The sequence below is a fragment of the Narcine bancroftii genome, chromosome 11 (genome assembly GCF_036971445.1).
Source record: "Narcine bancroftii isolate sNarBan1 chromosome 11, sNarBan1.hap1, whole genome shotgun sequence".
Lineage (NCBI taxonomy): Eukaryota > Metazoa > Chordata > Chondrichthyes > Torpediniformes > Narcinidae > Narcine > Narcine bancroftii.
Window position 1 is genome coordinate 34003349 of NC_091479.1, and position 72089 is coordinate 34075437.

Here is a 72089-nt window from a genome sequence, read left to right on the forward strand (position 1 = left end):
CGAGTGCACAGACGCCTTAGATCATACATGTCAAACTCAGGCCCGCGGGCCAAATTTGGCCCTTGATATAATTATATTTGGCCCGCAAGATCATATCAAATATGTATTAGAGTTGGCCCCCTGGCCACCGCGCCAGTATAGCGCATGCACAGCCAATACTAAAAATCCCAGAATGCTTTGCAAATGCGTTGGCGCCGGCCCGTCAGCCCGCTAATTGCCCCCACCTCCTCTGTTTACTTTAATTAGCATCTGTGACCTGTCGCCAAACTCACATGTAATAAACCCCTTACGAAAAGTGGCCAAATGAAAGACAGAAAACAGGACCTTTCAAGACAGGTGGGAGGAAAACTCTGACCCCAGAGTTTGATGAATTTGTATCTAAGAAGAATGCCAAGTATCTGGTTTAGACCCAGGTGCATCAGAGTAAATCACAGTGTAGCAAGCTAAGCTTGGATTAATATTTTCTTTGGTTAACTTTGGACTGTTCGTAGTTGAAAGATTGGATTTTCATTGAAGCAAGTTGTTATTTTTTTGACTTGTTGGCTTGTGAAAAAAAATACATTTAAAAGGAGCTTAAAGGCTATAGAGAAATATTATTTATTGAATATTTTATTTCTCATTTGTTAATGCTTCTTCTGGAAAGAGTTTAACCAAAACTATTATTAAACATTTATTTTAATAAGAAAAAGTTTAACATTACATATGTTGAAAGAAGAGAAAACATGCAGATGTTGTTCAAAATTTTCAATAAATATTTAGTTTGGCCCACGACTTAGTCCAAGTTTTTAATTTTGGCCCTCTGTGAATTTGAGTTTGACACGCCTGCCTTAGATGGTCTGTGTTTAGCTTCATTGCCACCACCTTGACATCTTGTGGTTACTGCCACTCTCTGCTATTGGAGAATATCCTCCTTGGTCTCAGCCCCTCAATGTGACTAAGAGCCCCTTAAATGCCCCTAATGTTTTGGCTTTCATCACCACTCCTGGCAAGGCATTCCTGGCACCCACAACACTGTGTAAAAACAAGTACCCCTGATATTGCCCTAAACCTTCCTCCCTTTGCTTTTGTCAGATGCCTTTTAGTGTTCGCTACTCCCATCTGGGTTTCAGGCAAACTGAAGGGCATCTTTCACTGAGTTTCTGGTTTTCCAGCAGTTCTGGATGTCTGTCTCTGGATGCTCTGCTCTGTGGACCACCCCGCAGTATCCCATCAAGTCCTGGAGTCTCTGTGTCAGCAATGCTCTGCTGACCACTGCCTGATAACCTTATGGTCAAAAGTGTTTGTTTATGAAACCATTCCCAGGAAGGTAATGGGGCAAAGTCCCACTGACTGGGACACTGAGCAGTACCAGGGCCAAACCAATCTTTTGCAACACCTGTGAGCCAGGTAGAATCTCAGCACATAGCGGCATTTAGTGCCCTTGCACTTTGGTTCCACGCACAGCCACACACAATGATGGCCATGCTGGTTACACCCTTGCCCCCATTGATTGACCATGTACATGGTCCTTCTCCAGACTCTATCCATTTTGGACCCCCACATGAATAGGAAAACTGTTTTGGGAATTGCCAGGGTGGAGGTGTGGGGATGGGCCACACCTGCCCTACGTGCAGCAGTCTGAGAGTTCCTTGCACCTTGCAACTGATGATTAGATTTTATCTGATTGACAGAGTTGGGCATCTCTGTAGTTCTCCCTGTCTCCTGGAGCTGGGGGTCTCTGTACTGCTCCCCATCTCCTTGAGTTGATGCTTTGTTCTCCACCAGCCGCACAAGACAACCAAGACCCTTGAGTGGAGGGCAGAGGTACAGAGAGATCAGTGAGAACACGGGTAGTTTCAACAGGGTGGGGTCCATCCAGGTGCCTGATAACAGGAGGAAACCAAGGGGGAAGGAGAATGCAGGACATTCATTAGCAAGACATTGCGAGAGAGTGGATTCCTCGAACTCTTGAGGGGAGAAGGTGCTGATCGATCCATCGGTTTAGGTGGGGCAGGGTACAGACATGGCAGCTGACTGGAATTGTCAGCGGGATACTGAGACTTGGGAAAGGAGGGTGCAGTAGTGTTCTGATGAGAGAGTGCTGAGGGAGAGGCAACATGGGTGGAAACTCAAGGCAAGGGACCTCTGATTGTTTGCAGGGATGGGATTTCTAAATAGACTCATAGATATCCAGTACAGAGCATCTTTGTCCCCCTGCCATCAGGAAGAAGATATGGAGGAATAAAAACAGAACATCTCAGCCAGCAGGAGAGAGGGGCCGAAGGGCCTGTTTCTGTGTCTATCTGGACCAGCCTTTTGATTTCAAGCTTTAAAAAACCCAATCATTTTTTAATGTAATAATAACGAGACAGAATGAATGAAGAGACAAGATAAAGTAATGGCCAGGAGAAGTAAAATAGGAAACGTAATGTTGGGAGGAGAAAGTAAAAAATCAGATGGTGCAGTGATTTTGCGGGTCAATGACAGTGTTAAGAAAATTACAAAGGAAAATAGTGGGCAGAAAAATCAAAAGAAAAGGTTACAGAAGTCACTAGATATTAAAAGGACAATGAGCATAAGGGCACTTTATCTGAATGCCCGCAGTATTAAAAATAAGGTTAGTGAACTTGAGGCGCAAATCGGTTCCCATGCCTATGATTTGGTAGCCATCACGGAAACATGGCTACAAGGTGATCCTAAATGGAAATTAAACTTTCAAGGGTATCAGGTGGTGCAAAGAGATAGACAGGATGGTAAGGGAGGTGGAGTTGCACTCTTAATCAAAGATGAGCTCCAGGCAGTAGTGAGGGATGATATAAGATCTAAAGAGCATAATGTTGAGTCCATTTGGGTGGAGATAAAGAATAACAAAGGGAAAAAAATTATTGGTGGGTGTTATCTATCACCCACCAAATAACAATAGTTTAGTGGCACAGGAAATAAATAGAGAGATAAGTGAGGCATGTAATAATGATACGGCAGTAGTCATGGGGGACTTTAACTTCCACATAGATTGGGAAAATCAAGTTGGTCGTGGGAGTCTGGAAGAGAACTTCATAGAATGCATCCGCAATAGCTTTCTTGAACAGCATGTTAAGGAACCCACAAGAGAAAATGCTCTCCTGGATCTTGTGTTGTGCAATGAGATAGGTAGAGTAAATGATGTAATAGCCAGAGACCATCTGGGAAATAGCGATCATAGTATGATTGAATTTCTCATTCAGATGGAAGGGGAAATAGTTAGATCTAAAACTAATATATTATCCTTAAACAGGGGTGACTACCATAGGATGAGGGTGGAATTGGGCAGAGTGGACTGGGAGCACAGGCTAATCAATGAAACAGTTGAGGAACAGTGGAAGATTTTCAAAGAAATATTTTGTAATGCTCAACAAAAATATATACTACTCAGGAAAAAGGGCAGCAAGGGAGGGAAAATCAACAAAAGGAAATAAAGGAGAATATAAAATTGAAGGTGCAGGTGTACAAAGCTCCAAAGAGCAGTGGGAAACTGGAAGATAGGGAAAACTTTAAGAGACAACAAGGGGTTACAAAACAGGTAATAAGAAATGGGAAAAAGGATTATGAAAGTAAATTGACACAAAATATAAAAACAGAAAGCAAAAAATTTGATAAATATATAAAATGGAAGAGGGTGGCGAGAGTTAACATAGGACCCTTGGAGGATGAGAAAAGAAAACTGGTAGCAAAACATGAGGAAATGGCCAATGAATTGAACAAATATTTTGTGTCAGTCTTCACGGTGGAAGACACGTCCAGCATGCCCAAGTGCAGAGTTAAGGACACGAATGTTGGGGAGGGCCTTGATAAAATAGTTGTTACAAAGGAAGTAGTGATGGAGAAACTAATGGGACTAAAGCCAGACAAATCACTTAGTCCTGATGATATCCATCCAAGGGTTATGAAGGAAATGGCAGAAGTTATAGTTGATGCATTGGTGGTCATATACCAAAATTCCTTGGATTCTGGGCAGGTCCCAGCAGACTGGAAGACAGCAAATGTCACGCCACTTTTTAAGAAAGGATGTAGGCAGAAGACTGGAAATTATCGGCCAATTAGCTTGACGTCTGTAGTTGGAAAAATGCTTGAAGCCGTCATTAAAGATGAAATAGTGAAACTTTTGGAACGTAGGGTTCAATCAGGCAGACGCAGCATGGTTTTAGAAAGGGAAGATCTTGTTTGACAAACTTGTTAGGATTCTTTGAGGATATCATGGGTGCGGTGGATAGAGGGGAACAGGTTGATGTTGTATATTTGGATTTACAGAAAGCGTTTGATAAGGTGCCGCACAAGAGACTTATCAGTAAGTTACAGGAAAGTGGAATCCGGGGAAGTATATTGGCATGGATCGAAAATTGGTTGTCTGACAGGAGGCAGAGAGTCGGGATAAGTGGGAGTTTTTCAGGTTGGCAGAGAGTGGTAAGTGGGGTGCCGCAGGGGTTGGTGCAAGACCCACAACTGTTCATCATTTACATTGATGACTTGGAGGAGGAGACAAAATGTGGTGTAGCCAAGTTTGCGGATGACACCGAATTGAGTGGAAGAGCAAATTGTAATGAGGATGTGGAGAGTCTGCAGAGGGATATAGTTAAGCTGGATGAGTGGGCAAAGGTCTGGCAGATGGAGTACAATGTTAGTAAGTGTGAGGTTATCCACTTTGGCAAGAAAAATAAAAGAGCTGAATATTATTTAAAGGGTGAAAACTACAGCATGCTGTTGTGCAGAGGGACTTGGGAGTGCTTGTGCATGAATCGCAAAAAGTTAGGTTGCAGGTGCAGCAGGTTATTAAGAAGGCAAATGGAATGTTTGTCTTCATCGCTAGAGGAATTGAATTCAGGAGTAGGGAGATAATGTTGCAACTGTATAAAGTACTGGTGAGACCGCACCTGGAGTACTGTGTCCAGTTCTGGTCTCCATATTTGAGGAAGGATATATTGGCTTTGGAAACGGTCCAGAGGAGATTTACTAGGTTGATCCCTGGGATGAAAGGGTTGACATGATGAAAGATTAAATCGTCTAGGATTGTATTCGCTCGAGTTCAGAAGAATGAGCGGACATCTTGTAGAAACATATAGAATTATGAAGGGTATGGATAGGATAGATGTAGGAAGGTTTTTTGAGCTGGCCGTGGAAACTAAAATGAGAGGACACAGTCTCAACATTCGGGGGAGTAATTTAGGACAGAGATGAGGAAAAATAGTTTTTCCCAGAGAGTTGTGAATGTTTGGAATTCTCTAACCAGGGAAGTGGTTGAAGCTGCTTCATTAAACATATTTAAAATTCGGTTAGATAAATTTTTACATGATAGAGGAATTGGGGGATATGGGAAGAAGGCAGGTAGGTGGAGTTAAGTCATAAATTAGATCAACCATGATCTCATTGAATGGTGGAGCAGGCTCGATGGGCCATTTTTGACCTACTCCTTTTCCTACTTCCTATGTTCCTAAAGACTCACTCCAAGCCATCAAGGTGATCCTTGCGATTGGCCCACCTAAATCACCAGGAGCTGCATTCCAGGCAGCCCGGCCAGACTCAGCCCTGACCTTCACCCAATTGGCCCAGGTGAATCACCTCGACTGACCCCTGCTGAACCCCTGGATGGCTTCGAGCATTGGCCGCAGCAGTCATCGGGGCCAAGCCTGCCACGAGTGATTGGCCATCCCAGCACTGCCCCCAGAACTATAAAGGACCATGTTCCCCTTTGTTCTGCCTCTTTCGATTCTTCATGGCTAGTAAGTAGCACCTTGCACATGGGGTTCGGGTGATCCTCGAGGTCAGGTAGCAAGAGCCATGTCCATACTGGTCAAGGGGTAGGGCTCACAATATCAACTTGATCCTGAATGTTGAATGTGTACGTTCATGTAATTTCCCCCAGTCTCTGTCGGTTTCTCCCTCCTAATCAGAAGTGTATATTTACTCCCTGCGTACTCTGTGTGTAGAGGTTTGCCTAACATATAGACCCTGTTGTCCTGTTTCATTCCCCAAAATAAATGTGTGCTTTGTACCTCCGCTTTGGTCTGGTTCTTTACCTGTGGGACCCACACAAACCCGACAACAATGGAGGAGGGGAAGCAAAGTATTTTATCAATAAATGGAGAGTCAAATTACTAGAAAAAAAGACATAGATCCGATCAGAACGTGGCAAGAAATTAATGTATGTTTAGGGAAAAAAGGTAGGGATCTCAAGAAAAGCACCAGTGTGTCAAAATATGAACAGAGGTAATAGAATATTAAATTTGTGTTATGACAGAGGTATAAGATATTTTGAAGACTGCTACATGGAAGAAATTCTTCAAACAATTAAATACAAATACAAAGTGGCCAGTGGGACCTTCTTCTGTTTTCTCCCGCTTACATCATTCTTAAGAGAAAGATGGGAACCAATGTTGGCCCCACCTAAAGTTAGTGAAATGGAACAAACAGTCTGGATGGGGAATACACCCAAATTTATCAATGAAATGTATGATGTTCTCCAGAGAGAAAATTCAAAACCAGGATAGCAGAGTTCAGGAGAATGATGGGTGTTGGACTTGGATGTGACAATTTCACAAAGAAGCTGGTCAGATTGGTGTAAGGACAGCATGTTATCAATTAGAAATGCAGGATATGGACTGGTTCCGTCAAATATTTGACACCAATTCTATCTTACCCCAGAGAAATGACCTAAATATCAGAAATGTGTTTCAGATGTGGGAAGAAGATTTTATAGACATCAAATAATATGGGGAAAAGGATTTATATAAATCGAAACAAAAGTGGAAAGAAGATTGAAATATACAAATTCAGGAAGAAATAAGGTCAAGATTGTGTCAAGAGTGTTACAAATACGATTAATGCCAGATATAAAATACAATTCTCCACATCAATTCTGCTATACTCCATATAAATTAAATGGACTTATCTCCAATTATTAAAATTATGAAGATAAAAATACAAAAGGATGCGAGAATATTTGTGCTTGGTCATATATATGAAGCAGATACAAAACTGAAGTTGGATAAATATCAAACAAACTTTCTGAGTCCAGCCATAGCAGCAGTGAAGAAAAGTGCAGCACTAATGTGGAGAGCGAAGAGTTTTGTAACAAGGGATGGGACATTGAAATGGAAAACTGTGTCGCCATGTAACCATATAACCATTTACAAAGCGGAAACAGGCCTGTCGGCCTTTTGAGTCCACACCGGTTCACTAGAACAACTCCACTAGCTGAATCCTCCCGCTCTCCGCCAATATCCCTCCAACCACCTCACCTCAATGTACACATCCAAACTTCTCTTAAATGATGGAGGGATCCTGCTGCAACAATCTCATTCGGAAGATCATTCCATTCTGCCACCACTCTGAGTGAAGAAGCATCCTCTAATATTTCTCCTAAAGTTTTGCCCTCTTACCCTGAACTCATGACCTCTTGTTCCAACCTTCCCTGCCCTCAGTGGAAAGAGTCTACTCATGTCTAGTCTATCTATTCCTTTCATAATTTTAAATACCTCCATTGTCCCCTCTCAATTGTCTACGTTTCAATGAATAAAGTCCCAGTCTCCTTAATCTCTCCCTGTAATCCAGATGCTGTAAGCCAGGCAACATCCTTGAAAATCTTCTCTGCACCCTCTCCACCTTATCTATATCCTTCCTGTAGTATGGAGACGGGAACTGTGCACAGTACTCCAAACCAGGCCTCACCAATGCCTTAAACAGCTGCAGCATCACCTCCCAGCTCTTACACTCTACACTATGGTTTATGAAGGACAGCAGACCTGTCTACATAGGAATCCACCTTCAGTGAACTCTGTACCATAACTCCAAGATCCCTCTGTTCGTCTGCACATCTCGACACCCTCCCCTTAACAGTATATATCCCATTTTGCTTATTTTTTCCGGAATGCAGCACATCACACTTGTCAACATTAAATTCCATCATTCCACTTTTCCAAACAAACCAAATCCTGTAATCCAAGAAAACCTTCCTCACCATCCACCACTCCCCCTATTTTCGTATCGTCTGCATATTTGCTTTCCCAGTTAACCACCCCCTCAACCAAATTATGAATATAAATGATAAACAACAGGGGACCCAATACCGATCCCTGAGGCACACCGCTCGTCACAGGCTTCCATCCTAACAGACAGTTGTCCACCATGACTCTCTGCTGTCTATGTCCCAGGCACCTCCGAACCCATCTCACTATCTATTAATCCCTAGTGACTGAACCTTCCTAACTAACCTTACATGCAGTACCTTATCAAAAGCTTTACTAAAATTTAAATAGATCTTATCAACCGCCCGACCTTCATCCATTTTTCTTGTCACCTCTTCAAAAAACTCAACAAGATTCGTCAAACATGATTTTCCCTTGCTGGGTGCCCCCAATCAATCTTTGCCTATCCAGATATTTGTACATACTATCTCAAAGAATACCCTCCACAACCATCCCCATCACCTAAGTCAAACTTACTGGCCAATAATTACTTGGCCTACACCTACTGCCTTTTTTGAACAACAGAACTACATTTGCAACCCTCCAATCCCGTACCACACACCCTCCTCCAGTGATCTTTGAAAAATCACTGTCAGTGCCCCCGCTATTTGTTCCCTGACCTCCCTTAAAGTCCTGCGAAAAATCCCATCAGGACCAGGAGACTTATCCACCTTAATTGACCCTAGAAGCTCCAAAACTCCCGCTTTACTAATCCTTATCCTTTCCATAACTAAGCCCTTTGCCTCTCTGATCTTGTATAGCCCAATGTCCAGACTGGTGTACAACTCAGACGGTCTTCCAGAAATGGGGGTCTCTGTGCTGGTCCCTGTCTCCTGGAGCTGGGGGTCTCTGCACTGTTCCCCATCTCGCAGAGCTGGGGGACTCTACACTGCTCTCTGTCTCCTGATATTGGTGCTTTGTTCTCCACCAGTCCCACAACACAACCCTGACCCCTGGATGGAATGTGGAGGTGCAGAGGAATCAGTGAAAATATGGGTAGTTTTGCCAGGGTGGGGTCCATCCAGGAGCCTGATAACAGCAGGGAACCCGTGGAAGGGGATGGAGGGCATTCGATGGTGGACCAGCAGGACACTGCTGAGGGTGCGGATTCCCCCAGGCTCTCAAGGGTAGAAGGCGCAGGTTATTCCAATAGTTTAGGTGAGGCCAGGGTCCAAATTAGAGCTGGCTCAGGTCATCAAGGGTCGACATAACAGGTGCCTGGAACTGTCATGAGGATACTAAGGGCTGGTAGAGGTAGGTAAGGAGGGGGTAGTTGTTTTCCGACGAGGGATTGATGAGTGAGAGGCCACATGGACGGGACTTCGAGACAAGGGGCCTCTGATTGTCCAGGGATGGGGCCTGTAAATAGACCCGCAGACATCCAGCACACAGCATCTTTGACCCAGTACCATCAGGAAGGAGATATGGAGGAACAAAAGCAGGCTGCCAGACAGGGAAATAACTTCTTCCCACAGGCCGTGAGATTGACAATGTAATGTGAGTTGAATGGGTCCGTGGAATGAAAAGGATGAGAGGGATATGGACTGTTTGCAAGCAGCTTGGCCAGCAGAAAAGATGGGCCGAAAGGACTGTTTCGGAGTTGTCTATCTGGACCAGTCTTTTGAGTTGATTCTTTTAAAAATTAATGACAAGCTGGAATATCATTTTAGATGGAGATTTTAGATTGACACATGCAGCCCGGGAACAGGCCCTTAAAGCCTATGAGCCACAACCACTCAATTACACCATTGACCTACAAACCCCGGTACGTTTTAAATGGTGGAAGGACCAGGAGCACCTGGTGGAAACTCATGCAGACACGGGACTAATGTACAACTCCTCAGTGACAGTGTAAAATTCAAACTCGGCTCGCTGGCCCCTTAACAGCGTTGTTTTAACCGCGGCACTAACCTCGCCACTCTCAATGATTCCCAGGATTCTTCCTCCCACTTTCCATGAGCTTCGATTGCTTCCAATACCAGTGCCCTTGTTTCCAGGATGTTCTGACCCCTGCCCAGTGACTCTGTCCTCAATGCCTCTCCCTGGCCGAATGATCACTGCTCTCTTTCCCAGATCTCACCCAAATTTTAATACCCAATTCCACCACCTAAAAAATGCCTTATCATGTCCACCCACTCACCCACTGGGCCAAGGGTAATGAGGAGGGGGCAGCTCCTGGCTGTGGTCACATATCTCATTGAAGGACGTGGGAGCAGGAGTCCTGGGGAAAGAGGTGAAAGGCAGAGTGTACTGTAGCAACCAGCTGAACTGGGCCACATTCTCCAGGGTGGGGGGAGAGAGATGACTGGCTCAGATGGGACAGATATCCCTGTGCGAAGGGTCAAGGGATTCCCCAGCTTGGTGAAGGTATGGGACACTGCCATCGGGAAGGAGATGGACCACTGCCCTCCCCACATCTCCACTGTCTGGGGGTCCCAGGAGCAGCTCAGATTCCAAGGCCTATAGGTGGGGGAAGGGGAGGTTCAAGAACTGGGGTGGGGTAGTGTCGGACTCTGGCTTTACCCTACACTTAATTTAGTCTATGTGTCATCTGAGTCCAGCGTGTTCATTAAATAAAGTGATAGGAGAAGGTATTCGGTTCAACAATCAGTTTATTACACAGCACAAGAATAAAGCTTAACAGAGCTCTGGTTCAGTTGTTAGTTCAAAGGTCACCTGCACAGTGAGCTATTCCCCAAGACTGACCCCTACTGTCCAGTCTCTTCTGTTTATATAGATCAACATTATTACACTGAACAAAAGTTGGCTTTCTTTGATAATCTCCTTGCATAAGATTTATCTCAAGCAGTTTCCTGCTCTGCAATTATCGATGGTGTAGACCTCCCATCTTAATCCTCAAGGCCAGAGCATCCTGTTGGCTTGATCAGAAATCAATTCATACCCCAGATATTTCTAATTATTTCTTTGTTCTCGTCTGGTCATCGTCTTCTCTTCTACTCAACACCTCCTCATGTCTTAGCATTCCTTCTAAATTGGTTCATACATTTTCTGTCTTTGTATTTGGAGGCAGCAAATTCTCCACATACTATAATCAGCCAACTTTTCTACATACTGTGGCTGTTACTTAATTGCATTAATATTTCCCTTAAACAGTATAATTGAAGTAAATAGTAAATTGTTATATCGTACTGGATTAATGAATACATAACGAATAGTACATAGGCATATTTTCTATGATTACTTAACCCCTTGGTTCCAACAATAGTTGTGATGGGTGATCAATTGGAGAGGGTCCCAGTGAGGGAACGGGTCTGGTGGGTGGACAGACCTGATGGGGGATGGGCCTTTGGGTATAGGCCAATTGGGGTGGGGGTGCGGACGGGGACATTGGGCTGGGCATGTTGGGGGAGAGGGGCTTGTTGAACGCCCTGGTGGGAGGCAGGAGCACTGGTCCAAGCAATAGGCAGAGCATTGGGGAAGGGCCCAATGGGGGACAGAGGCTATGGGGATGGGATCGGTGGGGGAGAGGGTCTTTGTTGACAGGCCCGGTGGTGAACAGGGTTTTGGAGATGATCTCAACAGAGGAGGAGTTTGGGGACAGGCCTGGTGGGAAATGGGGGCTTTGGGGATAGGCCTGGTGGGTGACAGGGGACAGTATTGGGGATCGACCCAGAGGACGGCCACCACCCTTGGAGCTCTGGTTCACCATCGTGTGAGAGATGAGTAAAACTAATATGAAAATATGAGAGATGAAAAAAGCCAGTATGGATATATGTGTAATGAATAAAGCCAGGATGAATAGGATAAGGGTAGATAATAGAATGCAGGAAGTAAAGTTTGTCTGAATAAGATAAGTGTCTTCTAGCCTTAGAGAGAGTCAGCAAGTTCCGGGCATATGTAATTAGTAAGCCTTAGACAGAATTAGCAAGTTCTGCATATCAGAGTTAAAGCCCTGAGGGTTGGGAAGGTGTGAATAAGGACAAAGGCAGGTTTGTGAATAAGAACAATGACATGATGGGACACAGACAGGATACCCCCTGGTCCTCCGTTCACAGAAACAGCACGTAGTCAGGCAGGATTGCCTAATCGCAAACTTATCCAGGAGGCAGAAGAATGTAAGGGGTTACGTTCTCTTCCTCCACCTTATGCTCCTCCTATGCCGGCTCCTATCTTTCCCCTCTCTCCTCTGCTCTACCCTTCTTCACCTTCCCCTCCTCCCCACAGCTAAAGAAAGGAGAAGGAAGTAGGGGTGGTATGATGACCCGTTCACAAAGTACTAGATTACCACCTCAATTGACAAGAGAGGGAGGAGACTTTGATTCAAAACAGTGTGTGACCCTCCGGGAGGGAAGGGCAGAACCCTTTGATTCATTTCCCGGAGAGCAGGAATCTAGACATTATAAAGGAGAGGATAAGCCAGAAATTAACTGGATGAGACCTTTACGGGAAGTTCCCATGGGAGGGGGTCTCGGTTTCGTAAATGTGCCCCTGACTAGTACGGAGGTGCATAACTTTAAGAGAGAAATGACCTCACTGATAGAGGATCCTCAGGGATGTGCCGAACAATTAGATCAATTTTTGGGACCAAATATATATACATGGGATGTGTTAACATCGATCGTTAGGGCTCTGTTCACTTTGGATGAACATGGAATGATTCGCCAGGCAGGGATTAGAGTCTGGGATAGGGAACACCAAGGGGGACCAGAGGTGATACCTGGGGAACTTAAATTCCCCCTGGCAAAACCAAATTGGGATAAGAATACTAATGATGGTTGCACATTAATGGAGGAATATAGGGTTAATCTGATAAAAGGAATCAAGGAATCTGTTCCAAAGGGACAGAATTTTAAGAAAGCATTTGAGGTTCCCCAAGGTCCCGAGGAGACCCCCTCTGCATTTCTGAATAGATTACGTACGGCCATAGAGCAATATGGGGGTCTGGATATAGAATCCCCAGTGGGTGAACAATTGGTATTAATGGGCTTTGTTACAAATTCAGCCCCAGACATTAGAAGGAAATTGCAGAAGACTGAGAATTGCCATGAACAGGGAATAACACAGCTTTTACAGATCGTACAAAGGGCTTATGTCCAGAGGTCAGAGGATAAACTGAAAGGAAAGGCTAAGATTTTGATGCAGGCAGTCAAGGAAGTTGTGGATGGACAGCAAGAAAAGGGTAGGGGCTGTGTGCCAGCTCTGTTATCAAGATACTACTGGAGTCTGTGATTATGGTATGATTCAAACCATTGACTCAGATTGAGGTACACACTTTACCTCTCAGGTACTCCAGGGTGTGTGTAAAAAACTGGGAATAGATTGGCAGCTACATACCCCATGGCACCCCCAGAGCTCAGGCCATGTTGAATGAATGAATCAGACCTTGAAAAATCAGCTCACTCGACTTCATGAGGAAACTGGTCTCTCCTGGATTAAATGCTTACCCTTAGCTTTAATCAGGACTTGCACAGCCCCTCATAAGGATCTTGCTGTCTCAGCATATGAGATGATGTTTGGTCTTCCTTACATGGGATTCCACATTAATACCCCTACCCCTGAGGCTAACGACCAGTACATATCCAAATATTTAAAGGGACTTTCTGCCTCTCTATGCAAATTAACACGGAAGGGTTTATTAGCTCAAAACCCACCCCTGGGTTTTATTCTATTAAACCTGGTGATTGGGTATATGTAAAAGCATGGCAAGATCACCAACTAAAACCTGTCTGGGATGGCCCCTATTGTGTACTTTTGATTACAGACACTGCCGAGCGAACGAAAGAAAAGGGATGGAGCCACATCCAACAAATTAAACGAGCTGCTGATCAACAGACTAACGACATTGATAATCTACCCTCCACCTGGAGTGCAGTCCTTCATCCTTCTGATCTGAAAGTTACATTACGCCGGGAAAAAGTGCTGTAATGCTGTTTTTACGATTTGTTGTTTTGTTTACTTGTTGGTTCCCAATTCTTGGGAAATCACCAAATTGATCACAATGTATTAAGTCCTCCTGGAACAGGGACAGCAGAGGTGACAAATATTTACCTTTAGAATGTAGACAGGGCGCAGGTATAGAGTATAGTCATAGTGGGGTATGGGATAATATAGGATCCCAACATGGACCAGGGGAACAGAACAGCCCTAGGGGAGTAGATTTGATTTGTATTTTGGCCTCTACAGGTATTAAAAAGAGGAGTTTTAAAGAGATAGCACAAAGAAGATGGTGGGACAAGGACAGACAGAATGTTAATCAGGATTGTACATGTAGCAGAGATAGAGTGAATACATATGCTAATGTTCACAGACAGGCTGCAACTCACAGGTTAAGTGACAAGAAACACCCCTCCCCAACTTGGTCTCCTGTAAATCATCCTTTGGGTCACAGAGACATTCGGAATGTTAAGAACCACCACTGTAAGGGGAGTTCCAGTTGTAAATGACTTTAGCTGTTCCAGAACACCAGAGCTGCTTGGCATTTAAATCATTTAATCAGACTCCAGGCAGCCTTGGAGATCATCACCGAACAGACAGCGATGGCCTGCATTTATGGGCTGAAGAAAGATGACAGATACGAGCCACAGTTCAACAAAACCGCCTGGCTCTCGATTACTCGTTGGCTGCTGAAGGCAACGTTTGTGAAAGACAGGTTAATGACAATGCTCACAACGGTCAGGCGGTTAAAGACACTTCTTCAGGAGTTCAAAAATCTTCCCATGCCCAGGTTCAGACTTGGCAACCTTGGTCCGGTGTGGGATGGACTAGACTTTTTATTGGTAACTGGAGTCTGATACCCACAGCCCTTATAGCAGCTGGACTCGCTATTCTGGCCATTATGGTGCTCCCCTGCTTAAAGACATGTGTGCAGTATTTAATTCAGCGGACCCCTCGTCAGATCACTATAACCCAAAGGATGTATGTTTCCCAAATTCTGTCTGATGATGCTGAGACTGTAGTTCGTTTACTGACTCGCTGGGAAAAAGACCAGGTTTACAAGTAATACATTCCAGTTGAGAATTCACGAAGTGTAGCTAAAAGAAAAGTGAGGATTGTGAAAGATGAATAAAACTAATATGAAAATATGAGAGATGAAGAAAGCTAGTATGGATATATGTGTAATGAATAAAGCCAGTATGAATAGGATAAGGGTAGATAATAGAATGTTGGAAGTAAAGTTTGTCTGAATAAGATAAGGGTCTTCTAGCCTTAGAGAGAGTCAGCAAGTTCCGCATATGTAATTAGTAAGCCTTAGACAGAATTAGCAAGTTCTGCATATAAGAGTTAGTAAGTCCTGAGGGTTGGGAAGGTGTGAAGAAGGACAATGACATGATATCTGAGAAGAGGCATTGAGAATAAACGACGGGAGGACGTTAAGGAAGCACGCTAGGAATAGCTACTGGATCCTGGTAAGAGGACTTTTACTTACCTTTTAGTATGGGAGGTGTGAGTAGCAAGGGAAATAGTCCTAAGGAAGGACAGGACAATCAGATAACTAAGCTAAGTCCGTTAGGATTAATGCTATCTGATTGCGGTGCAGGGAGAACAGCAACTGGTGTTTTAGTTTCTGGTGACAGTTCTGGGGGGTGGGTTGGTGTAGCAGCTGTCTAGTGGGCCGAGTGGGCAAGGTTCTTTGGCGGGTGCGTGAAATCATAAGACAGAGAACTGGATACTCATCCATTTAATTGACCACCCTCGCGTGGTGCTGCATGCCGAGGAATGGCACGCTGATCTGTGGATTCTCCTGCCGGAAGGCACGGGACACTAAGAGGGCTTAATTTAAACCTGTGGTTCCGTGGATCGGCAACAAACTCATAATGATGTCCCACCTTCTCCCATGGAGCCAGGACACATGGTAAATAAAAGAAGCCTGCAAAGTGTGAATAAAACAGTCTTGTGTTGACTAACCTGGTGTGTGTGTGTTGCTTTCATAGCTCTATCGAAGTAGCCCCTACATATATAAATATTTGGGGTAACTATCTCACTTACAGGATACTTTTCATCCATCTCACATCCTGTGAGAAGAAGCTATTCCCCAGCCTGGCAGTCCTGATTTTGATGATGGACATGATTAAAGATGCTGTGCACTGGGTGGAAACGGTCTTTTAACAATTCCTTGAGCCCTATTTGAACAACACTCTCAGTAAATGTCATCTGCAAAGGAAAGAGAGACCCCAGTGATCCTCAAAACTCTGCATCATTCCTATCTGATGCTTTACAGCTACTGGACCATCCAATGATGCAGCCAGACAGGAGACTCAACTGCGCTCCTGTAAAATCTCAGGATGAAAGTCGTTGGCCTTGACCTCCTCAGCCTCTTTGGGAAGTGTAGGTGATTCTGACCAATAAGGAGGAGTGATTGTTTTATTTAGTAATACTTGTGCTGTATTTATGGGAATTTTATGTGATTGTATTGTCTATTCTTGCTCTTTAACAATCTTTAGTGGATTGAAGTAGTCATTGTACTTTCGGATGTACAATCAAGTACAGATTTTTCTTCAATAGCCATATGGCCCAGATGTCTATTCAGTCCAAGAATACTTTCGATCATACACAGATTTTGAACAATAACACCATTCATTTTGCAATAACTGCCGCTTAATTTTGCCAGTTGTTCAATGGCAAACTTTATGGGGAAAACACCACTGTCAACTCTTCTACCTTAAAAGAGTAATTATATTCAAATGGGCAGTGGATCAAGAGATGGAAACAGTGAAATCAGACAGAGGTGAGTGGCTGCTTAAATTAGAAACATTCGTGTTCATGCTATAGAGTTTAAGGCTGCCCAGGAGGAATATAATCTGTTTTCTTTAAGATTGTTTGCCCTCACCCTGGTGAGGGATGGGGCCAACAGACATGTTGTGGGAAGGGTTCGAGAATTGATATGGTAGGTCACTGGAAGCTCAAGTTTAGATCCACATAGTGCAGGTGTTTAGCAAAATGGCCACCTAGTCTGTATTTGGTCTTGCTGATATTGAGGTCAACTGACTCGACCAAATGTAGGAGATTAAGTTGGATGGGATGCATATGAAACACTGCCTCAACTGGAAGGTCTGATTGTGGCCTTGGATGGAGGTGAGAGAATAGGAAGGGACAGGTTTGGCAATTTCTCCAGTTTCAATGGGGAGTGTATCAGGTGGTGGAGGGTGGAGAGGTAAGTGCCATCGAGAGAGTCACAGAAAGACGTGCCCCTGTGAAAAAAGGATATGAGTGGAGCGGTTTAGATGTAGCAGGTTTGAGGATGATGCTGAAGTTGGAAATGTTCAAGGATAACGTGTCAGATGTGGCAGCTGATGGGTGGTAAGTGAGAAACCTGAGGGATCCTGTCCTTGTTCTGCTGGAGAGGAGGTGGGGTAAGGACAGAAGAGATTTGGAGATATGGGTACAAACTTTATCAAAGACAATATGGGGGAAATTTGCATTTATTGATGAAATAAGACATTTTGGGTGTCCTGGAGTAGAAGACCTCATCTTGGGACTGTTACGGGTCCAGAGGACCCCAAAACCTTGCAGCAATAGGAAATCACCAAGACAAATGGATACTAAAACAAATGTTGTTTTTAATTTTCTATAAACAAAAAAAAACAGGATCAAACTTTAACTTATCACTATTAACTGAATTGCCTTACCTTGTCCCCTTCTAATTCTAAGTTCCGGTGTATTTAATGTGTATAAAGTTCTTTGACACTCCTCCAAGTTCACCGATAACTATCAATTCTCATACTGTCCACAGAATGCAACATTTATGACTTTTCACCAAGCTCTGGTTCTTAAAAGCCTCCAGGAAGGCTCATGTTGGTTTCAGAGAGGGTTTTCTTGCTCATTGGACACACAAAAACTGATTCCCTCTGATCAGCCACTTTGGTGTCTTGCCAAAAAAACTTTCACAATCAGGGTTTTCCAAATGATAACCTCTTCTGCAGGACACCATTGAGTTCCTTTTGTTTCCCTTATTTCAGGTGAAACATCATTTCTAGCCAGCCATTTCCTCTTGTATGGACCACAAAGTTTCACAACCCGTCTTCAAAATGTGTTTTCAACAAGATGCCAGCTTGCCATCTCTCTCTCTCTCTCTCTCTTTCTCTCTCTCGCTCTCTCTCTCTCTCTCTCTTTTAGAAAAAGCCTATTTGGTCTCTCCTCTCTGCTTGCAAAACCGCATGATCTTATTAGAACAGCAAACTGGTAACAGCCGGATGACTGCACTGGACCCAAACTTTTGAGTCCAATCATCTCTTGCTTTAAAAAATAATAATCCATTTACACCTGCTTTTGAAATTATTTAGCAAAACAGTCTCCTTGTTCTGTATTTGCAAAGGTTCTCGGCGCTTGCATGACTCACTCTCAACAAAGCTCTTGCATTGCATTTTAAATAATAGCTGTTTTGTGAAGTGTTTGTGTTTGTTTGTGACCTACATGACTCCGATAATCCATCTCTTTCAAAATTATATCAATATACCATGTAAAATATATAATCTGTCAGAGGACAGATGAAGCAGAGGAGTTGTGATAAAATCAATAGTGTCCTTGCAAACAAAAAGTGGGAAGAGGTATAATCCAGTTAGCTCTGGTGAGTGTAGTTTGTAATAGTTTGAAACTTTAACCTCTATCTCTATTTCAGGAGACAATTTACTGTTATGTAATTAAAAAGTGTAACATCACACAAAATTGCTTTTTTCCTACTGTAAGGCGGACAGATTCGCCATTGAAAGAAATTGCCTGAAATGCCTCTTGCGGTCAGAGAAAGACTGAGTGCTCCCCCACCCCTGTCACTCCGAACCCTGGGCCAAGTTACTGAGGGTCTGTGGATTCTCTTTCAGTGCTCACAGACCAATCCAAGTCATTGGCAATGCGAGCTCTAGTTTTTGAACTCTGACATGATAAGGAACCATTCAGCACCCACTCGTATCCCAGATCTGATACCTGACACCCTTGTAGCCAGTTTTGAACCAGTCTCTAGCAGTCCACGGTCTGGTGTTAGTTTCTTGACTGCTTTGTACAGAGGCCCACAGCCTGCGTGGGTTCCTCTCCTCAAGTAACCAACAGCCTGCCACCTATGTGGGTCCTTCAGCTGCAGAACCCCTCACTGATCTGCTTCCTTGGTCACTGACCTGTGGATTGAATTTTCTGCTTCTCAGATGTTGGTGTGGTGTGGTCTTTCTGTTTTCTGCTGCCCTGCACTAGTCCTCCGCTTTTCCAACATTCGCGGTGGTGAAGAAATCTAACAAATCTAAATAACAAATTTTCAATGTAGAGGAGAATCTCACATGTCTAGAGGGATGGAAAGGGCATTATTACAAATTAACGCTTAATATTTGAATATTCATGTGCCAAATTTACAAAAGCATAGAGTATATATTACTCAAGCTATATGCAATTTTTTCCAAAGGAATACAACTTTGAATTTTTGCATGTCATCTTGGCATCCCTAAAAATATATCTGATTTCCAAGTAAGTTCAATACATTTCCTCATCACAGCTAATGTTAATTTAACAAATTTCAATTGATATATTAATAATTTTAATTTGGGCCTTGTTCCTTCAATATTTCCTAATACAAATAAGGTTGGATTTTACAGAAAAACATCTCCTGTAACATGTTCCAAAAGATTTGTAATTCTCCCCAAAAAGATATCATATCTAAGTTCGAAGATCTCAAGCTAAGTCGAATGCAATAAAGTTGTGACATCTTCACCACACCGAAAACATTAATCTGATAATTCTGATTTTATTCTATTCAATTTCACTGGTGTAAGAAGTAACTGTAGAAGTAAAACCAGTTGTGAATTCCTTCCTCACTGCTGCAGTGTGGAACTCTGGTCAATAATTCCAGACTGCTGAGTTGAAGTGATTTTTTACAACTCCCCTGGATCACGTGATCTCTATTGGAAATCAGCTTCCTGAGGAGCTTTTCAAATCCAACTGCCTGAGTCACCTGACTCCAGGTGCAGCTTTCAGATAAAATCCTTCCTGACATCTGCTACATGACTGATGTAAAAACAATTATACTGAACTAATTTTTATCTTACATTAAGATCCTTATATAGATCTGCCCATATTTGCCAATCAATTACAATATTCAGAACCATTGCCCACATTTGTCCAGACATATGAACTCTTCATTTAAAAGTTCCATCATCGAAGTACATTTTTTAACAATTCCTCTTTATAAGGAATTTCTATTTCAGTACAACATGGTTATTCCCAACTTATCCTTCAAATATGCTCTTAGTTGAAAGTAGCAAAAAAGATTGCTATGAGTTATACGATATTTCTTTCTCAGTTGCTCAAATGACATTAATTGACCCCTTTCATGACAATCTTCAACATTTATAATCCCCTTACGAAACCAGCAATCCAAAAATTGATGATCCTTTGAAAAAGATACGAGAATTTTGAATCAAAGCCATTCTGGGTGATGTACATCAACTTACACCAATTTCATCATTTATTTTATTTCATAGATTAATCAAATGTTTCAACAATTGTGTATCTTTATCACCAACCATTAATTTCGATTCCCATGGATATAAATTATTCTGTTTTTCCCTCTCCTATTTTATTTGATTCTATTTTAACCCTTTCAAAAAAAAGAAGCAAGAAATCTCATTTGAGCTGCTCGATAACAATTTTTAAAATTTGGAAGCTGCAGTCCTCTCAATGCAGAATTTGCATTGGGTCACTTAACATGGAATTCAATCGGAAATAGGTTCACATCACATAAACTCATGATGCAGACTGTTTTCTGAGAATGGAATACAAGAGGAGGGTTGTCTAGGTCTCCAGCAGGATATAGATCACAAGATATAGGAGCATAAGTTGGACCGTCGAGTATGTTCTACTATTCTTCCACTCACCGCCACTCCCCAGCTTTCTCCCCATTACCCTTGATTCCTTGACGAATCAAATACCTGTCAATCTCTACCTTAAATACTCCCAATGACCTCAATTCCACAGATCAATGACCCACTGACAAAATCAACTTTTTCACATTTGTTTTAAATTGACACCCTTTTATCCTGTAATTATGCTCTCCTGTCCTAGAATCCCCTACCATGGGAAATATCTTTGCCATATGTACTCTGTCCAAGCCTTCCAGCATTTGAAATGCCTCTGAGGTCCCCCTTATCCTTCTGTACTCCAACTTGTACAGTCGAAGAGTCGACAATTGTTCCTCATACACTAACCCTTTCATTCCTGATATCATTCCAGTAAATCATCGCTGACCTTCTCCAACACCAGCACATCTTTTCTCAAATACGGCACCCAAAACTCGAATTCTGATTGAAAGGAAAGGGAATTCTCCAACGACACAAACACAACAGTGAAATGATATTATGTCTTGTTGATATTGACAAAAATTATTGAAGAGTCAATTAATAATTTTCAAAAGATGCTGGGACCCATTAATGGACTATTATCATAAACTAAAGAATGAGGGTTGTTCTGAAGCTTGGTGCTGTGTTACGAGACCACAGGATCCCAAAACACAGCAGTAATAGATATTCACCAAGACAAATGGTGACTTAAACAAAAGCTGATTTTAATTATCTTTCAACATGAACACGGATTTACACTTTAACTTATCACTATTTTACTACTTTAACTTACTTTACCAAACTTACCCCCCTTCTAATTCTAAGTGCACCTGTGTGTAATGTGTGTGTAAGTTCAGAAAAGTTCTTTGGTTCACAGTCCAATCTCATTTCTCATTCCTCCATGTTCACTGGATGCAGGCCATTCTTATACTGTGCACAGAATTGAACATATATAAAGTTCACCAGGTTTGGTGCTAGAAAGGTAAATAATTACTGTTCAGGAATGTTCTTGTTGATTTTCAGAGAGAGGTGTGTTGTTCAGGGAAGCATTTGTGTTTTTTTTGACTCAATGTACCAGCATCTGAAGTCTGTTATCTCTTCAGAAAAGCTCTGATAGCTTTAGCATGGAGCAGAGCTGAACCAGGACTTTGCAGATATTTAAGGGTATGTGAGGGCAGGGTTTGTTCTGGACCAACAATCTCACCAAATGACTCTGCTTGAAATTAAGATTCAAACCATTTTGAGGAATACAACAGGAAATGTTCAACAAGAGCCTGGTGTTCCCTGAGGTGTTTTCTTTCAATAGTGGAAATGATTATTTTTTAAAGCCCATTAATCTTCCTGATACAGATCTTTGTATTTAACTTTCAGGTTGCTATCTGTTGTGAACTTTAATGGGGTGACTGGGTGGAATCTTTGCTTTAACCAAGCAGTTCGCTTGCAATTTTCCAGCTGTCGGATGTGTTGCAGTTGCTTGCAAGTTTAGCAAGTGGGATTATGATATGAAACTGCAAGTCACAGCGTCAGTTTTGTGTTTGAAAATGCCAATGTGAAAATTTTAACTTATGTCTCCTTGGTTTGTTTAAGTTTACAGAGGAGACATTGGGTCAAGCTGAGAAGACAGAGTTGGATATCCACTTGGCAAAACAGCTGGGCAAAGCAGAAAGCACAAAACGAGGGGGCTGAAAAAATAATGAGGCAGACTGAAGTGCCGTTGAACCAAACCCAGGTTAAGAATTTAATTTTGTGCTGTGTACTTAAGAGATCAAACAATTTGGGCTTTTAGTGGTGACTATTTAAATGAACAAAATCTGATTAGAAATGAAGTTTATGGAATGTTTGGAAGTTACCACAAAAAAATGGAGCATATAAATTAGATGTAGTAATTAAGATAAATGAACAATACAATGAGCCTGGTGTCACAGTATCTGCCTCCCTCTACCATACATCACCATTAAACCTTCTCCCCAAAATGAACCTGATGTCAAAGTATCTGACACAGTTAATCGTACATCATTGTTAAACCTTCTCATAAAATGTGAATCCTGTCTCATAGTTTCTGCCTCAGTCTATAGTACATCAATGTTAAACTTTCTCCTCCACTGTGAACCTGGTGTAACAGTATCTGCCACAGTTTACTGTACATCACTGTTAAACCTTTACACAAATGTGAATTCGGTGTCACAGTATCTTCCACAGTTTAGCGTACACCACTGATAATCTTCCTCCCCATTGTGAATCCAGTGTCACAGTATCCGCCTCAGTCTTCCGTACATCACCGTTAAATATTCTCACCACTGTGACCTTTAATCCTTATTTCCATTGTGAACCCGGTGCCACAGTATCTATCTCAATCTACCATCCATCACTATTAACCTTCTCCCCACTGTGAACCCGGTATCGTATCTGCTGCAGTTTATTGTACATCACTGTTATACCTTCTCCATACTCTGAAATCGGTGTCACAGATTCTATCATAGTTTATCGTACATTTCTGTTAAAACCTCTCACTGTTGGGAAGCCATAATCTTAGTATCTGTCTCAGTCTCACATACGTAATTGTTAAACCTTCTCCCCCTGTGAACCTGGTGTCACAATATTTGTCTCAGTCTTCTGTACATCACCATTAAAACTTTTCCCCACTGTGAACCTGGTGTTGCAGTATCTGCCAAAGTTTACTGTACATCACCATTAAACCTTTTCCCCACTGAGAACTTGGTGAGAGAGAAGAGAGAGAGAGAGAGAGAGAGAAAGAGAGAGAGAGCACGGTCAGGACCTCGGCTTTATACCATGGGCCCTCTGGGTCCACCTGGTGGTCGGATGTCATTAGGCCGGGTGTCTTGTCTCTAGGCCACCTAGTTGCCGAGTGATGTACTGCAGCATATCATCACACAGGTCACCACACTGTTCCTTTTGTGTTTCTCTTATTTGAAGTGAAACATTATCCAGCCAGACATCTCCTCTTGTGTGGACCACAAGGGCTTTGACCAGGCTGAAGTCAGGACTCCGAACCCATCTTCAAAATGGGGTTTTCCACAAGCTGCCACCTTGTCCTGTTCCAGTCCCAGCTGCTGCAGAACTAGAGAACTCAACTCTCTCTCTCTTTCTCTCTCTCTCTCTCTCTCTCTCTCTCTCTCTCTCTCACACACACACACACACACACACACACACACACACACACACACACACACACACACACACAGAAAACCACATGACCCTCTGGGAACAGCCAACTGCACTCCAACTGCGGCACCGGAGCTAATCCTCTGAGTTTGTACATCTGCTGCTTTCCAAAACAATAATCCATCACTCCACAGCAGGTCGAATTAACACCTACTTGTGAAATCCTTATAGCCATTCATCAAAGTTTTTGCAAAGGCACCCAGAGCCTGGACTGTCTGCCTTGAGCAGAGCTCTGGCATTTTAAATGAGATCAGTTTTAAAGTGTTTGTATTTGACCTACACTAAAAAACCTGCCACAATTTATCTCCGTTTAAAACATATCTATAACCAATATAAAATATAGCATAATCTGTCACAGTATAAACTCCTTGCAGACAGCATGTGATTTGAACCCTGGGCCCAATCGCTGGCGTTGAAAAGAGTTGTGATAACTGCTAAGCCAACCATGACACCCAAAGAATATCTAGATCCATCCCCCTCTGGGATGTGGGCCCAGCACACTTCCACTGCACCACTCTGCTTACATGAACACAGAATTCTGAGCGATGTAGATGGAACAAATGCAAGCAGGCTTTTTATCCACTGAGTTAAGGTGAGACAGGAACCAGAGGGAATGGGTCAAGTATGAAAGGTTAAATGTTGAAAGGGACATTTGGGAGGAACATCTTCACACAGAGAGTGGTGGGAGAGTGGAACCAGCTGCCAGCTGAAGTGGTCAGTCTCCCATACATAATTGTTAAACATTCTCCCCCTGTTAATCTGGTGTCACTTTATCTACCACAGTTCATTTCACATCATCGTTAAACCTTCTTACTACCATGGTGAACATGGTGTCACAGTATCTGACAAAGTCTAACGTACATTACTGTTAAACATTCTCACTGCTGTGAACTCAGTGTCACAGTATATGTCTCAGTGTACCATATATCATCGTTAAACCTTCTCCCCCTGTGAACCTGGTGTCACAATATTTGTCTCAGTCTTCTGTACATCACCTGCCAGCTGATGTGTTGAATGCCGGCTTGATTTTGAAAGTTAATGAAACTTTGGACAGGTACCTGGATGAGAGGGCTATGTTCTAGGTGCAGGTCAGTGGAACTGGATAAAATAATAGGTCAGCACAGACTAAAAGGGCCGAAAGACCTGTTGTTCTGCTGGAGTTTTCTATGGAAGAGATTGTGCAGTCACTGATATCAGAGACTCATGGAATTGTAATCCACAGAGACCGACCCTTCAGACCAGCTCGACCCTGATACCCAAGTTGTCCACTTCAACTGGTCCCATTCACCTGCATTTAGCCCATATCCCTGTGAATCTGTACCTGAGTAAATGTCCTTAAAACATTACAATAGTCCCCGGCTTTACCACTTCCTCTGGCAGCTCGTTCCACTCGCCCCGCCGCCCTCTGGGTGAAAATGATGCCCCTCAGGTCCTTTTCAAATCTTTCCCCTCTCAACTTAAATCTATGTCCTCTGATGTTACATGTTGGGGAAAAAGGTGAATTACCGTAAGATTTCAAGATCTCTGAGGTCCCCCTCATCCACCTACACTCGAAGGAGAACAGTCCCGGTCTATCCAACCTCTCCTTTAATTCAAAGCCCCAGTGTCAGGAACATTCAGATTTCAGAATTATTGTCCGAGTACATACATGACATCACATACAATCCTCAGATCCTTTTTGTTGTGGGTCAGGCAGAATTACCACTTATTGGTCGTGCAAACACAACTGGACTCAAAGTTCTCATGTAAAGAACTAAAGGTTGCAAAGAAAGTTTTGGCATCTTGGCCTTCATAAATCAAAGTATTGATAGAGGAGTTGGGAAGTTATGATGAGGTTGTATAAGATGTTGGTGAGGCCAAATTTGGAGTATTGTGTGCAGTTCTGGGTCATCTAACTACAGGATGGATATCAGTAAGATTGAAAGAGGGCAGTGAAGATTTTCTAGGACATTGCCAGGTCTTTAGGAGTTGAGTTACAGGGAAAGATTAAACAGGTTAGGACCTTATTCCTTGGAGCGTCGAAGAATGAGGAGAGATTTGATCGAGGTTTCCAAAATTCTGGGGAATCGACAGTAAATGAGAGTCGGCTCTTTCCACAGATTAGGAGAAGACATGGCTTTAGGGTGAAAGGAGAAAGGATTTGGGGGAACATTAAGGGGAACTCAGAAAGTAGTGGGAGTGTGGAATGAACTGCCATCTGTCATGGTGAATGCCTGCTCACTCTTAAATAAATTGAATAGATTCACAGATGGGAGAGATCTGGAGGGTTATGGACTGGGTGCAGGTCAATGGGACTAGCAGAATAATATTTTGGAACAGACTAGAAGGGCTGAACAGCCTGTTTTCTGTGCTGCAGTGTTCTATGATTCTAACTGTAAGCAAATAATAAATGTAAACAAACTGCAATAGAGAGAATAAAAAAAATTCAATAAAGTGCACAATTAAGAATTCTTAAATGAATCCCTGATTGAGTTTGTGGTTGAAGAGTCTGATGGTGGAGGGGGAGCAGCTGTTCCTGAACCTGGTGGTGCAGGGCTTGTGCACCAATACCTCTTTCCTGATGGTAGCAGCGAGAACAGTGTGTGTGCTGGGGGGTGTGGATCCTTGATGATTGCTGCTGCTCTGTGACTTAGGACAGATTAAAGCAAATCTCGTGCCATATTACAACAAAGGAATCTTGAATCTGAAATGGGGCAGGAGAACTGTTTAATGAGCAGAGGGACTGAGTGAGAGCAGCCACAAGTGTAAATGAAAGGACAGAGTGAAGAGTGACATAGGCAGAGTTTGTGTTGTGTCCCCATGTTGGGGTGTAAAGGGTTTGTACTTTCCCCCCATGACCTGTGTGGCTTTTTGCCGGGTTCTCCGGTTTCCTCCCACCCTCCGAAACATACAGCGTTGGCAGGTTAATTGGGTGTGATTGGAGTAATCGACTGGTTCGTGGGACACCACACTGTAACGTTCATATTAATACATTACATTTCTCAATGCTTGGCACATGTCTTTTCTCTTTGTAAGCCTCTCTCAAGTCACCCCTCAGCCTCTGTCAATCCAGGGTGATCAGTTCTCGTCGACGCTGCCTCTCTGATGACACAGCCCCAGTCCAGTCTAGAAATGATTTCCATTGACTGAAATGCAGCAGGAACTTCACAGCCTCAAGGGTCACAAAATCTCTCTGAAAATCCAAACAGAACTCCAGAAGCTGGTAATTGCAGGCCTTAAATCTTTTGTTCGAACCCTATCAAGGATATTCCCCAACTTCTACCCATCTCAGTCCCATTTCCTTGCTGAAAATGACGCACTTACCTGCTGACATCCACAGACACAAGACGTGGCAAGGGACCAAGTCCATAACAGGCCACAAGTCAACCTTGCAAGTTACAAATAATGATGCCTCCCTTCCAGACAGACTGAACATCTTTGCAGGGTTGGATGAGAAGAACAGGATTGTCATTGAAGAAAGCTCCATGTCCCCATGATGAACAGGCCCCTTTCATAGCTGCAGGTGAGGTCAAATCAAGTTTACTGTCATCTGATTGTACAAGTGCCACCCAACAAAATAGTGTAGTCTGGACCTCAGTGCAAAACACGCAGACACAGAACTGGACACTACACACATAACAACAAAACAGTGGTGGACCACTGCATTACAGTCATTGTACTGGTTGGCCCATCCCTGATACTGTAACTCCTCCCCCTTCATGATTCCTAATAAAGAAAGTATCGCCCAATCTACTCCCTCAGTACTGCCTTGTAATCGGGACAACAGCATGCAAGATATGCCTGTAATTTTATAGTGATTAAAGCTTATTAATCTTGACTTTGGTTCGTCGTGTCTAATTGATAGTGCTACAATTTAATCACTCTGTCTGCATGCCCTGGATAAGGCTATTTGAACAGAGAAGCTGGACACTGACCTCAATTATCCAGAGGACTCCATAAAATTTGGTCAGTGGCTGCCTGAACACCTTTCTGAGGTGACACGACATTTGGAAAAAGGTCGATAGGAGAGACCTGCTGTTTGCACAGGTCGGCCACCGCATCTTCCAGATGATGAGAGACTGAGATTTACTCGGCTGCTATGGCACTCCTGAAAATGCAGTCCTTAGCCTCAAAGAATGTAATCAACACCAGATCCCTCCTGGGCAGCCGCCGTCATGCACCTGATGAGTCCGTTGATGAATACAATCGAGCCTTGCGGGAGCTAAGGAGAGCTTGTGGCTCACCGATGTTATGGCAACTGTCTACCAGGAGGACTGATCAGCGACGTCTGTGTGGCCGGCCTCGAGTCTGATAGTATCAGACAAAGGCTTTTGGTGAATGTCCTGCAGGACATGGTCAATCTTGCCAAGACATTAACATGGCCCAACTGAATGCAGAAGCTTATTCCACTGACAGGGCAGCAGACACATGGGGAGTTCAGGCAACACCACATTGGGACATAGAAACATAGAAGATAGGAGCAGGAGTAGGTCATTCGACCCTTCGAGCCTGCTCCGCCATTCAACGAGATCATGGCTGATCTTAAAGTTCAGTACCCCGTCCCCGCCTTCTCTCCGTAACCTTTAATACCCTTATACTGAAGAAATAGATCTAATTCCCTCTTAAATATATTTAATGAACCTGCCTCTACTGCCCTCTGTGGCAATGAATTCCACAGATTGACCACCCACTGGGTAAAGAAATTCCTCCTCATCTCGGTCCTAAATGGTTTGCCTATTATCCTCAAACCATGGGCTCGGGTTCTGGATTTTCCCATCATCGGAAACATCCCATCTGCATCCATTCTATCCAGTCCTGCCAGAATTTTATATGTCTCTATTAGATCCCCTCTCAATCTTCTAAACTCCAGCGAGTACAATCCCAATTTGCGCAATCTTTCCTCATAAGTCATTCCTGCCATTCCAGGTATCAGCCTGGTAAATCGCCTCTGCACTCCCTCCATTGCAAGAACATCCTTCCTTAGATAAGGTGACCAAAACTGCACACAATACTCCAGGTGGGGTCTCACCAAGGCCCTGTACAGTTGCAGTAAGGTATCCTTGTTCCTATACTCAAACCCTCTTGATATGAAGGCCATATACCATTTGCCTTTTTAACCGCCTGCTGTACCTGCATGCTCGCCTTCAGAGACTGGTGTACAAGTACCCCTAGGTCTCTCTGCACTTCCCCATCTCTTAAACTATTGCCATTCAAATAGTAATCTGCCCTCCGGTTTGTATTACCAAAGTGGATAACCTCACATTTATCCACATTGTAGTGCATTTGCCATGTATCTGCCCAGTCCCTCAATTTATTCAAATCACACTGGAGCTTCCTGACCCCCTCTTCCGGGAGAAAGGGACCCCACGCAAGGGATAGACATTTTGGAAGTTGCAGACACACACATAGAATAGCAACTGAGACAGACAACAAACTTACACTGGCATCCATCATTCTAGATCAGAGTAGCATACACCAATAAGCAAAGCCTACCATGAACATTGAGGTAAACGGCTGCATTTACAAACTGCTTGTTCAACACAAGAAGCCCTGAATGTTATGCCGACCCATATATTCTTGTTTTTAAAAAAACTTAAACTCTCCCTATCCAATAACCCTCTATTTTTCTTCCATCCCTGTGCCTGTCTAAGAGCCTCTTAAATGCCTCTAATGTTTCACCCACCACCACTATCCCTGGCAAAGCATTCCAGGCACCCGCAACCCTCTGTGTAAAAATAACCTACCCCTGATGTCTCCCATAAACTTCCTTCCCTTCACTTTGTACACATGTCCTCTGGTCCTTGCTATTCCTGCCTTTGGAAACAGGTGCTGGCTCTCCACCTTATCTATGCCTCTCATAATCTTGTAGTCTGCTATTAAGTCTCCACTCATCCTTCTGTGCCAAATCTTTCCTCCTCTCACCTTATTTAGTAGTCCTCTGGTATTCTCGCCCCAGGATAAATGTGCTGGCTGTCCATCATATCTGTGCCTCTCATCATTTCATGGACCTCTATTAAGTCACCTCTCATCCTTCTTTGGTGTCCAGAGAAAAGCCCTACCTCAGCTAAATTTGCCTTTAAGACTTATTTTCCAAATCAGGCCCCATCCTGGTGAATCTCCTCTGCACCCTCTCCATAGCTTCCACCTCATTCCTAGAATGAGGTGACCAGGTGAAATATCCTCAGGAAAGGATATCCACTGCCCTTCAATATGAATTCATGACACTCAGCGAAGAAAATTAGTTAATATATCATCCGATGACACAAGTACAACCTGATGAAACAGTGTCCTCTGGTTCTTGATGCAAAAACATGCAAACACACATCAGGCACAAGACACATACAGAACAACGACACATCGACACAGAACCTACATACCAAAATGCTGGAAAACAATTCTGTGAGACGTCTCTTTTTCTACATTCGATGTAAACCTGTTACACCTCAATGCATGTCTGAAATACATTTATTAAAAATAAATATTCTTCACAAATCATCGAGTCATGGGAAGTTGATTCAGCAATTCATCCGTTGTTCAGCAGCTCTTCTCACTGCCTGTGGGAAGAAGCAGCTCCTCAGCCGGTGGGATCTGGCTGAAATCCTTCTGTATCTCTTCCCCGACAGGAGTAGCTTCATCACTTATAACTTAGTAATCATCTATATACTGCAAATCTCGAAAATAAGTCTTCCTAAATTAGTCCAATGTGAATGATTTCACCCCACCACCCCTCACATTAACAATAGTTCAGGAGACACAAATGGAGCATGTATCTCTACTCTATTAATTAGATTTTGTTTTGGAACAATTCAGAATCCGGATCCAAATTTATTGTCATGAACATTTCACAGATTTTTTTGTTCCGCAGCAGTATCACAGGTGGAAATATTGCTATAAATTACATTTTCAAAAGAAGAGAATATGAGGTCATGTCTAAGGTTCGTCGAACATTCGGAAATCTGATCACAAGGTAAAGGGACAGAAGCAGGTCACTAGGCCCATCGAGTCTGTTCCATGACTCTACACTCAGCTGAACTATGCTCACACCTTGTTCCAATTTCCAACCTTTTCCCCAGGTCTCTTGATACCCTTACTAATGAGATACTTATCCATTTCCTATTTAAATTGTCCTTGTGATCTGGCCTCCACTGCCTTGTGCAGCTGTGGCTTCCATAGATCCACGACCCTCTGACTAAAGAAGTTCTTCCTCCTCTCTGATTGAATAATTTCTAATTTTAAATTATGACCCTTGTCCTCGATTCACCTATCAAGGGAAATATCTAATCCGCATTCACTCTGTCATAATCTTTCAATATTCAAAATATCTCTATGATATTCTCCTACACTCCAATGAATACAACTCATGAGGTGCCAAATTTTCCCCATACGCCAGTCCCTGCATTCCAGGAATCATCCTAGACAATCTTTGCACCCTCTCCATCATCACATCCTTGCTGAGATAGTCTCATTAACACCTCTCTGTCTTCTGGTATTTGCTCCTCTCACCCCAGGAAAATCTACCCTACCAATGCCCTCATAATCTTGTAGACCTCTATTGTCACCACTTATCCTTCTTCACTCCAAAGGGAAAAGCCCTAGCTCTGTTAAACTTGCCTCATTTTTCAGTTCAGGCAACCTCCTTATAAATCTTCTCTGCACCTTAATAGCCTGAATCTTCCTGAGATTGCCTGATCTTGGAAGTGAAGCAGGCTCAGGACTTGGAGGGGAGACCGCCTAGAGACACCCGGTGCTGTAGATTTCTGAGGGGCGCTGGAGAAAGTGGCGACACTCTGTCCACCTTCCGGTAGAAAAAAGTTAAAGAATTTCATGTATGTTACATTCTCAATGTCGTGTTACATGATGATAGTGGAACATTTCCATTTACCCTCTCCAAAACTTCCAGTAATGAGGAAACCAGAACTGAACACAATATTCTAATTGTGGTCTAACAAGAGTTTTCTCGAGCTGTAATGTGACCTCTCAACTCTTGAGCTCAATCCCAAACTAATGAAGGCCAGAATACCATAAGCCTGAACGACTCTATCAACCTGCAAAGGCAACCTCGAGGGATCGGGAATTGATGGAACCACTCAGAAATGGATGAGGTTGCATCCTGTAAAAATGTGTATCAGGAGTCGGCAAGGCAGCCAGCAGGAACCAGAGGCTTTGAAATGATGCAGGCTCACAATACTGTCGCTTTCTTCATAGATGTTATCAGTTTATTGCCTTGTTACACAGAATAAAACACTTTGAATGTGCCAGCCACTGAGGTGACAACTGACGAACCTCTTCAACAGTCAACTCTCCCTCATGCAGCATCTCTGTTTTGAGTAGAAGTCTGTTCTCACAAAAATAGCCATCACAGTCGGCACTTTGTTGCTCTGAGAATGCCTGGCACTGCTCCCAGCATGCACGGTGCTGCTCCCAGCATGCTCCAACCATGGCCAACCCCACGCCTGACAGCACTGGCAGAGCGAGGGTCACAAGGCCATGCCTCAAGGTTGCAGGTGGTCGTAGTTCACAAACCTTCTGCCTGACACCCCCTCCCCCCACCCCAAGCTTCAAGAACAGTGTTCATGAAACAGCTATCGGGCTCTTGTGGGCAGAGGGGAAGACACTGTCCTTGTGCTGTTGGGTGTTCATCAGGCTTCTGTACCTCCATCCCGATGGTAGCAGTGAGAAGATGGCATGGCCCAGGTGGTGGGGGTCCTTGAGGATAGTGGCTGGTTTCTTGAGACACCGCCTCTTGTAGATGTCCTCGATGGACAGGGGACTAATGCCCATGATGGCGCTGGCTTAGTTCACAACTCTATGTCGCCTTTTCCTGAACAGTGAACGGTTTCACATGTCTCTCCAACGAAGTGACCCGGGTGACCACCCTCCTGGTGATGTTGGCTAACGAGATGGCAGTGTCCCTGCACCATACACAGGACACCCTGACCTGGACAGCTGTGGAGTTGAAGGAGAGACGTATGGTGGAAATGCCAAATCGGATGGCCCTGGACTACCTGCTGGCAGCTGTGCAGTCAATGCCAGGAGTGCTGCACCTACATTCCCAAGGAATCCTCTAACATCACCCACCTGGCTGACCACATTAGGGACTCAATGGCAAAAATTCAAAAATCATGGGACCAGATCCACCAGCATCATCACCTCATGGGGACCCTGGGGGCCATTTGGCTCCACGAGCGACATTTGGGTGACTATAATTCACTGGGGGATTGCATTTATTTTTGTTATCATTGCTATACTTATTCCATGATGTGATTGTCAATTTATATGCACCTTTGCATTGCCCCGTTAGACCTTCTTATTACCTGTCGCTCTTTATTGGCAATGAATGTGTCTTCCGAAGGGGTGGATTGTCATGGAGAGGCACCTGGTGGTGCTGCTGTGCTCCTGTTCGGTGGACACACTACCTGCCAATCAAGGTAAAAGACTCATTCCAAGCCATCAAGGTGACCCTTGTGATTGGCCCACCTAAATCCCCAGGAGCTGCGATCCAGGCAGCCCACCCAGACTCAGCCCTGACATTCACCCAATTGGCCCAGGTGAATCACCTCGACTGACCCCTGCTGAACCCCTGCACTTAGCTTTGAGCATTGGCCACAACAGTCAACAGGGCCCAGCCTGCCCCAAGAGATTGGCTCTTCCAGCATTGCCCCCAGAACTATAAAGGACCATGTTCCCCTTTGTTCTGCCTCTTTCGACTCCTCATGGCTAGTAAGTAGCATCTTCCACACTGGGTTGGGGTGAGTCGCGAGGTAAGGCAGCAAGAGCCATGTCCATACCGGTCAAAGGGTGGGGACTCATAGTATAACTTTGATCCTGAATTTTGAATGTGTAGGTTCATGTAATTTCCACCAGTCTCTGTCGGTTTCACCCTCCTCATTAGAAGTGTATATTTATTCCCTGCGTACTCTGTGTGTAGACGTTTTCCTAACATATCGACCCTGTTGTCCTGTTTCCATCCCCGAAATAAATGTGTGCTTTGTACCTCCGCTTTGGTCTGGTTCTTAATCTGTGGGACCCACATGAATCTGACAACAATGGAGGAGGGAAAGCAAAGTATGTCAAAATGTATTATTGCCTATGAACAGAGGCAATAGAATATTAAATTTATGTTATGACCGAGTATAAGATATTTTGAAGATGCTACATGGAAGAAATTCTTCAAACAATTAAACACAAATACGGAGAGGCCAGTGGGACCTTCTGTTTTCTCCCGCTTAGATCATTCTTAAGAGAAAGATAGGGACCAACATTGACTCCACCTAAAATTAGCGAAATGGAACAAAGAGTTGGTTGGGAAATACACCCAAATTTATCAATGAAATGTACGATGCTCTCCAGAGAGAAAATCCAAAACCAGGATAGCAGAGGTCAGGAGAAAGATGGGAGTCGGGCTTGGATGTGACGATTTCAGAAAGAAGCTGTTCAGAGTGGTGTGAAGATTGAAATATACAAATTCAAGAAGAAATAGGGTCAAGATTGTGTTAAGAGTGTTACAAATATGATTAATGCCAGATATAAAATACAATTCCCCACATCAATTCTGCTATACTACATATAAATTAAATGGACTTATCTCCAATTATTCCGAGAAATGTTTTCAATGTAATCAGGTGATTGGGTCTTTTTTTTCCATTCGGTTTGGACCTGTGTAAAAGTGGAACAATTTCAGTATATTATTAGTACAAATTATGAAGATAAAAATACAAAAGGATGTGAGAATATTTGTGCTTGGTTATATATATGAAGCAGATACAAAACTGAAGTTGCATAAATATCAAACAAACTTTCTGAGTCCAGCCATAGCAGCAGTGAAGAAATGTGCAGCACGAACGAGGACAGCAGAGAGTTTTGTAACGAGAGATGGGACATTGAAATGAAAAACTGTGTCACCATGTAACCATATAACCATTTACAGAGCGGAAACAGGCCATGTTTGCCTCCACTAGCTCAATCCTCCTGATCTCCACCAATATCCCTCCAACCCTCTCACCTCCATGTACACATCCAACCTTCTCTTAAATGACAGAAGGGACCCTGCCGCAACTATCTCATTTGGAAGATCATTCCGTTCGGCCTCCACTCTCTGAGTGAAGAAGCATCCTCTAAAATTTCTCCAGAAGTTTTGCCTTCTTACCATTAACTCATGGCCTCTTGTTCCAACCTTCCCTTCCGTCACGGGAAAGTGTCTGTCTATGTCTCGTCTATCTATTCCTTTCATAATTTTATTCCCAATGAATAAACTCTCAGACTCCTTAATCTCTCCCTGTAATCCAGATGCTGTAAGACAGGTAACATTCTTGTAAATCTTCTCTGCACCTTCTCCACCTTATCTATATCTTTCCTATAATTGGAGACTAGAACTGAACACAATTCTCCAAACCTGGTCTCACCAATGCCTTAAACAGCTACACTCTAGTCTATGCTATGATTTATGAAGCCCAGCATGCCATATGCCTTCTTAAATACATGGGAATCCACCTTCAGTGAACTCTGTACCATAACTCCAAGAATCCTCTGTTCCTCTTCATTCCTCGACCCCCTCCCCTCAACCCCCTCCCCTCAACTGCATATGTTCTATTTATATTATTTTTTCCGGAATGCAGCACCTCACACTTGTCAACATTAAATTCCATCTGCCATCTTTTCCAAACAAAGCAAATCCTGTAATCTAAGAAAATCTACCTCACTATCCACCACACCCCCAATTTTTGTATCATCTGCATATTTGTTTACCCAGTTCACCACATCATTAATATTAAGGGACCCAGCATCGATCCCTGAGGCACTCCACTTGTCACAGGCTTCCAACATGACATACAGTTGTCCACCATGACTCTCTGCTGTCTATCTCCCAGCCACCTCTGAACCAATCTCAATATCTATTAATCCCTAGTGACTGAACCTTCCTAAATAACCTGACATGCAGAACCTTATCAAAAGCCTTACTAAAATTCAAATAGATCTCTTTTCTTGTCAACTCTTCAAAAAAATCAACAAGTTTCGTCAAACATGACTTTCCCTTCACAAACCCATGCTGGGTGCCCCCGATCAATCCCTGCCTATCCAGATATTTGTACATAGTATCTTGAAGTATACCATCCATAAACTTCTCCACTCGGAAGTCAAACTTACTGGCCGATAATTACTTGGCCTACACCTACTGCCTTTTTTGACCAACAGAACTATATTTGCAACCCTCCAATCCCACGGCACCACACCCTCCTCCAGTGATCTTTCAAAAATCGCTGTCAGTGCCCCCGCTATTTGTTCCCTGACCTCCCTTAAAGTCCTGGGAAAAATCCCATCAGGACCAGGAGACTTATCCACTTGAATTGACCCAAGAAGCTCCAAACCTCTCACTTTACTAATCCTTATCCTTTCCATAACTAACCCCTTTGCCTCTCTTACTTTGTATAGCCCAATGTCTGTTTCCCTCGTGAATACAGACGAGAAAAAAATGTTCAATATTTCTCCCATCTCATACGGTTCCTGACATAGTTCACTGGTCCCATCATCCAGTCGACCTATTCTATGTTTAACCCTCCTTTTACTGTTCCCATATCTGAACAAACCCTGAGGATTCACCTTCGCCTTATTATCTGTGGACACCTCATCCCTTCTTTTTGTCTTTCTAATTTCCCTCTTCAAGTTCTTAAGAATATGTCAAAATGATCACTGGATCCGAAGTTCTCCCTAACGCTCACCTCTGTCACCTGCCCCACTGCATTCCCAAACAACAGATCGAACACTGCTCCCACTCTAGTTGACGTCTCAACATATTGCTGCAAAAAGCAATCCTGAACACAATGCATAAATACTAAGCCATCCTGCACTTTTACTGACTGCATTTCCCAATCGATGTTCGGAAAATTGAAATCCCCAACCAACACCAACCTATTTCACCTGCATATCCCACCTTGCACATTTGCTCTCCTCGTTCCCTTTCCCCTTTTGGAGGCCTATAATATACCCCATAATAGTAACCTCACCCTTCTTATTTTTCAGCTCTACCCACACTGACTCTCTTGACGAGCCCTCCAGTCTATCTTGCCTCAGCATTGCTGTAATATCCTCCCTGACATTTAATGCCACACCTCCCCCTCTTAATGCACCAGCTCTGTCACATCTAAAGCAGCGAAATCCTGGAACATTCAACTGCCAGTCACAACCTTCTTTCAACCATGTCTCGCTAATGGCCACACATCATAATGCCACATGTCAATCCACACCTTTAGCTCATCCAGCTTTCTTACTACGCTCCTCGCGTTAAAATAAATACAACTCAGGGATCTCCTACATCCTACCTTCTGCATATCCTCCTCTCTTCCATTCTCACAATTTTCACTGCAACATCTGTTTACTACTTCCTGCTTTTCCTCCCTCAAATTATTTAAACTTGTCTCTTTCCTTATCCTACTAACCCTCACCCTACTGTCCTGGCTGACCTGAAACTCTGTCCCCAACCATACCAGTTTAAACCCCTCGTGACAGCCCTAGCAAATGCCCCCACCAGGAGACTGGTCCCTCTGGGATTAAGATTTCACCCATCATTATGGTATAGGTCCCAGCTTTCCCAAAAAAGGTCCCAGTAGTCCAAGAACTTTCTCTCGAAATAAGTGGAACAGGAAGGAAAACTGTGCTTGCCTAAAAGGAAGAGGTTATTATCTGGAGAACCCTGATGGGCCAAGTTTTATCAGCGAAACATTGAGGTGACTAATGGTTGTAGCTCAGTTGTGGAAATTCTGGAACAACAAATCTCTCTCTGAAAAACCAACGGAACTTTCCTGAGTGGCAAAGCCTGATGAACTTTATACATGTTCAATTCTGTGCACAGTATCAGAATTGCCTACAACCAGTGAATTTAGAAGAATGAGAAGTGAGATTGAACTGTGAACCAAATAACTTTTCTTAAATTTACAAACACATCATACACGTGCGCTTAGACTTAGAAGGGGATTAAGGTTAGTTAATAGAGATAAGTTAAAGTTTGATTTTCTTTTCATGTTTAAAGATAATTAAAAACAACTTATCTTTATATAACTACTTGTCCTGGTGAATGTCTATTGCTGCTGGGTTTTGGGGTCCTTTGGGCTCATAACACCATAGTCTGGCAACGTACATGGACCTCCTTCCCACTCCATTCATTTTGGACCCCCACATGAAGAGGGAAACTTCTCTGGTAACTGCCAGGGCAGAGGTGTGTGGGATGGGCCACACCTGCATCTCATGCAGCAGTACCGAGAGCACCTTGCACCTGATGACCTTGTTCTTCCCCATTACTGAGAGGGAGTGTCATTCCCACAGACCCAATTTCTGGTGGACATTTACAATTGTCTCTGACCAATTCTTGTAGCATGCCTCAGCCCCTCCAAGCCAGTTTCCCGACACCTTCAGGTGGTCAGATCTGACTGTGAAGAGGACAGCGGATTGATTTACCAAAGTGCATTGCCTCGCTTTTGTTCCAGTTTACCCTGGAACATAGCATTGTATTCTTCCAGGCCCAGCCACTTCCAGACGTGTAAAACTCAGCCGTTCTCTCAAAGCTGGGGGTTTCTGTGCTGGTCCCTGTCTCCTGGAGTTGGAATTCTCTACACTGCTCCCTGTCTCCTGATATTGGTGCTTTGTTCTCCACCAGTCCCACAGCACAACATTGATCCCTGGATGGAATGTAGAGGTACAGAGGGATCAGTGAAAATATGGGTAATTTTGCCAGGGTCGGATCCATCCAGGAGCCTGATAACAGCAGTGAACCTGTGGAAGGGAGTGATAGAGGACATTTGATGGTGCACCAGCAGGATACTGCTTAAGGTGCGGATTCCCTCGGGCTCTCAAGGGGAGAAGGCGCTGGTTATTCCAATGATTTAGGTGAGGCAGGGTCCAAATTAGAGCTGGCGCAGGTCATCAACGGTCGATATAACAGGTGCCTGGAACTGTCATGAAGATACTAAGGGCTGGTTGAGGTTGGTAAGGAGGGGGTAGTTGTGTTCCAATGAGGGATTGCTGAGGGAGAGGCCACATGGATGGGACTTTGAGACAAGGAGCCACTGATTGTCCAGGGATAGGGCCTATAAATAGACCTGCAGATATCCAGCAGACAGCATCTTTGACCCACTACCATCAGGAAGGAGATATGGAGGAACAAAATCAAGCTGCGAGGCAGGGAAATAACTTCCTCCCACAGGCCCACAGATTGACAATGTAATGTGAGTTGAATGCATCCGTGGAATGAAAAGGTTGAGAGGGATATGGACTGTTTGCAAGCAGCTTGGCCAGCAGAAAAGAAGGGCCGAAAGGACTGCTTCAGAGTTGTCTATCTAGACCAGTCATTTGAGTTGAATCTTTAAAAAATTCATGATAGGCTGGACTATCATTTTAGATGGAGATTTTACATTGACACATGCAGCCCGGGAACAGGCCTTTTCAGCCTATGAGCCACAACCACTCAATTACACCAATGATCTACAACCCCCGGTACATTTTAAATGGTGGAAGGACCAAGAGCAACTGATGGAAAGCCACGCAGACACGGGAAGAATGAACAACTTCCCACAGACTGTGTCAAATTTGAACCCAGCTCTCTGGCCCCTTAACAGCGTTGTTCTAACCGCGACGCTAATCTCGCCACTCTCAATGATTCCCAGGGTTCTTCCTCTGACTTTCCATGAGCTGTGATTGCTTCCAATTCCAGTGTCCTTGTTTCCCTGAGGCTCTGACACCTGCCCAGTGACTCTGTCCCCAATGCCTCTCCCTGGCCGGATGATCATCGCTCTCTTTCTCGGCTCTCACCCAAACTTTCTTACCCCATTTCCACCACCTACAACCCCCCTGTCATGTCCCACCCACTCACCCACAGGACCAAGGGTAATGATGTGGGGGCAGGTCCAGGCTGTACTCACACAGCTTGTCGAAGGACAAGTGAGAGCAGGAGTCATGGAGCAAGAGGTGAAGGGCAGAGTTTACTGTAGCAACCAGCTGAACTGGGCTACATTCTCCAGGGTGGGGGGAGAGAGAGGACTGGCTCAGATGGGACAGATATCCCTGTGCCAAGGGTCGGGAGATTTTCCAGCTTGGTGAAGGTATGGGACGCTGCCACTGGCAAGGAGACTGGACCACTGCCCTCCCCACATCTCCACCATCTGGTGGTCCCTGGAGCAGCAGGTTCCAAGGCCTGTCGGTGGGGGAAGGGGGAGGTTCAGTAACTGGGGTGGGGCAGTTCCAATGCATGATCGATTGGAGATGAGCCTAGTGAGAGGATCGGTCCAGTGGGAGGACAGACATGATGGGGAATGGGCCTTTGAGGCAGGCCCATTGGAGGGCTGGGGCTTCAAGATGGGTCTAGTGGGGAGGCAGGGGCTTTGGGCACCAGCCAGTGGGAGACAATGGCTTTGGGAATGGACCTGGTGAGGGTCAGGGGCTTTGGGGTGGGACCTGTGGGGAATTGCGTTTGTGGGAGGACCTATCGGGCAAAATAATTAGTGACAGGCCGAGTTGGGAACTGTATTGGGGACAGAATCGGTAGGAGTTGGGAGGACCCGGTGGGGATGCGATTGGGAATGGATCCAGTGGGGGATGGTATTGGGGTGTGATCTGGTGGGGGACGGTATTGGGGTTGGATGCAGTGGGGGAATGGATTGGGGATGGACGCAGCGGGGGATGGGATTGGGACGGATTCGTCTGGAGACGGGATTTTGGATGAAATCGGCAGGGACAGGATTGGGGACAGACCCGGCGGGGGGTGGGATTGGGGACGGACTCGTCGGGAGACAGGATTTTGGATGGAACCGGTGGGGACAGGATCGGCGATGGACCCGGCGGGGTATGGTATTTGGGTTGGATCCAGTGGGGACGTGATTGGAGATGGACCCGGCGAGGGATAATATTGAGGATGGACCTGGCAGAGGAAAGTTTTGGAGATGGACCCAGTGGGGGATGGACCCAGCAGGGGACTGCCCATTGACTCTGTATTCAATGCCTCACACCATCTTTGCCGGATGATCACAGCCGGATGATCACCGCTCTCTTTCCCAGGACTCACCCGAACTTTCCTACCCCAATTCCACCACCTACTACCCCATCGTCATGTCCCACCCACTCACCCACAGGGTAATGAGGAGGGGGAAGCTCCTGGCTGTGGTCACATAGCTCATTGAAGGACAAGTGGGAGCAGGATTCTTGGGGCAAGAGGTGAAGGGCAGTGTGTACTGTAGCAGCCAGCTGAACTGGGCCACATTCTCCAGGGTGGGGGGAGAGAGAGGACTGGCTCAGATGGGACAGATATCCCTGTGCAAAGGGTCAAGGGATTCCCCAGCTTGGTGAAGGTATGGGACGCTGCCACCAGGAAAGAGATGGACCACTCTGCCCTCCCCACATCTCCATTGTCTGGGGGTCCCAGGAACAGCTCAGATTCCAAGGCCTGTGGGTGGCAGAAGGGGGAGGTTCAAGAACTGGGGTGGGGTAGTTGTGATGGGTGATCGATTGGAGTGGGTCCCAGTGAGGGAGGACAGACCTGATGGGGGATGGGCCTTTGGGTACAGGCAAATAAGGGAGGGGGGTGGGGATGGGGACTTTGGGCTGGGCATGTTGGGGGACCGGGGCTGGGTGAAGGCCCTGGTGGGAGTCAGGAGCTCTGGGAACAGTCCAAGCAATGGGTGGAGCATTGGGGACGGGCCCATTGGGGGTCAGAGGCTTTGGAGATGGGACCGGTGGGGGATAGGTGCTTTTTTGACAGGCCCGGTGGTGAACAGGGTTTTAGGGATGATCTCAGCAGGGGGAGGGGTTTGGGGACGGGCCTGGTGGGAGATGGGGGCTTTGGGGATGGGTCTGGTGGGTGACAGGGGACAGTATTGGGGATGGACCCAGAGGACGGAGACAACCCCTGGAGCTCCGGTTCACCATAGGGTCACTCACCTTGGCCCACGGTCATGCATTGATCTGCGGGAATGTGAATTCAGAGCAGTTTCGGTTCATCTCCTGGATCTGCTCCCTGGTTGAGGTCCCCAACACCTGTTGGGACAGAAACCACCTTCACCACTGCCTCAGGGTGGGGCAGCAGGAGGGTGACAAGGGGAGGGGATGCAGTGTATCTGTACCAGGTCAGGGACATGGGACGAGCCCTAGAAATGGGGTGGTGGTGAAGGCTGAAACGTTAGGTGCCTTTAAGAGGCTCTGAGTCACGTGGATGAAAGAAAAATGGAGGGTTATGAGGGAGGAAGGGGTTAGTTATTTTTATTTTGGTAGGAATACATCGGTCGGCACAATATCGAGGGCCGAAGTGCTTGTACTGTGCTCTCGTGTTGTACGTTAAACCTGTCGGTCTTTCAGCAAGTGGAGATGTCAGGGCGGCAACGCTGTCAACTGGCACATTCCAGGCTGCAGGAGTCATGCTGAGGGATGGACAGTGGGTTGGCGCAGCCAACACGAAGGCAACATGGGGATGGATCATAATCCTCCCATTATCGGGCACTGAGAGCCTGAGACCAAGGGGAACTCGTCCAACAGCAGAGGAGGGCAGTAATCACACGGTATCAAAGTGGTGGCAATGAAGGTAAACAGAGACGTATGCAGCAATGTGCAGTGAAGGGAATATCTGGATACAACGGTCTTTCTCTTTGGAAATAATTTGAGAATAATGTCAATTGTGTGGGGTGGGGGGGATGTGGGGAAGAGAAAAGCCCTACTCAATCAACTTTGCTTCATGAGATACATTCTCCGATCCAGGAAATCTCTTCTGCACCTGCTCCAAAGTACAAGAACAAATTTATTACCCTTCGATAGCACAAGTACGACCTGATAAGTGGGGTAAACATACGTAAACACACAACCAAGCCCTAACACCAACAGACAAATGATACATGTGCTGCACGTCCAGAAAAATAACTCCATATTGTTGAATAAATAGCAGAGTTGAGGAGTATTTGTATGAGCAGCTCATCAATCATTCCACGTTCTCCGTGCCTGGAGGAAGAGGCTGTTCCTTGGCCTGGTGGTACCGGCTCTAAAGTTCCTGGATCTCTTTCCCAACAGGAATAGCTGGATGATGCTGTTGGCCGGGTGAAGGGGTCCTCGATGATTTTTTCAATGATCGTAGTGGATCACATTGATATTTGGGGAGGTGGGGGGCAGGAGAGTGTCCCCAGTGTTGCTCTAGGCCTCTTTAGGTCCCGTGGATTGATCTCTGATCATTTAAAAAATATATTAATTATGAATTAAATGCACAAAATATTAACACAATTAATAATAATATAAATGAAATACAAATATGCGTGGCATTTATAAAAGAAAGAATAAAGAAATCCCCCCATAAACCACCTCATCCCCCCTCCATCTGGACATGAGCAAACTGGCCTCCACTCAGCCCCCACGACACAGATATAGGGTACCGAAAGCAGCAAACAGCACTCCAATCACTGGTTCTGGGGAGGTGGGGATCATGCTAACTGGGAATCTACCCTGTGCACAAGATGGCTGACGAACGTGGTGACCACGCAGAGTCCATGGGGACCAACAACTTTCATCCCAGGGGACAACCCGTAAGGAAGGAATCAACAAGGACAGGAATACTGACCAATCGGAGGCTGGCATGGATGTGACATCACTCCTGTCGACAGCAGCAGGGAGAGAATAGAAGTAGAGCTGTCAGTGCAATGAAGCATCTTTGACTTTGATTTCTTGGGCGTGTGTCCTTCTTTCCACCCTTCACAGCAGCGTGCACGCTCCAAATTCACATCGGGAGTCACGTGTCCAGTTTCCTGATATGAAGAATGAGAAGTGCACACATATTGTCAAATTTGTTTCTGGGAGAGGATAATGCAAAGGAGCCGAACACCAAGTGTCACAATTTCCCAATAACCGATCGGCTGCTTAGACTTTAAGAAATGTCTTCAATGAAAATGAAATATCCTTGGAATTCTCTCCCGTATTGAAGGTTAATTTGAAATTGGGATCCATGGACTTATGATGAATTTATTGCTGTACACATTTCTAGTGGGATCATATGCATTTAACTTCGATGCAGATACTTTGAAAAAAGTAACAGACATTAAATTGGAAGCAGTAATAAATTTGAAGGAGAGATTGAGAATAAATAGTCTCCCTTGCAGTTGGGGTACAATGTATTTCTTGAGATCAGAGGAATCCTGGAGCCAAGACAAAGTGATCCTATTGTTAGAAATTAAAGTACCTTTAAAGAAATTGCTCGAGACAAAAATTGAGAACAAAGAACATTTATTACTACAACAATGCAAAGTTGGGTGCTTCCCCTCACCCTGGGAATACACACACACACTGGGGCTCACCCAACTTTTATACAGTCAATTTCAGTATCAGAATGCCCTCCCCCTTACATTCTTCTGCCCCCCCTGGAGGGGTTTGGCATAGGTAATCCTTCCTGCCTACGTGCAGTTTCAGTACACTTGGAGGACCAGGGGGTATCCTGTGGGTGCCCCATCATGTCATTGTCCTTATTCACACCTTCCTGATTCTCTGGGCTACAGTCTCTTGATATGCAGAGTTGACTCATTCTATCTAGGGTTGGCTAATTTCATATGTATAAATCTGTGTATGGTTAGCTAATTAGAAATGTATGACTTGGTACTTCTGTCCAGGGCTAGGAGACCCTTATCTGATCCAGACTACCTCAACTTCCTACATTCTATTGTACCTTACCGTTCCTTATCTTAGTCCTATGGTCTTGTCACAAAGACTAGAAGATTCTTATGTTAATCGTGCTGACTCTGCTTTCCTGCATCCTAAGCCCCAAGCTTATCCTGTTTGAACTGGTTACAGCCATTTTACTGATGAACTTTAGTTTCTTCCATGTTCATAATTTTAGATCAATTTTCCCATCTCTCACACTATGAAATCTAAGGATTTGATTGAGTTGTTGGGGTAGTTGGAAATGGAAGGGCTGAGGGTTCTCCTGCTCCTTCCACTGCCTGTCTTCTGTCTTGCAATGCTGATTGGGTGCGCCTTTGTGTTCGCACGATCGCTGATTGGTTGCTTCAGCTGTACGAGCCAATGGGCTGATTCGGTGAGGCCGCTATCGGATTGGACGCTGAAGTCGTGTTGGATTGATCGGCGGATTCGCGGGCTGATTGGGCGTGCTATGAGGAGGCGGGACGTTGGCGGGGGCCTCGCCTGCTCGGAGTCCGTCGCGTCGCCGCGAGCTCAAAATGGAAGAAGTTAGTGGCGGCGCCGTGACCTTCCTCAGCCGCGCGGTCCGCGGGGTAACTCGCAGCTGGAGGGGGCGGGGGCAGGAGATTGGCAAGTCTGGTTGGCGCATGCGTGGTGAGTTCGCGCATATGTTGCAGATACGCATGTGCAGCTTGTGGGCTACGAAGTGAAACATTTGCGCAAGTGCCAACTGACGACAGGCGCATGCGCACAGAAATTAAGATGGCTGCTCCCAGCTAATGGACCCTTGGTCTTTTGTGCATTGTGTCTGTGTTCTCGTTTGTCAAATCATTTGATTTTAAAAATAGGCTCTAAGACTTCAGGGCTCCTCGCACGGGGTCAAAACCCCGACTTGCGACCATTGTGGAATCTGATTGATCATTTGGACTCCACTGCGGTCGCAGGTCGGGGAGGACCTGTCGGGGTCATTGGGTCGCTAAGGAAGGGATGGAAAACCAATCCATTTTTCTTTGCTTCCCAATGCTCATAGAATGTGTCTGATTCCATTCTTTTTTCCTGTTGTAGCATCACATTCTTCATAAAGTTAGATGTTATTTTTTAAAGTTGTGTCACCTGAACAATAATGCTCCAATCCTTCTGATCCTGACGTACCATGTGTCTAAAATGTAATGTTTCTCAGTTACTTGTCCGAATGCCTTGAAAAATATAGGGACTTTGGTGTTAACAATACAGAGTCAAGATTTCACCAATCCTTTTGAATTTATGATTTCTGGGATTTCCGGTCATGTTTTCTATTTAGGTTGGTGTATCTTGCAGACCTGTTTGGTTGCAGCAAGTAAGAAGTTATCGATTGGTAGCGTCCACTGCGGCAGCGCTACCAAATAAAGAGACGTCCACACAAGGTGAGTGTAAAACAAAGACTGGCTTTACTGGTTTAAATTCCCCACGTGTGCTCACCCACTTCTGGTGACGTACCCCTAACTTCCAGCAGTGATGTCATTGCATTGTGGCATCACTCTCCAGCTGGCTGGCCGCTACGCGGAAGTGAAGGGTATCTCAGCCCTCACATGGTGCTAGGCCCAGGCTCCTTCTCAGTGGTAAAGGGGACTTTGTGCCATCTTGGACTGTCCAAGTGTTGCAGTGATTTGGCCTTTTCTGCTTGCCCAGTGCGCTACAATCTCAGCGTTGATAAGGGGAAAATTCTTTCAATGTATCATTCACCTTTATTACAGAATTCTTCCTAGTTTATCTGTGTAACATTGAAGGTTATGGGTTTTCATGAACAGGGATCATGATTTTACTCATCATTTGATGAGCCAATGGATAGGACAGTTTTTGCTAATGTCCCATGGGAATCAAAATAAAAATGAAGTGACAAAATTTGGAAGGTTTGTTGACCCTTCCTTTTAAGCAGGATGTCAGGATAACCTTCATGTTGCTTGCTGAATTAAAATGTGATTTGTCATTCTTAATGGCAGCTGCCATATTGGCATTGCAAGGAGAGATGGGAAATGGGTCAGGTCCTTGGTGGTCCCAGTAATGCAACGTAGAAAGATGTCACAGGGTTGAATGTGGTTTAGGGAGGGAGAGCGTATTAATTTTTAGGAAAAGTATGTGGCCAGCCACCTATCAATATTTTTTTGTCAAATAGAAACTCCTGCTAGTAGAAGCCATTTCCTACTTTGAACAGGCCCAATATCATTATCCAAACAGATATTGTTAAGAGCCCAAAAGATCCCAAAACCCAGCAGCAAGAGACATTCACCAAGACAAGTGGTTTTTAAAACAGAAGTTATTTTTAATCAAATTTAATCATGAAAATAGAATTAAACTTTCACTTAACTCTATACTTAACAAATCCCAATTAACCCCCTTTCAATTCTAAGTGCACATGTTTGTAATGTGTTTAAATTTAAAAGAAAGTTATTTGGTTCACAGTTCAATCTTACTATTCCATCTTCCAAGTTCTCTGGATGCAGGCAATTCTGCTGTGCACAGAATGGAATGTGTATAAATTTCACCAGGATTTGGTGCTCGAAAGGTAAATGTTTACCGCTCAGGATAGTTCTTGTAGGGTTTTTAGAGAGAGATTTGTTGTTCCAGGATTTCCACATCTGAGGTACCACCATTAGTCACCTCAATGTCTCACTGATGAACCTTGCCCCGTTAGGGTTTTCAAGATGGTAACTTATTTCTGCAAGCTACTACAGAGTTCCATTCCTCTTATTCCAAACAACAGGAGTTCTTTCTTCTGCTCAAGCTGTTGTTAGATAAACAAAACCCAGGTGTGACTTTCCTCTAAGCACCCTGCAGAAAAGTACTTGTAGCCATCCTGGCTCCATTTCCAAACAATGGTCATTCATTTTATGACATCAGTTTGACTAATACCAACTTGTGAATGTGAATAACTTTCTCCAGAGATCTTCAATATTTCTTCAGTCTTTCAAATAATATGTTTTAAAATGTATGTCTGTGTATGTATGTACCCTACTCTAAATCTTACCAAAGTCCCAAATATTACCAAATTCTCCAAATATATTTATCCATTACAATATCACGTAAGGAGCATTTAAGAGACTCTTAGACTGGCATACATGGGTGAAAGAAAAACAGGGTTGTAGCGGATGCACAGCGCGGTATTACAAACCACCACCATCAGTTCACAGACTTACCTGACACGTCGCGGGCTAACAGTGCTGGGTACCAAAGTACAGTGAGTGGATCAGCTGAAGCCCTGCCTAAAGGCATCGGGCACTAATGGCTCATAGCTCTAACCTGCTGGTCCTGTGGACCAGAAGGTGTTCACTAATATTCTCATTGACAGGCAAGGAATAAAAGGTCTGTGTATGTCTGCAATAAACCAGTCTTGAGTTGACTACCTTTGTATGTGTTTGCCTATATTTAGTACCATCTACCGCAGTAGCTGCTACAGGGTATTCCTTTTTGTTAGAAATATCTAGATCAACACAACATCATGGGCCAAAAGGCTTGTACCGTGCTGTAATATTCTGTTATTTCTGTTATTGCTTGACTTTGAATATCTGTTGTAAGCTCTGTGAGACTTCAATAATGTAGCAAATGTGAACCTCAACATTGCAGTCAGGAGTTTGTATCTCCTGGTTGACTTGAGCTTTTCTCATTTTTACTCAATGCTTTATAGTTCTGGTCAGTAAGAAAATAAATATTGTGCATGTTGAATATGTCATTATGATTGAAAGTAACACTGGAAAAGAGTCACTTACACCAAGGTAAATAGCACGCTGTAGTGGCTGATGCAGTTTCCTGATGGGCAGAATTTCTCTCAGTGGCTACAGTGATGTGAAAATGTGGGTAAATTATTTTGTATATGATTTATACATGTTAAAATTAGCTGTTGTTTGTTCCAATTTCAGGTAGGTGTGGTTGTAAAGTGGGTAAGGATAGAAAATACTTGGGGATCAACAACTGGGGCTTGCATTTGATGGTGTGAAAGTTAAAATGGAAACTCAGAATAGGCTCATCTGATTAAGCAAGCCACTGGCTCTTATACTTCCACCAGAAGTGAATCTAGAATTGAATTTTGAGTCATTTATGGTAGGTAACTTCAAAGTCTGTTGATTGTAAGTCTAAATTAAGAGCCCTTTTGCCCCTGGCTGTGCTGAAAGATTGTTTTGTTCATTAACTAAATCTTTCTGAGAGGGAGAATAGAGTGAAGCTGCTTTCCTACTCGTTGGTGATGAATCTTGCAGTAAGATCTTTCAAATAATTACAGATTCCTAATTCCTCCCAGTCCTCGGGCATTTTCCCCTGCAATCTACAACAGTTACCACCAAGGGATTCTCATGCAGGGTAAAGTTTCAAATTCACTTCCTCCAACCATGTCCGTGCCCTCTGTGGCAGGAAACCAAATCAAGAGTAAATGACAGATTGACTGAGCACCTCCACTTGGATCACAATGGCCATCTTGGCTCATGGTCACAAGCTGTTTTAAGTTCCATTCCATTCCCACACTGATCTTTGTATTTCACCTCACCCAGACAATGGAGGAGGCAGAAGACAGAGGAACCATCTCTTATTGAATTTGTGAATCGATGGTATGAATATGGAATTGTCCAAGTTCATGTAACCTGCGCACACCCTGCCAAGTTTTTCTCTCTGTCCTGTTGATCCACCCAGTTCCCCTCATATTTTCCCTTCCAGACCAGATGACTAATAAATGTGGGCAGAGAAATGGCGGATGGAGTTTAATCTGGACAAGTGTCTTGCACTTTGTGAGGACTTGTAGTAGTGTTGCAATGAGGGATCTTGGGGTGGAAGTGCGAGCTCCTTGAAAGTGGCAACAAAAGTGTAGGGTGTTAAAGAAAGTATTCTTCATTGAGCAGGGCATTAAGTATAAATGTGGTTATACCACATTTCGAGTGTTTTCTGCAATTCTAGTTGCTGCATGACAAAAAGAGTTCATCAGGGGGTTGCTTGGGGTAGAGCATTGGCTCTGAGGAGAGGTTGGACAAATTTGGATAGTTTTCTCTGGAACATTGGAAGCTGAGTGATGACCTGGTTGAAATTTATCCAATTATTGTGGTCCTGGAGAAGGTAGATTTCTTCTTCCCCCGCCCCCGTGGGAGATGTAAAAATACTACGATGCCTATATTGAACATGAGAGGGGAAAAGGAGAGAAGTGAGGCAGGTTTTTGCACAGTGCGGTGGGAGTCTGCCTCACGCTGCCAGGATAGTGGTGAAATCACCATGATTTAAGAGGCATTTGGTTGGGCACATGAACAAGATGGAATGGGTGATGTGTATGGACCATGTGCTGATAGATGGGATTAATTTAAATGAGCATCATGGTCACCACAGACATTGTTCACCAAATGGCCTATTCCTGGGCTGCTCTGTTGGGTGATGATTCATCTCTTTTCAAGGATTGTTGCCGATGGGCAGTCAACTTTTTACAGAGGTCTATCTCCAATGAATGTATTTAGAACATTTCCATGAGTTAATTCCCTGTAGAAACAGCAGTTTATCATTCAAGCTGTGTAGCCACAGCAATAATGCAAAGTTTGAAGGCCATCATTACGGATTCCATTTTAATCAGCCTTCACCTTGTACAAAGTTCAGTTGAGACAACAAAATCAAAATGCAAATTTTAACCTCTAGGAAAGATGAGTAATCCTCTGTACCACAGAATTATTGCTGAAAAAATATTTGGAAAATTTTGTGAATTCAACTTCCAAAGAGGTGATGAAGAGGAACCACAACGGGATTTAAAATAAATTTAAATCCAGAATATTTATTATAAGATGTTTATCACAATAAACATATTCAGGTTCAGTAATGATCAATTCTGGAATGGCATGTGGCAGTAATAAAAGGAATCCAGGATACATATATTCCAAGGAAAAAGAAATTAATTATTTGGATTGTGCTTTTGTGGCCAAATTTGCGGAGGTCACCAAGATAGGGGTCAGAGTAGGAAGTGTAGAAACCGTAAAGTTGCAGAAGGATATAAACAGATTAGGAAACTGGGCAAAATGATGGCAGATGAGATTTAACACCGAGAAATGTTCAGTTGTACATTTTGGCAGTGGAAATAAACAGGAAGCATACGATTTGGATGGGAAGAAAATTCAGACCTTGGATGTGCAAAGGGACCTGGGTGTCCTTGTGCAAGGAAAACTAAAAGTTAATGACCAGGTGAAATTGGTAATGAAGAAAGCGAATGCTATGTTGGCATTCATTTCAAGAGGAATGGTGTACAAGAGTAAAGAAGTGTTGATGAAGCTCTATGGGGCAATGGTGAGACCTCATTTCGAGCACTGGGTGCAATTTTGGGCCCCCTATCTGAGAAAGGATGTGATGTTGTTGGAGAGGTTGCAGAGGAAAATGACGAGGATGATTGCCAGAATGCAAAATATAATGTACGAGGAGTGTTTGACAGCTCTTGGGTTGTATTCATTGGGGTATCGGAAATTAAAGAAGAAAGCTTATGGAGACATTTTGTATTTTGAAAGGTTTAGATAGGGTGGATGCGGGTAAGATGTTTCCCTTGGTAGGTGAATCGAGGACAAAAAAATTAGAAGTTATCCATCCAAAACAGAGATTGGGAAGAACTTCTTGTACCAGAGTGTCATGGAGCTGTGGAACTTACTGCCTCATACAGCAGTGGAAGGCAGATCACTGGGAGTATTTAAAACAGAAATAGACAAGTATCTCGTTAGTGAGGGTATGAAGGGATATGGGGAAAAGGCTGGAAAATGGAAGGAGTGTAGAGTAGCTCAGTGTGTATTTACGGAGCAGATTCGATGGGCCTGGTGGCCTGGTTCTGTTCTTTTGTCTTGGGATCTTGTTCTCATTTGAGAGAGATTATCGAAGGCAACTGAGAAAAATGGAAACAATTCGAGGCAATTGTTGGAGTAGGTTATTTGTTTTCCATCTCTATGTAAAACTCCAAAATTATCTGTCACTTTGGATCGGTGCTGGTCCCTCCAATCCCTGAGGAACATTGTCTTTCTAATATGTCATGTGTTCCTTCAGCTACAAATGATTCTCTTTTTCAAACATGGCCACAGGTTACTCGTGCTTCATTTCTGTCTTGCAATCTTTTTGGGTGGTTTTTCAGTTGTAAATGTGGCAAATTCCATTTTGGGAGTGGATTTCTTGTCACATTTTTCCGTGATGTATTTGAAAAAACGTTGTTGTGTGGACTGCAGCTCTTGAATGCAACTGAGCTGCATTTGTTGTCCTTCCAATGCCATCTGCTGCCTGACAAGCCTTCAACCTGATTCCTGCCCTTTCCAAGCCTTGCTCGTGTTTTCCTCGCCTCATGACCCCATCGTAACGGTGTACAGACATGCAATAAGCCACCATATAAAGGCAGGGTCTGAGACGCAGACTCGTAATACCCCCAGATTATCTTAAAATCGCAAGATTGGATTGGCAAGAGTTGGGCGTAGTCCACAGATCTGACAGCTGGTGGGCTTCACGGTTGCATATGGTTCTGAAAAAAAACTAGGGATTGGCGGCCTTGCAGAGATGATCGTCCCCTGAACAATTCCACCGTGCCTGACTGATACAATATTCCAAATTTACAAACCTTCTCAGCAAACCTACACGGCAAATATGCATTTGCTAAAATAGATCTAGAACGTGCTTACTATTAGATTCCATTTGAGTCTCTGGATGTCACGAAGACAGCAGTGATGCACCCGTTCGGCATGTTTGAGTTTCTGAGAATACCATTAGGTCTATGGAATGAAGCTCAGACATTCCAGCGGTTCATCGACCACAAATTCTCTGGCCTTGGGTTTGTTTGGTGCTTGTGTTACATTGAATGTAAGAGGAATCTTAAGAGAGGAATTAGGAAAGCTAAAAGAAGGTATGAGAAAACTATGGCAAGCAGGGTGAAAACTAATCCAAAAGAGTTCTACAAATATGTTAATGGTAAGAGGAAAGCTAGAGACAAAATTGGTCCCTTAGAAAATCAGAGCGGAAAACTTTGTGTGGAGCCTAGAGAAATGGGGGAGATATTGAACAGTTTCTTTTCTTCGGTATTCACTAAGGAGAAGGATATTGGGAGATGTGAGATAAAAAAAGCAAATTGGGTAAATATGGGGAATATAGAGATTACAAAAGGTGTAGTTTTAAGGCTTTTGAAGAATATTAAGGTGGATAAGTCTCCGGGACCAGACGGGATCTTCCCCAGGACATTGACAGAAGTGAAGGAGGAAATAGCAGAGGCTCTGGCGGTAATTTTCCAAATGTCATTAGATATGGGGATAGTGCCAGAGGATTGGCGCATTGCGCATGTGGTTCCGTTATTTAAAAAGGGTTCAAGGAGGAAGCCTGGCAACTATCGGCCTGTAAGTTTGACATCTGTGGTAGGTAAATTAATGGAGAAAATTCTTAGAGATAGTACTTATAAACATCTGGATAGACAGGGTCTGATCAGGAGCACTCAACATGGATTTGTGGGAGGAAGGTCATGTTTGACCAATCTGATTGAATTTTTTGAAGAGGTGACTAGGAATGTGGATGAGGGTAGCACAGTGGATGTTGTTTATATGGACTTCAGTAAGGCCTTCGATAAGGTACCACATGGAAGGTTAGTTAGGAAGGTGCAGTCTTTAGGTATAAATTTTAAGATAGTCAAATGGATTGAACATTGGCTGAAAGGGAGAGGCCAGAGAGTGGTAGTGGATAATTGTCTGTCAGGTTGGAGGCCGGTGACCAGTGGTGTGCCTCAAGGATCTGTATTGGGCCCATTGTTGTTCGTTATATACATTAATGATCTAGATGATGGGGTGGTGAATTGGATTAGTAAATATGCAGACGATACTAAGATAGGTGGAATAGTGGATAATGAAGAAGGTTTTCAAGGATTGCAGAGGGATTTGGGCTGCTTAGAAAAGTGGGCTGAAAAATGGCAGATGGAATTTAATGCTGATAAGTGTGAGGTGCTTCATTTTGGTAAGAAGAATCAGAATAGGACATACGTGGTAAATGGGAGAGCATTGAGGAATACAGAAGAGCAGAAAGATTTAGGAGTAACGGTACATCGTTCCCTGAAGGTAGAAACTCACGTGAATAGGGTGGTGAAGAAGGCTTTTAGTATGCTGGCCTTTATCAATCATTGCATGGAATATAGGAGTTGGGAGGTGATGTTGAGATTGTATAAGACGTTGGTGCGGCCTAATTTGGAGTTCTGTGTGCAGTTCTGGTCGCCTAATTATAGGAAGGATATAAACAGAGTGGAGAGAGTGCAGAGAAGGTTTACCAGAATGTTACCTGGGTTTAAGCATCTCGAGTATAGGGAGAGATTGGACAGATTAGGTCTTTATTCTTTGGAGCGTAGAAGGTTGAGAGGGGATTTGATAGAAGTATTTAAGATTATGAAAGGGATAGACAGAATGGATGTGAATAGACTATTTCCATTAAGAGGAGGAAAGATTAAAACAAGAGGACATGAGTTAAGAATTAAGGGGCAGAGGTTTAGAGGTAACATGAGGGGGAACTTCTTTACTCAGAGAGTGGTAGCCATGTGGAATCATCTTCCGGGTGAAATACTGGCGGCGGAGTCAATTGTATTATTTAAGAAAAGGTTGGACAGGTATATGGATGAGAAGAAGATGGAGGGTTATGGGCATTGTGCAGGGAGGTGGGACTAGAAAGGGGTGTTTGGTTCGGTGCGGACTAGAAGGGCCTAATGGCCTGTTTCCGTGCTGTAATTGTTATGTTATGTTATGAGATTCTGGTTGTAAGTGTGGATGAAGAGGAGCACAAGAGCCACCTTATCTCATTGTTTCCAAGGCTTGAGGAATGTGGCATCGTGATCAATCCCAAACAAGTGTTTCTGGTGCTTCTGATCTTGTATTTTTGAGACCTAGAGTTATGCAACATGGTATTTTGCCTGATGAATGGGAAGTGCGTGAATTTTGAGAATTTCCTCCCCCCTTTAAGGTTGGCCAGTTGTGATGGGTTTTAGGTGTGAGGAATTTTTATTGCTGTTCCCTGGTGAATGCCACAGCATCTCTATTACCTCTTACTGAATGACTCAAAGGATCTGATGTCTGTTTCAAAAAGACCCTAACTTTGAAAGACGATGCCGTGTGTGCTTTCCATGATGTGAACACTGTTCTTACAAATTCCACTAAAGTTGTACATCAAATGCCCAAGGCCTTGCTCTCTTACCACAGATGCTTCGGTCAGTGCTGTGGGACCAGTGTTCGAACAACGAGTCTGTGGGCAATTGGAAACTTTGGCATTTTTTGTTCCAGCCAAGTGGTCACCAGCTCAGGACATTTGGCAATAACTCTTATCTATCTATCTCGCAGTGAAACATTTCAGTTTAAAAAAATGTATTTATAGTTTTATATACAGTTCAATATAATAATAGAATCATATCCAAATGATACTTACAATGATCAAAATAGAATAAAAAAATAAATGTTGTACTGTACATAAAAGTGAGAAGAGAAAAAAGTATAAAAGATAAAAAATGCAGATCTAGGTGCAAAGCTCCTGTGATAACTATTCCCTCCCAAAAGGAAAGGCAGGATATTAATAAAATAGTAGAATTAAACCAACATGATAAGGTTCAACCATTAAGATTAAAGAAAAGTGGTTGTGGGGTGGAGAAGTGAATACATTAGATATCCAAACCCATATCTAAATATGGTTTCCATATTTTGATGTATGTATCATACCCAGTTCTAATATAATTCACATTTGCAAAGGGAATACAATTTTGCATTTCCACACAATCAAATTTAAGCTGGGATTCAGATCTAAAACATGAATTTGAAAAATTAGGAATAAATTAATTGATGTGGCATTAAATATAATTGATGAATAAGTTATAATTAACTCATCTATCAAAAACAATAATTACTGTGCCAACAAATGTCAGACCAGCAAAAAGGGTCAATTTCAGTTCCTAAATCCAATTTCCATCTTTCTTTTAATTTATTCAAGTCTGGGTTTGGGGATAACTGTTGAAGTAATAATAAGATATAATTTGGAAATGTTTCTTTGTAATTCCCTCATGAATCCCAATTTCCAATCCAATATTTCAGCTTTTTTACTGAAGGTCATCCTTTGACCATTTGTACAGACCACCAGTCTCTTATGCATACTGTATCTCTACTTGCCAAGGGAGATTCGGCACTTGCACTTCATCCTTCAATTTTCATCGGACACACATGACATCTGAGAGAAAGCGAATGCTGTAATTGGTGCCCAATCCAGGTGCGACATTACATACAACTATTGACATCAATTTCAATGCCATGGCTCATGCACGGTGCACTGATCCCGATTTCATCCGGTGTAACCAAATCTGGTCTCCATCTTCAAGATGTGACCCTGGATGAATCGGGTGAAAAGTTGGTCTGATTTTTTTATCCCCAACAGGAAGGACTAGGCTGTTTGTGTGGGCGGCTATGAGGCAGGAGATTTTCTCTTCACAATCTATCTCTTCATGGTAGAAGAGCATCAATCAAACTGGTGAAGGAACATCTTACCTGGCTTCGTGTTAAACAGAATGTTGGATTATGGGCAAGACCTTGCTTGCTGGGTCAACGCCCTAAAGTCTCCAGGCACATGAAATTCAAGCTGGGGGATTTTGTTGTTTTGGATTCCTATTTCCAGCACGTGCACCTTGTGGCTTGGAAGGTCCACTTCCGCCATCTCGGCAATGTACGTCTCTGCTCACGGGTGAGGACAGGACTACCAGGTGGAAGGATGAAATTCCTATCATCGGCATCTCTGCAGAGACAATTGCTAGGGCTTTTTGGATCATTGGATTCCACCTTTTGGTGTTCTGGGCACTATTACAACAGATCGAGGGTCTCAGTTCGAGTCAGCATTGGTCCGAGCTCTCATTGATCCTCTGGGCACTACCTGAATTATAGCTAAGCATTTTAGGGCCAACAGCGTCTTTGAGCATTTTCATTGACAATCGAAAGCACCATTGACAGCAGGTGGCAAATCATCGACATTGAGCGAACGTTTGCCCATGGTTCTCCTTTGTGTGACTACAGCTCTTAGGGCAGATCATGGATGTTTAGCGGCAGAGCTATTCTATGGCTCTATGCTGACCTTGCCAGGTGAGTTTGTGAATCTGAGTCCAGACACAGTGCTCCATGAACAGGTCAGTTATCTTGACTGTCTTCGAGAAAATGAGAAAACTCTGATGTTCTCCTATGTGGCAGCATCATCTCCAGTGGATGTGCCAAATGATACACAACAGTGTTCTCGTGTGTTTCTTTGACATGATGTTGTTCGTAAACCACTTTAGCCCATTAACAATGGTTCTTTCCAGGTCTTATGGCACCATCCATAGTGTTTTGTTGTTGACAGGAATGGAAAAGGTAACACTGTTTCCATCAACAGGTTGAAGCCAGTGTATTTCGAATGTCCACATTCTGCATCAGGTCCAGAGCGAAAGGACCAGTCATACCCCTGCATCGCCTGTCTTGCAGTATCATACAAGATCAGGCTGAACTGTCAATCTTCCAGACCGCTACACTGGGGACAGTTCCATTCAGTCGCCTCCTTGCATGGCTCGGAGGCTGGAGGTGGGGGTGGGGGGAGGGGGCTGTCACGGTGATGCATCTGCCTGCTTTGGGAACGGTGCCAGTTGCCGCTGATGATGTAATTGAAGCATCACGCTGGAGGATTAGCCCATGTGCGCAGGTGTGTTAAACATCAGTATATGGGTGATTGATCTCGGATGCAGGAGGAGTAGAGAGAGAGTGTCAGGATCACCATGTGGCACTGATCCAATGAGAGGTTTGGCTGGGTGGTGTTTGGGGAGTTGAAGAATGCAATGTTGTGTCTGAGGAGGATTGCCTTCTGGAAGAAACGAGTGAGGGTATTCTTTAATTGTTTGTAAATGGTGGTGTATCAGTGCCGTTACAAATCTAACCCTTCCCTACCTCACACTCATTACCCTCTATTATTTTTCCATCCATGTATCTTAGAGTGTTTTGAATGTCCTTATTGTACCAGCCCCGATCTCCACCCCAGCAATGCATCCCAGACCCTCACTGCTCTGTAATTTTTTTTTAAGCTTGTTTAGACGATCAAATCAAAAGATGAATGGAGTTCTACTGCTACATCTTGTGATCTCATCATCATTTCTTTGCAGATTATGGGCAAATTTAGAGAAAAATGTTTGTCTTAAATAAACACTATGAAGGAGAGGGGGAAGGGTGGATCCCTTATTATATCTGCTGTGCAAATACTGCGAGCTGCATTGTTACACCTCAAAACAACACATGTATCACCTCATCATCAGATTTTTAAGAATACCGGGGAATATTAATGATCTAAAATGCCCAAACTGGAGAAATAAGTCGAGATGAATGCCTCGTATTCCCAAATCGGAATGCAATTTGGAAGGCATCATTGGGTTTTAGTGACTTTCTCATGAACCAGAATTTCTCTCACATGGGTTCTTGCTTCTGAGACCATTCTCTTGCCTCCATTTCAATAAAGTGGCTACTTTCCCTTCCTGGCTCCCATGCAAGCTCGCTGTGGCTTCTTTTGTACTGACTGTCATTATGTTGTTGCAAAGTACTGTCCATCCATCTTTTCTCAAAATCTGGACTAATCCGTACCAATTCACGAAATATTGATGCTCTCCATTTATTGACTTTCTTGATTTGAGTTTCTTCCCATCCAACGTGGTTTGACAGTGGATGGCACAATCGCAACTCTGTGCGCTGCCATTGATAGGGATGGGGTTCAAATCTTGCTCTCTCTGTGAGGAGTTTCTATGTTCTCCCTGTGTGTGCTTAGGTTTTCCCCGGGGTGGGGGAGGGGGCTCCAGATTTTTCCCACTGTTCAAAAAGTGTGGGGGTGTTGAAGGTGAATTGGGAGGCACAGGTTTGTGGGCCTAAAGGGTCTGTTACTGAGCTGTAACTAATCTTAAAGTATCGCATTGACTCTGATATGTCACTAATGTAAATCTTGGTAGTAATGGTGTGTATGATTCTGCTTTGTCTTGATCTCTGTGGCTATTGGCCTCGTCTCTCATGTGGAACCCTATAACTTGGGTGTTTTGGAATTACCTAGTTGTGAGCAGTATATCTGAATGAATAGCTTCGCTAATTATTCACCATGTTCATGTTTAAAGTCTATCTATCCTTGTCTGCCAAGTCTGCACTGGAAAATTGCAAATGTTACTCCACTCTTTAAGAAGGAAGAGAGGCAAAAGACTGTCAATTTGAGACCACATCTTCACATTAAAAAAAATAATTATCACGTAAATTATGTTATCTTTTCCAAACAAATACAAGCCTTCATTTTGCCAACAATTCATATTTAAATCCACATAATTTTTCCACGTAATAACAATACATTCCCCAACCAATGCTAATGCGAACTGAATAAACTCAATTAGAGATTTATCCATTCTTAAACCCATTGTTAAAGTTGTAATATACCCCATTTAAAAAAAGCAGTGGATCTACCATTAAAGTAGTCTCTAATAAATCTGCCTTAAACTGTTTAATTGTTATCCAAAAAGATTTACATTATCACACAACCAGACAGAATTGAAAAAAAAAGTACCAATTTGAGTCCCACAATGAATACATAAATCTGAATGACTAAATCCATATCTTTTTAACTTTTCTGGTGTTTAATTCAACTGATGTAGAAAATTGTAGTTCACCAAATTTAGTCACAATATCTTCACACAGAGTAGTCCATCCTTCTTGGGATAATTCTAAGGATAAATCTTTCTCCCCTTTAAGCTTTGATTTATCTCAATCCAGTTGAGCCATTTTCTCTTGCAACAAAGAATACATTTCTGAAATAAATCCCTTTCTGCCCCATTTACAATTAAATTTTTAAATTTAGTTAACTTAGGCATGTTCGATTCCCGCCCAAAACTCTTCACTACTGGAGCATGTACTTGAAAATATGCAAGCAAAGAATTTAACAGTACCTCAATTTTTTCCTGAAGCCTAACATAAGAAAACAATATCCCATCTTCAAAACAATCTGCTAACACTTGAACACCTTTCATGTTGCAAATCTTTAAATACTGAGATTATTCATCGAGAAGGAGATGTATTTATCCTGATATAATGGAATTTGTAATAAAACCTTATCTCCAGTTCCTATTGACAGATTTCTTTTATACCAAGTATCACATACATGTCATAATACTGGCACATTATAATAATGCAAAAGACGAGGAGTCCATCTAAATATACACTGATGTATAATAGAATGAGAAATCTGTGATAATAACATTTTAGCCCAGTGTGGAGGTTGATTAACATCGAACATCATATTAATAAATTTTAACTGATAATTAACTATTAATTTAATGAATAATTCTGAAAATGAAGCCATTGTCGTCCCTAATGCATATTGCCATGTTAAGTTTTGCAACAATACTCGAGCCAATGAACCTTTCTATAAAAATATTCTGATTGCTGCATTACTCTTTAAAAAATATGTTTGGACACGAACATGGAATTGATTGAAAAAGATATTGAATTCAAGGAAAAATATTCATTTTTAATACAATTCACATGTGCCATTCATGTCAAAGGAAGATCTTTCCATTTAATTCAATCAGCTTTAATTTTATCAATAGAGAAACATAGTTAAACTTACACAAATGTTGATAATCTGCATCAAACATTACCCCTAAATATTTAATTTTCTTCGTCCATCTAAGCTGTGTAATCTGTTTACAAGCAGGATAATCTTCCTCTGTAATTGGTAATATCTTCCTCTTATCCCGATTAACCTTATAACCAGACATTTCTCCATATTGTACCAAACAGGTTTGCAGATGTCATAACGATTACTGAGGATTTGTTAAATATATTGGTACAAAGGAACCTTATATTCTCTTCATTTATTTTAATCCCACTAATTTTATCATTTTGTCTTATAGCTTGGGCTAGCAGTTCTATCACCAAGGGTGACAAAGGACAAACTTCCCTTGTGGAGCGTGTTAAATTAAAGGTATCTGAAATTTGTCCATTTGTCACCATCCTCGCGAAAGGATTTTTATACAAGGCTTTAACTCAACCAGTTAAAAAAGGTCCAAACTTAAATCTTCAAGTACTTTAAATAAAAAGTACCTTTCAACTCGATCAAAGGCTTTTTCTGCATCTAATGCCACGATCATTGATTGATTCAAACAATGTCTTGACACATGAATCAACGTCAACAGTCTAACAATATTTTCAGAAGAAAATCTGTTCTTAATAAAACCTGCTTGATCAACATGTATTAAACGTGGTAAATATTTTGCAACTCTATTGGCCAATACCTTAGCTACTATCTTATAAACTACATTTTATAAAGATATTGGTCGATATGAGGCAACTTTCAATGGGGTCTTCCTTTTTTGCAATAACTAAGTCTAGCTCTAGAAAAGGTTTCTGGAAATGATTTTGCTCTTCTGTAGCTTGTTTAAGAACATCCATCAAAACAGGAGACAAGACTTCATAAAATTCTTTATAAAACCCTCCTGTAAACCCATCTTCTCCAGGTGATATTCAATATCGCTTCTTCAATTTCTAAATCACTGAAAGGAACTTACAATTCTGTCCTATCTTTATCATCCAAAACCGATAACTCCAAACTACCTAAAAAAAACTCAACACGTTCCTCATCCTGATTTACTTCAAAAGAATATAAATTCTGGTAAAATGAGTGAAATTCATCATTCATTTCCTGAGGTTTAAAAGTGACTCCTGTATTATTTCTTATCGCATTTATTGTCCTTGATGCCTGTTCAGTCTTTAATTGCCGAGCGAAAACCTTATGCGCTCTTTCTCCTAACTCCTTTTCTAACTCATAGTAACGCTATTTGGATCATTGTATTAATTTTTCATATTTATATGTTTGCATTATATTATAACAGTTTCAACTGAATCCACAGTCGAATTTAGTTGGAATTCCTTTTCTAACATTGTTATTTCCTTCTCTAAACTTTGGCTCTCTGCCAAATGCTGTATCTTAATTCTTGCAGAATAATTGATTATCAGACCTCTTAAATAAGCTTTTAAAGCATCCCACGAAACAAATTTACTTTGTACTGAATATGTATTAATTGGCAAATAAGACTGAATATGGTCTTTGATATAACTTAGAAATTTTGGTTGCTTCAATAACATCCCATTAAATCTTCAGCGATATGGGGTGTCTACATTATGCAAACCAGGACATGTGCTGGTGCATAATCCTTTATCCAGAACCCTTGGGGGAGTCATTGTGTTCTTAATTTCAGATTTTTCTGGATTTCGGAAAGCCAGATTTAAGCCCACCCGAATCATGCTGCTGTATCCACGCTCACTCCCTTCCAGTCACGCTGCCATTTTTCCCCCAGCCTTCCCCCACCTGACTTGTGCTGCCGTCTCTCTCCCCACTTGCTGGTGTTTGGAGCTTTCTGGATTTTAGATGTCTGGATAAAGGATTGTGTACTTCTACTTAACAATGAGGAATGATCAGACAAATCCTACTCTTATACTCTGCATGTATAAATCCACCCTGTAATTGTACTGACATTAAGCAAAAGTCAATTCTCGAAAAAGAATCATGTCTGGGTGAATAAAAAGAAAAGTCTTTTTCTGTCAGTATTAACTTCCTCCAGATTTCCAACAAATTCAAATCTTTCATTGAGTCTAACATCCATTTAGCTATTTTGGTTCTTTGTAAAGTTTTTGGAAATTTATCCAACACACAATTAAAATCCCCACCAACCAAAATATTTTCATTAGCTTGACCCAGATTCCAAAAAGTTTCAGAAATCGCGTCTTCATTATTTTCATTGGGTAGATAAACATTCATCAAAGTCCATGCTTCAGCAAAAATTTTACAATTCACCAACAGCTCTCGACCCAATGTGGCAGAGAATGATTCCAACTGAAACGGTATCTTCTTATGAACCAAAGTAGCAAAACACCTCGAGCTTTCGAATTAAATGAAGATGCAAAAACATGTCCGACCCAATCTCTTTTCAATTTCGTATGTTCTTTCTCAGACAAATGAGTTTCTTGCAAAAAGGCAACATCAACCTTCATTTTCTTTATATATGCCAATATTCCCTTCCTTTTCATTGAATTATTAAGTCATTTAACATTAAAGGTCACAAAATTTAAATGAGCCATAACTTAATTTCCTCCTCAGATTGACACTTCACACAGCAATTACAATTAGATATATTTTTTTAAAAACCCATACACCCCTTTCAAACAATAAGAAACCTCTGTAAAAAATGTAAAAACCTAAGAGCCCAAGAGTCGGACCCCCCTCTGTGGACCAGGTTCAGTCAATACCGCAAGTGGCAGATGACTTTAGAAGTAGCAGAGTCAATCACCACCCCCCAACCGAACATTAAAACATCCCAATGGTAACACCCACATTGAGCTTGAGCTTCATCTTCAATATCACTCACCAATTCTGATTCCAACTTCTTTTTCCCGTTCCCTTCCCAATCTCATCCTCGGACATTTTCCCCATCGATTCCTTCAAATCTGGGAAGGAATTTGCAAAAGATAATGCACCATAAGGACTCTCAAAACATTGAGACTGATCTCGCCCATAAATCACCTTAAATATCGTCGGATACCGAAAAGTAAACTTATACCCTTTCTTCCACAGAACTGCTTTGACCAGATTAAACTCTTTCCATCACTTAATAATCTCCTGACTTAAATTATCATGAAATAAAACCCTATTGCCTTGATACATCGTAGGGCTTTGACCAAGGCGAGCTTTCTGATCCGCAAGCCGCAATATAATTTCTCTATCCTGATATCACAAACATCTTAAAAGAACCGCTCTTGACATTTGACCCAGAAAAGGTTTTCTTCTTCACGCCCTATGAGCCCTATCTAAAAAGACTCGACTCCCAACAACTCTGGAATCCAATTACAAAAATAATTTTACAGGATCTGAACCATCAATATCTTCCGGCAGAACAACTATCTTAATATTAATTCGACAACTTTGATTTTCTAACGAATCAATGTTTTTTAACAAATCTCTCTTCTGTAAACAAATCCTCAATGTAATCCATTCTCTCTGCATAATGTTCCACATGGTCCTTCCAGTCAATAAAAATGTCTTCTATCTTCTGCAATTGATCTTGTCCAGTATCCATTGCAGTTAAACTCTTATTAATATCAATTTGAATAAATGTAATTTCTTCACACATACCAGCCATTATTTCCTTTATACCAGCAAATTGATCATTTAAAGTTTCAAAATTTTAGGTCATAAAAGACATAATCTTTTCATTTGGTTGGATCAGTTCTGTAGACATGAGGTTGACTTCCATCCCTGTTACAGGGGCTTTGAAGACTGGGGAAGGTGTCTGTGGTGAACCAACAGCTTTCATTGGAGAAGGAGATGTTCTTAAAGTCTTAGGCCACCCTTCAATGAGTCCAACTGCAGAAAGTAGTCATTCTTGTTCTTCTTCATCTCGAACTTTTGATTTGTCCTCCTCCAACTCATACCTGGCAGCCCTACTGCAGATCTGATCCAGAATTTCCTGCATGTGAGAACATCCATCCATACTGAGAAGCTCAGTAGCACGCAGGGGAGTATCTCCAGATGGGCTGCTGCATACTGTCAGTCACCTTCCTGCTAACTTGTGCTCGCATTTGGGCACCCACCCCCCACTCTCCTTAGTCAAGCCAGACTCGGGTCAGATACCACGCTCGCACTTCTCCTGGCCTGCCGCCAGGCCAAAGATCTTGGCGACATCTTGCGTCTCTGGAGGCGCAGAGGATGCGGACGTTTCTTCCAGCTTCTCCCGAGTTCTAAGTTTAGGTTTCGGATCTATATATAACTGTTGCTGAGGTTCCTTCTGGAAGGTCAGCCTTGCTTCTTCTGCACTTTTCACAGGTTGAAAACCTAGGTTTTTTCTAAGTTGCTTGTAATGAAATGTTGTATGTACTGACCAGTACAGGCACGGGCTGCTCCCCCCACCCCACCCCGCCGCACCTGATGGCATCCTCTCCTGGAATCCTCCCCTGTGACCCAGGGCATAAAGGTCGAGCCACCTCTTCCTTCCCTTCACTTCCCTCACTTGGACCCGGGCCTGCAGTCTTTTGTGTAATAAAGCCTATCGTTCCCCTCAGTCTTTGTCTCTGTGATTATTGGGGCAACTGGTCGTGCCCAACACTATTTTTTTCCCTTCTTCATTTCCAGAATCCTACAGTAGAAAATTATTGTTCAAAACATTGATAAAGTCAAAAAAGTCACTACAGTTCGAGTATTGAACAGTTCAGTCAGGGTGAGGTGTCTTCTCACGTCTTTTATTGATGCCATCTTTCCACGACACCCCCCCCCCCACCTCCCCTCAGTTGACTCCTTGAACACCATCCAATCCATGGACTCGAGGCAGCCCTGCAGCTGTCTTCCCTCCTGTGACCACCTTCTGGTTGTCCTGATCTCATAAGTGTTATGAGCAATTTTAGGCCCCATTTTTGTAAGAGAGGATGTGATGGACCAGAGGTGGTTTACAAGAATGATCCTGGGGAAGAGCGGAATAATGCTTGAGGAACATTTGATGGTTCTGGGCCTGTACTCGCCTGAGCTTAGAAGGATGAGGCAGGACCTCATTGAAATCTGATGAATAGTGAAAGGGCTGGATAGAGAGGATTTTGCCAGTACTGGGAGAGTTTAGGACCAGTGGGAACAACCTCAGAATAAAAGGATGTCTGCTTAACACGGAGACGGAGAAAACTTTTCATCAAGAACAGTGATTTTCAAACTCCTCCTCCACACCCCCACCCCCTGGATCATATTCCACTTAATCCCTTTGCCAGAAGTGCTCTGTTAATAAGGGATTACTTAAGGAGGAATGTAATTGAAAAGAAAAATTTCAAAAACCACTTTTTTTAATCGTACCTCATTGACTTGTTCTGTGCGTGATTTCATAACTCCCGAGGAAATGGGCCAATGACAATTTTTCTCAAGCAAAATTTTCCCTCACAATTGGGTCCACTGCAGTCTTTCTCAGCCTTTCTTCCCATTCATATGCCACTTTAAGCAATCTCCTACCCATTTTTCGACACTCCAAGGAATAAAGTCCCAACCTGTTCAACCTTTCCCTGTAGCTCAACTCCTGAAGACTTGGCAGCTTCTTAGTAAATCTTCTCTGCACTCTTTCAATCTTACTAATACCATTCCTGTAGCTAGGTGACCAGAACTGTACACAATACTCCAAATTTGGCCTCACCAACACCTTAAACAACCTCACCATAACTTCCCAACACCTATTTTCAATATGTTAATTAATGAAGGCCACGGTGTCAAAAGCTGTCTTTAGAACCCGGTCGTCCTGTGACACCACTTTCATGGAATGATGTAATTGTGTTTTATCTCTTGCTGCCGATTTGTATAACTTGGCTGTTCAATTTCATAATGTTGGCTTCTGGACTATTTTATTGTGTCCCTTGATCTAGAGAGTTCTGGCAGAGCAAAGCAATTTTGTTTTCTTTTGTCAGCTCAAATTTTGTCACATTGATCCAAAAACAAGTATTTTCACCATTCCTTCATTTCAGATTCCCTGCAGCTGTCGTATTGTACCTTACTGTGACGGCATCATGTTTGTCTTGTTTATCCTTTACCCCTCCATCCAGACAGATGTGCTGATCAACGAGTCGACTCCACTCATCCAGCACCACTGCCATTTCTGCTGCTCGGGCTTTTCATCCCATGTATTCAGTTTGTTATTTCCCCTCTTCTTTTTCACAGCAAATAGAATCAGGTTTATTTGATCATCTTTCTGAATCCCAGTGAAAGGTTATCGACCTGATGGTTTTAACTCCGATTATTTTTCCAGTAGATGATCTGCTGAGTATTTCCAGCATTGAGATTTTATTTTATTGCCTTGGTGTATTACTGAGTGCTTGAATGGGAGAAGAAATATGGGTTGGGTTAAGTGGAGATGTTTCGATCATGGAGTGGATTTAGAAAAATAGACGTAAAAGGGGAGGGTGCATGGAAATAGTTAATTCATCTTTTCAAATTGTTTTTTGAGCTATGATTGTGTTCTCCTCTTATTGCAATTTTGGTAATTCAATTTTAGCGAGAAACTCATCTATTTTGTCTTCTTTCCCTTCAATCTCAGTTCGGTATAATTGGTCCTAGAATTCCTTAAAGTTTTCATTGATCTCTGTTGGGTTTTATGTAATTTGTTTGTCTTTTTTCCTTGATGCCAAAACCGTTCTTTTAGCTTGTTCTGTTTTAAGCTGCCAAGCTAGTATTTTGTGCGTTTTTTTCTCCTCACTCGTAATACTTCTGCTTTATTTTCATTATGTTCTTCTCCACCTTATACATTTGTAGTGTTTCATATTTTTTTTTGTCTGCCAATTCTCTTCTTTTTGTTGTATCTTTCCTTGACACTAGATCTTTTTCTGTACTTACTATTTCCCTTTCCAGCTGTTCTATTTCCCGATTGTAGTCCTTTTTCATCTTAGTTACATAACTTATTATCTGCTCTCTGATGAAGGCTTTCATTGCATCCCATAATATAAATTTGTCTTTCACTGATTCTATATTGATTTCAAAGTACATTTTAATTTGGCGCTCAATAAATTCTCTAAAACCCTGTCTTTTAAGTAGCATGGAGTTTAATCTCCATCTATATGTTCTTGTTGGGATGTCCTCCAGTTCTATTGCTAATAACAGGGGTGAGCGTTCAGATAACAATCTAGCTTTATATTCCATTATCCTAAATCTCCCTTGGATATGGGCTGACAACAGGAACAGGTCAATCCTTGAGTATGTTTTATGTCTACTCGAATAATGTGAGTAGTCCTTCTCCTTTGGGTGTTGCTTCCTCCATAGATCCAAAAGTTGCATTTCCTGCATTGATTTAACCATAAATTTGGCTACTTTGTACTTTCTGCTAGTCTTTTGTCCAGTTTTATCCATCTTTGAATCCAAATTAAGGTTAAAGTCCCCTCCTATCAATATATTCCCCTGTGTTTTTACAATCTTCAAAAAAATATTTTGCATAAACTTTTGATCCTCTTCATTAGGTGCATATATATTGACCAAATTCCAGAGTTCTGAATATATCTGACACTTTATCATTACATATCTCCCTGCTGGATCTATTATTTCCTCCTCTGTTTTGATTGGTACATTTTTATTGATTAATATAGCTACACCTCTGGCTTTTGAATTATATGATGGTGCTGTTACCTGCCCTACCCACTCTCTCCTTCATCTCTTCTGTTCCACTTCAGTTAGATGTGTTTCCTGCACGAATGCTATATCTATTTTTTCAGTAAATTTAATATCCTCTTCCTTTTGATTTGGTTATGTATTCCATTAATATTTATAGTCATATAGTTCAACATAGCCATCTCATACTTTGTTTAAATCTCATTTCCGATTCCTCACCACCACCTTTCCCCTTTTCCCCATTTCCATTTCTCAGTTTTCTTTTTTTGAACGCACTGTATGACAACACTTCTAAAACATAAAATATTTCCACCATTCCCACATCTATAATTCCCTTAACCCCAACTGTCCCCCATCTCTGAGTCACCCCTTGTCCCTTGCTGGGCAACCACAACTTCCCTCTCCATTCAGACTGCGAACCCGTTCGCAAGTGTCAACTGATTTCGCAGTAACTGTTATTCTCTCCCACCCAACCCCCTCCAGAAAAGACTTTTATCTTCACATTATAACAAAGCTCCTACTCGTTTCTTCTCTTTTTCTTTTTATGTTTTATTTATTTATTTGTTAACTCCTCCTCTTTTCTTTCCCCCTACTCCCTGACTTCCCTTTTCTTCCCTCCTTAAGTTCTTACTTATACATTATTTTTACATCTTTATATATAGTTTATTGTTGTTCTTTGTTCTTGTTACATCTCTTCATCTCTCTGTCTGTCTTGCAGGTGTTCTGCAAATTCTCGTGCATTCTCCAGATCCGAGAACAGTCCGTTTTGCTGCCCCGGGTAACTATTTTAAGCACCGCTGGATATCTTAACATAAATTTAAATCCTTTCTACCATAGGATCGATTTTGCTGCATTAAACTCCTTCCTCTTCTTTAGGAGCTCCAAACTTAAGTCGGGGTAGAAAAAAAATTGACCTTTGTATTCCAGTGGTTTTTTCTCTTCTCTAATTTTATTCATTGCCTTCTCCAATATATTTTCTCTTGTCATGTATTTCAGGAATTTTACTAAAACGGATCTTGTTTTTTGTTGTGACTGTGGTTTCGGGGCTAATGTTCTGTGTGTGCTTTCTATTTCCATTCCTTCCTGCATTTCTGGCATTCCCAGGACCTTTGGGATCCATTCTTTTATAAATTCTTTCATATCTTTGCCTTCTTCATCTTCCTTAAGGCCCACTATCTTTATATTGTTTCACCTACTATAGTTTTCCATTATATCCAACTTCTGGGCTAACAACACCTGTGTTTCTTTAATTTTTTTGTCACTTTCTTCCAATTTTTTTTTTAGGTTGTTCACTTCCATTTCTACTGCCATTACACGTTCTTCCACATTTTCTGATCCTTTCCCTACATCTGTTATGACCAGCTCTATTTTACTCACTTTTTCTTCTGTACTTTTCATTTCACTAAATTCTAGTGTCAGCCATTCTTTTAATGCTTTCATTTGTTCATGAAAAATAATTTTTCTTTATGTACTCTCCATTCATTTTACCTCCTATTCCTCTGTGCAGAGCTTGGTGTTCTCCTTCTTCTTCTTCTGTGTCTGCTCTTGGGTTTGTGTCTTCTATTTCTCTTCCTTGTATCTGTGTCTCTTTGGACTTTCTGGTTGAGCTGCTTGTCTCAGTTTTTTGCGTTTTTTTTTCCATGGTTTCTTGATGTTGGTCCTCTTCTTCTGGGCTGTTTATCTGTTGTGTCTCTTGCTTCCTTTTTTCTTTCTCATCCCTCCCTTTCTAGTTGCTTTCTTTATCTTCCAGCTGGGAGCCCTGCTGTCGGGCATCTCACAGCTGTTGGTGCTGTGGAGTTTAACTCCACAGCCGGTCCCCCTCCCGTCAGTATGCTCCTTGTCGTGCGCATCGTGCCTGCACGATTCTTCGCGTATCCGCAGTGGTGCACCCCTGTTTGGCTCCGTGAGCCATTTTTGCTGTCCCACAGTTGGTGGGTCGCGACCCTGCGGTGTCTCCACTCACCTCGGGGAGCGGGCTCCTCTTTCCACGGTGGGTCCCTGCTTTTTCGTGCAGGTAAGGCCTTCACTTTCTCTTCTGGTGTCTTTATTCTTTTCTTCCTGTTGTTTTGGCTTTTCTTTCTGAGGAGCCATTTTCTCCACACCTTTATTTTTTATTCGTTATGATTTGTGTGTCTGGAGCTGTAATGGAGGATTAAAACCATGTGCACAGATGCTTTTTGCTTATGTGGAACTGACGACATTGGGTCCACACGCAGGTCACCTTACTTTCAGAACTAGCAGATGTAATTAAACTCAGCCATGGGGATTTATCTGAAGATACACTTTGAAATGGAATTCCACTGTGAGGCCCAGGGAAAGCAGTTGTCAAATGCAACACTCTGAAATTGACGAATTGGTCACAACCTGTCTTGCTCGAGAAGTTTTAATAAGTCTTTGTATCTACGAGATAAACCAGGAAATCATAACATCCTGGTTCCATAATAATTAATCTTCTAAATTGTAGAATATAATGTTCAATTTTGATTTTGACTGATAAATATTAGAAGGAGTAGGCGCATGATTAATTCTTTTTGGGGTATATAAGCCTGTGGTCCTGCTACTGAAGTTTAGACTCTCCGAGGGGTGGGAGCACCCCTTGTCAAGAAGGAAGAACAGCCAGAGTCCGAGCAACGTCCCGGTCGGGGGAGGTGGAGAAGCTGCTACCGGCGCCCTGACAACCTACTACAAGTGTGCAGTTGTTGCCTCGCTTCGGCAGTTGGGACCAGCCCAGGCATTGATAAGTATAGTTGGGAAGGGCTTGCATATTGTAGTGTGAAATCAGCTTTTGAATTAGTAATAAACATTTGTATAAACTGAACTGCTCTCGGTGTGTGTGTGTCTATTTTCTTTCGGTGGCTCAAACACTGTGACCAATCTAAAATGAACAAAATGAGAGGTATAAGTTTACCCAAGACAGGGGCTTTGCTTTTTCTTCACTTATTTCCTTTTTTTCTGGAGAGGGCTGGTATTCTCCTACCGGCCCCTACTCCATTACATGACTCTTCCAGTTTATCTTTCTTATTGAGGGGGATTCCACAATGTAACTTTGTTATTTGAATGAATTCATCAGAATGAACATGTGATGTGATTTTTACCCGCCGTCTAACCTTGTAAGTGAGTGAGTCCCACCTTTTGACCTTGTTTTCTCATTGGAGTTCGACATTGAAAATGTTTTGTTAGTGAGTTCGACAGTGTAACCTTGTGATGTGAGTGAGTTCCAAAGAATAATCATGTTTTCTTTGTGAATCCCATATTGTAAACTTTATGTTAGTGAGTCCCACAGTGTAATCATGTCTTCTTTATGAATCCCACATTGTAAATGTAATATGAGTGAGTTCCACAGTGTAAACTTGCTTTGTGGGAGATTTGCACGGTATAATCTTGTTTACTTAGTGAATCCCACATTGAAAATGTTATGTGAGTGAGTCCCACAGTGTAAACTTGGTATGTGGGAGATTTGCACGGTATAATCTTGTTTACTTAGTGAATCCCACATTGTAAATGTTATGTGAGTGAGTCCCACAGTGTAAACTTGGTATGTGAGAGATTTGCACAGTTTAATCTTGTTTACTTAGTGAATCCCACATTGTAAATGTTATGTGAGTGAGTTCCACAGTGTAAACTTGGTATGTGAGAGATTTGCACGGTATAATCTTGTTTACTTTGTGAATCCCACATTGTAGATGTTATGTGAGTGAGTCCCACAGTGTAAACTTGGTATGTGAATAATTTTCACAGTGTGACCTGGTGATGTGAGTGAGTTTCAAAGTGTGACATTTTTATGGAAGTGAACTTCACAGTATCAACCTGTAAAGTTCTTGAGTCTCAGAGTATAAAATTGGGATTTTAAAATGGAAAGGAACTACAAACACGAAAATAAATGCCATTTTGGGAAACGTTTAATCTTTGTTTTCACAAGCTATGAACTGTGTTGTGTATAAATTAACAGCACATGTAAAACGATTTTTCTTCAAGAAAACAAAATGTACATCAGGAAATTCACATCGACATTTCAATTTTAAATATGTGCTAAAATGTAACTACAAACACTAAAATAAATGCTATTTTGGGAAAAGTTTTATCTTTGTTTTCACAAACTATGAACTGTGTTGTATATAAATTAATTTCATATGTGAAACGTTCTCAGAGGTTGGAAAAAAATACTTTTCTACAAGAAACAAAATGTAGATCAGGAAATTCACATCCTCATTTCTATTTTAAAAAAACATAATATAAATGCTAAAATGAAACTACAAACATTAAAATAAATGCTTTTTTGGGAAATGATTAAACATTGTTTTGACATCTATGAACTGTCATGTTTAAATATTAATAGCACTTGTAAAACAGTTAAAGAAGTTGAAATATGTACTTTTCA